This window comes from Diospyros lotus, chromosome 2 (genome assembly GCF_014633365.1).
Source record: "Diospyros lotus cultivar Yz01 chromosome 2, ASM1463336v1, whole genome shotgun sequence".
NCBI lineage: Eukaryota > Viridiplantae > Streptophyta > Magnoliopsida > Ericales > Ebenaceae > Diospyros > Diospyros lotus.
The window spans coordinates 31910616-31982704 of NC_068339.1; the positions used below are offsets into that span (position 1 = coordinate 31910616).

The 72089-nt window shown below is 38.6% G+C and overlaps 1 protein-coding gene across 2 annotated transcripts; it reads right to left on the minus strand.

Moving 5' to 3' along the window:
• Positions 1-4083: 4083 nt before the first annotated feature.
• Positions 4084-59434, minus strand: LOC127794228 (uncharacterized). 2 transcript variants are annotated; one of them, XM_052325174.1, is made up of 6 exons: positions 59032-59434; positions 35116-35260; positions 12040-12300; positions 5814-5895; positions 4709-4881; positions 4084-4597 (listed from the first exon to the last, which is right to left on the minus strand). In XM_052325174.1, the coding sequence occupies exons 1-6, from the start codon at positions 59334-59336 to the stop codon at positions 4304-4306; spliced, it is 1260 nt and encodes a 419-aa protein (XP_052181134.1). In that variant the 5' UTR covers positions 59337-59434; the 3' UTR covers positions 4084-4303. The 2 variants fall into 2 exon arrangements, with proteins under 2 accessions (XP_052181134.1, XP_052181133.1); XM_052325173.1 differs by having other exon boundaries at positions 4682-4881.
• Between the last annotated feature and the right edge of the window lie 12655 nt (positions 59435-72089).

Sequence of the window (72089 nt, forward strand, 5' to 3'; positions counted from 1 at the left end):
TAGTCCACTACCTTGGTTCACAACTAAGGATTTTACAAACACACACAAAGTATATTCTATTACCTTATAGTTTTTACATGCTCAACTACAAACCTTTACAATTGACTTTTTACAAGTAAGCTCAGCCACAACCACTACATTTTCACAAGATCAGGTGTAACCTTACAGTTTGGTTTTTTCACAAATAAGCTCAGCCACAACCATTGTCTTTTCAAAGGATTAGGCATAATCTTAACAAGTTTCACAATATTTGTGAAATGATTTCTTAAGAGAAAATTATGAAAACATAGATTATAAGAATTTTCTTGAGTAAAAGAGGGTTACAGAATCTCACAAAAAATCACTATAAAATCACTGTCTTGGAGAATCTCACAAAAGATGGCATGTATAAGCTCGTGACAAGCAAGAAGTATTTCAAAGAAGATTGCTTAAAGCTCTAGAAGTTCATTTATGTAAGCGTGAGTAGTTCTTCTAACCTTCTTTAGGTAGCTTATCTCCTATTTATAGATTTTCTGCATTGAATGTTAACTGACATTACAGAATACAATTGAGATATTTTAATTATCTTACAACTGTCACTTTTTTGTCTTATAAACATTAAACAACATATATTAATTCATATAAGAACGCCCATGTTGTCTGAATTGCATTAAATGAACTAAAAATTTGAATCTGACAAACATTTAATGTGTCAAACAGTTATATTTTTCAAAATCTAACAATAGTTACTCAACTAATATATGAGTTCACTCAACTAATATAATACTTTACTCGATTCGACTTTCCAGTTAATTGATTATGTGATAGGCTCACTCGAGTATAACCAAGTCATTACTCGATTAATACAAAAGCCACAAAGACTTTGCATTGCTCACTCGATTACAAGGCTAAGTTTACTCGACTAACATGAAACTTCACTCGAGTACCAACATTGATTACTTGATTGTTTTTAAATCCAGATTTTTAGTTTGTGTGTTGCGCGAGACTCCCTCCTTGTTTACGCGGAAAACAATGCAGCGATGCAACTGGTTTTAGGAAATTTCTAAATGAGGGAAACTAACACAATCTCCCTCAATCAGCATTAGCAAGAGACCTTTCTTGGCCACTATGGCAGACCTTCATAGGTCTTTTGCGACCGATCCTAAGGGTGACATGTAAAGGTCTCTTATCACCGTTTGGCTAGTCTCTATAAGAGACCTTAAGAGGTCTCGTGCGACTAGGTTTGTGCCTTGGCCAACTTCCGAGTCAACCCAGCTTTCCAAGTTGGCCCAAGTTTTTATTTTTTACTTTTTTTTTAAATTACCCCTAGGTATTTTTACCATATTTTACGAATAAGAAAATAATCCATTTAGGTAATGGATAACTACTTTCTATGTAATTAAGTGTTTATCTCATTTCTTATACCAAGCATTGGCCATGTTATTCTCATTTGTCATAATAAAGTTCAAAAACGCATTACTCTAATCACTTCTTCAAATCCTTAAAAGTCCCAACAGATTCCTCTCTAAACTCATAATTTTTTGTAACCTTACAGTTTGGCTTTTTCACAAATAAGCTCAACCATAACCACTGTCTTTTCAAAGGATTAAGCGTAACCTCAACAAGTTTCACAGTATTTGTCAAATGATTTCTTAAGAGAAAATATGAAAACATAGATTATAAGAATTCTCTTTGAGTATAAGAGAGTTATAGAATCTCACAAAAAAATCAGTCTTGGAAAATCTCACAAAAGATAGCATATGTAAACTCATGACAAGTAGAAAGTATTTGAAAGAAGATCGCTTAAAGCTCTAAAAGTTCATTTATGTAAGTGTGAGTAGTTCTTCTAACCTTCTTCAGGCAGCTTATCTCTTATTTATAGATTTTCTACATTGAATGTTAACTAACATTACAGAATACAATTGAAATGTTTTAATTGTCTTACAATTGTCATTTTTTGTCTCTATAAACATTAAACAACAAATATTAATTTATATAATAACGCCCATGTTATCTGAATTGCATTAAATGAACTAAAAATTTAAAACTGACAAACATTTAATCATCAAATGGCTATTTTTTTCAAAATTTGACAATAGTTACTCAACTAATATATGAGCTCACTCGACTAATATAATGCTTTACTCAATTGGACTTTTCCATTAATTGATTATGTAATAGGCTTACTCAAGTATGACCAAATCATTACTCGACTAATACAGAAGCCACAAAGATTTTGCATTGCTCACTCGATCACAAGACTAAGGTTACTCGACTAACATGAAATTTCACTCGTGTACTAACATTGTTTACTCGATTGCTTTTAAATCTAGAGACTTAGTCAGAGATCAATCTATCTTCACTTGACTAATATACATATTTACTCGATCAATAAAATACATTACTCAATTGAAAAATAAGATTTTAGTTTGCGTGTTATGTAAGACCCCCCTCGTTTATGAGTAAAACAACGCAACGATGCAACCTATTTCAGGCAATTTCTAGATGAGAGAGACTAACACCATCTCCCACGATCAACATCGATAAGACCTTTGTTGGCCATCGCAGGAGACCTTCATAGGTCTTTGGTGGCCAATCTATCGTCCACAAGGGGTGACATGCAAAGATCACTCATCGTTGTTTGGCTGGTCCTCCTGCAAGGTCTCATGCGACTAGGTTTGTGCCTTGGCCAACTTCCAAGTCAACCAAACTTTCCAAGTTGGCCCAAGTTTTTATTTTTTACTTTTATTTTTAAATTAACACCCCCCGCGGGGTATTTTTACCATATTATATGAACAAGAAAATAATCCATTTAGGTAATGGAAACTACTTTCTGTGTAATGAAGTGTTTGTCTCATTTCTTAAACCAAGCATTGGCCATGTTATTCTCATTTGTCATAATAAAGTCCAAAAACGCATTACTCGTAAGTTCTTTCTTCAAATCCTTAAAAGTCAAACAAATTCCTCTCTAAACTCAATTTTTTGTACAGGCCTCTTCAAATCATTTCAAAGTTTTTTTGATTTTTTCTCACTTCTAATCTAACTTGTGGGAATGAAACCGGATATATATATATATATATATGGGATAAACTCTTAAAATTTTTGCATATTGATTTTGTTTTTCTAAAGGTTAAAATAATAATTAGGTTAAGTGTCAACTGGGAGTTTTTTTTTTTTTTTTTGGGATCAAAGTTGGGAAAGAATTTAGGATAGACATTAGTTAGCAGTGTTCTAAAACGCGCTAAGCGCTAGTCAGTGGCCTAACGCCTAAGGCACCTAGGCGAGGACTAGAAAAATTATTATTTTTTTTAACATTTTGATGTTATTTTTAAATAAATTAAAATTGAAACAACAAGTAAAATAATGAAATTAAACTTGAGAAAATAAATTGTTATTTGCCAAGAACTAACGACAACAAAAAGCAGCAACAAGACGTTATAAATATTAAATAACATTAACAAATATTAAAATATAAATAACATTTAACTTGTTTGCTTACAAGTTATAAATATTAAAATATTTAAAACATTAATAAATATTCAAACAACAAATTCACACATTAATAAATATTAACATAAATAACAAAAAAAAAAAAAAGCAGCAACAACGCTTGCTGCTTGCTTATTACTTACTACAAGGTGAGGAGTGAGGAAGACAAGATAGAGCTGGAAAGTAGAATGAAATGAAGGTTAGCGGTGAATCCACTATTCACGATGATTGACGGTGACATGAGACAAGAAGGCTAATATAAATGAAAAGCAACGACGGCGACTCCACAAAAGACAACAACGACGTGCAACGAGAGAGGCTGAGACAAAAAGGGCAAGCGGCGACTGCGACTCGACGAAAGATAGTCGACGATAGTGCGTGAGAGAGAGAAGGCAAATTCGACGAGAGAGATTCAGGCAATTCACGCGGCTAGGTGGCCACCTTGGCCAACTAGGTGCCGTCCACTATCCATTAGCCGAGCCGACTCCTAAGGGGGCTGATTAGGCCATATTCACAACGGCCAGTGTCCGTCTAGCACCTCAGCGCCATATTTTAGAACACTATTAATTAGTTAACACTTCCTAAGTCAGAAGATTCTTTTTTAAAAAAAAAAAAAAAAACCTACAGACCTTGGAAAAAAAAAAATTTACAATCCCCCGTCATTAATACTGATGAAGGGGAGCAAAAGAAGCAACTGATACTTATTTAACTGCACAATCAGTTGCCTCATCCAACTTACAGATGCCCCTACGCTATTTTTTGGTACATACCAAATTACTATAAATGTGTATACCAATGACGGAAAACCGTTGGGACACACACACACTGATGCTATTTATGGTTTGCTTGCTGGAGCACATCGCTTGGTCAATTTGGTCAAGATGTAAGCCATGGCAAGCTTTGCACCGAAGCTAGAAGAGGGAGCCCGCGACACACAGATCAAACCACCAAGGAAAATAATTCCATTGCCTATAATAAATTTCTTTGAGAATTTCTCCTTTTCATTGCCTTCCCCTTCCGTTTCCGTTTCCATTTCCATTCGAGAATTGGAACATCTTCTTCTTATTATATTGGAAGCTGGGCCTCCTCCTGATACGTTGTTGGTTACGGTATCAAATCCAACTGGGACCTGAATCAATCGCATCCCATTCATTAATAAAATTACTTGAGATATATTGATGATAAATGTTCTGAATATAATAAAGGAAATAACCTTCTGAATAAGGGTGACTGCAGTTACCATCCGGAAACAAGATTGGGGATAGTTGGTGGCAGAATATTTGCGTAGTGCATCATCCATCTTGCAGACATAACTCCATATTCCTTTTGCAAAGGCCAACTTTGCCACCCCCACATTTAAACCTGCATCCTCCTGGTGCACCATTTTGATCTCGCAAGCATTTCTGCCCGGTACTGGGAAACAAAAAATAAAAAATAAAAAATAAACCACAAAAAAACTACCAAGCTAAATCACGCTCCAGTCACCTTATGGGAGGACCAAATTTCATGTTTAATATGATGAGAACCTAGTTAGTTCACATCAATTAAGGAACCATAGATCGTCAACTGAGTTTTCAAGGTGCAAATCAGTTGAAGGAACCCCAACATTTGTCTGTCCCCTCAATAAAAGTGCTTGAGAGGGTAGGTAAACAAGTAACCTCATCAGAACTACCACTCATGGAGGTTTAACTGCTCAAATGCTTAAACAAGATTCTTGACTCCAACACACAGTCCAACCCATACAGAGCATGCATAAAGCATCAGCTTACAAAAATCTTGTACCTTAAACATTTATATCTAAATCATTGGCTTGCTTATCTCTGAGGCATATCGTTCAGTTGGGTCAGTTCCAGACAGTTTACCCAGCAACAATTGCTAACCTAATGATGTGACCATCGAATCCTAATCTAAGATTGGTGTTGCTCAAACTTCAAAATACGAGCAACAATGCAAGACGCCAAAGAAAAAACTTTGCCAAGATAAAATTCATCACTTCAAGAAATTAGGAAGTCTCTCAATTATCTTGGAAGAAACCTCAAGCACTTTAGAATAGATAATACTTTTGTGAGAGTTAATAAAGCAGCACATAAACTGCAAGTATATACAGTAAAAGCTGAGAGAAATTACTAATTGTGTTGCCTTCATATTTTAACATTACCCTCTTTTAAGATAGTTTCAATTTACCAACTTCACTGCAGCTAATGATAGAAATGGTTTTATCACAATTCAATTTAATTAAATTCTTAAGTTGCAAAGATCCCAAGCAGTGGTCTACAGCAAATTACCATTCCCTTTCAATAGAAAAAAAAAAAAAAAAATCACAAAAGGTACTATCAGAAACTTGCCTTTCCGGATTCGCCAACCAGACCTAAAGAACTCAACCCGCACATACTTCTTCTGTCTTTGGACCAAAGGATGATCACACTCCTAGTCATATTGTTACATGGACAGATTTAGAATATAGTCAAATTAAGATCAGGAAATCAACGTGGAGGCATTGAACAAAATTTGCATAAAGAGAAACAAAAAGATGAAATGTAAAAGCATAGGACAAAGTCAAATAAAGGAAGGAAATGTGGGAGTTATAGCAATACAATGCCTGCATAAACCATGTAATTTGATGAACATAGTGTTCAGTAATGAACTTCCTCCAGCTATGTTCTATATGTGATATCAAGATGTCCAGTGATGCATCATATGTCAGCTACCAAATACTCAAAACTCACTTTTCAAAGTTGTTACTACTTATTCGACTCTAGCCCTGCAACATGGATTCTAGCTTGCCAATCATTTGTATCATGGCCTTATCTTCTATACCCTTACAACTCATATCATACCTAAATGTCTCCCCCTAATTTGTTTCTTGGTCTTTCTGCCACTTTTGGTAAATACTTGATCCAAATCCATCCCATGCACTATTTTTACAGGAATTTCTATTGGTTTTCTTCTCATATGACCAAACTATTTAATCATGTCGCATACATTTTATCTTCAATAAGAGTCACTCCGACCTTATCATGAATAATCTCAACTCTAATTCAATATTTTCCTATATGATTGTACATCTATCTTACCATCCTCATTTCCATTATGCTCATATTTTGCACATGTTGGTGCTTTACCACCTAACATTTTATGCTATATACAATATACCTAAATTGATCTTTTCTTGATATGGCTTAGTTCTCGAGTTTTACCATCATATCATCCCCCACCTATATTTCTATTAAACTTACATTTCATATATTCAAATTTCAATTTGCTTGACTAAAAACTTCTAGATTCTAAAATGTTCCCCCATATCTCGAGCTCTTTTGTCTCACCCACCAACACAGTGTCATCTGCAAGTAAGATACATCAAGCACTACTGCTTAGATATTAAAAGGGATAAAGATAGAAGTACTTTGATATTGTTTCCTTTTTAGATTTTAACATACACAATGTTATCTTGTTATTTTGATTTGTTTCCATTTTTAGATGATTGCAGATATTACAGAATTTGGATTTGAATCATAGTAGAATTTAGATTCCTAAATAGGCTCATGTAACTCTTTATTCAACTTTGATTATTGAATACATTGGTTCTTTCTCTCTTGTCTGTTCTTTCTCTTCTCTTCTCTCTTAGCTTTATTTCTTCTTCTTCTCAAGTTTCTTCTTCTTCCTATCCTCTTCTTTCTTCTTAACATTCTGCAGTATCATTGCTGTCCCACATCAAATTTGGTTTCAGAGAAAATCTCAATTCTGAGTCTCTCCACTAACTCACTGTATTCATCAACAGCCTTCACCAAACCTGTTCCTACCTACACCACAACACATCAAAAGGACACTTCAGTCCCAGCAGTTGGAGGAAAGCACAGAAACCACTGCAGTTGACATTGGCCATTTGGTGTTTAGACAATCTTCAGAACCCATCCCAGCCAACAATTTTTGGGGGCACTCGATCACTTCGTTGCATCTTGCAATGATTCAAGACCATTGTTGAAGCCATCAAAAAGACCATCTGAGCTCATCGGACACCATCAAACGACACCAAAACCATCAACAAACCCCCTCATTCTCCATTTCGAAGCCATTGTCAACATTAGAGCAGCCAACCAACCCCCTCATCGAGCCTTTGAAGTCCATGATTTGTTTGGCATTTCCATCATCATCAATTAAACTTTCAATTGTCATCAGGGCCTTTCATTGTAAGTAATGACATTGCCTTCATCAGAAAATGTTGTTGTCCTTGCCCGCTACAATTCCTGAGAGCCTCTTTCGCAACCCAATCTCACTCCAGCTCATTGCTCCAATTAACCCACATTCAAGTAGACCAAACCCAATTTCACCTGTAACCCATTTCCCAGAAAAACCCAACCCAACTTCAGTACCCAATTGCCTAGTCTTGAACCCCATTAATACAATCTATGTTGATTGCCAGCCAAAAATATAAGGAATGTTTGACTGGAATCATTCCTTAATTTAAGAGATTGATTGGAATCATTCCTTAGTTTAGAGATTGATTTTAAGGAGTAATTACCAATCTATCCTTTCGAATACTTTCCTATTTTCTGTACAGTCAACCTTTCCTATTTTTCGGTACAATCTATCTTTCCTAGTTTAGCACAAATGTAATCTTTCCTATAGTGTAAATTTCTAGCCCTGTTGTTAAGCTCAATGGTAGGATAATAAAATTTTGATGATAACAAAAATGAGTTTATTGAGATAAAAATAAATATAAAGTTTTTTTTTTAGTCAGCTCAATGTGAAGAAAAAATGAATTTCATGGCCTTATATCCTAAGTCGACTGAAGTAAGGCAGTAAGTTGGTATCTGATCGTGTGTAATCTTAACCTCTAATCTTGGGTCAACTGCGTTTCAACCGAAGTTGTACAAAAGGTTTTTGGACAACTTAGGTCAACTGAAGTCCAACGAACTTCTATGATTGTCTTAATTTTTTATTTATTTATTTATTTTTTTGCATGTTCAAAAATAAAATCAAATAGGTGTTTTTCTCTTCTTCCACTTTAAAATCATAATTTGATAAGTTAATCTTTTCCTCATGCAAAAAAGTAAAATCTCTTTTTGGAGAAAAGGTGGTTTGACCTTAGATTTGTCCCCCTTTGTAGATGTTGATGTCTTCTCTAATTTTCTTGTCTCTCACTGTTATGAACTTTTTGTCTCAAAAAGCTTATGTTTAATTCTGATCTCAAGTTGTCTCCTCATATCTTTTCCAAGCTTTATCTGATATTTTTATCTTGTACAAAATATATTTTCTAATGTTTTCGTAAACAAAGATACCTACAGATGTTGGAACGTATCATGTTGCAATTTGGAAAAGCCTGAAGATTTTTTTTTTAATTTCAAAATTGCTTTTAGCCCCTTAGTGTAACAACTAATTTTGTGGAGATGCATATATATAGGGTAAGTTTGAAGGCTCAAAAGATATACGAAACAAACTGATTGGAAGAGCATTCAAACAAGAGTGAGAAAGTTCAAAGATCTGAAAATGTGCTGATTGGTGGAATTCTCAGAATTGGTGGCTTGTCTGATTTGTCTATGTTTATAAGTTTTTGGTTTTACTCACTTGTTGTGTGAGAGGTTTGTATTTGCTAACAGTGTGCTAGTGGTTCTTGCTTAGACAATGGATTATATGTTGGTTCTAACTTGTGAAATATTTCACCTAGTGAAACCTCAAGCACAATCTTGAGAGAGAGGACTAGGCTCTTAGAGCCAAACCTTTATAAAAATACTCTGTGTTACTTGTGGTTGCTTGATGTTATTATGGTTTTTATTCCTACTATAATCACTAACTATCAAGATCACAATTTAAGAGTTTTCAACAAGAGTTAAAATCCTAAGTTTTCGAAAATCTAATTCACCCCCCCCCCCCCCCCCCCGAGATATTTTTCTAGGCAATACCTATAAATGGGGTTGTACCACACATGTAAAAGATAATATAGAGTTTTATTTCTCCTATTCCTCACATGCTATCAAAGCCTTAATTTCATTCTTCTTGTTCCCTTCATTGTCTATCTACTGTGTGCCTTCATCGCCAGAGTGTTACCTTCATTGCTTTACTCTTTTTTGGCTTTTATTGCCTAATATACCTACCAGCTATTGTACCATGTCAAAAATCTCTGAGACAACCACTCTTATGGCTACAGTAGATGCTGCTCCATTTGAACAACCACCTACTAATACTCCTATTAGTGAGCCACAAGGAATACACCATTCATACCAACTAGATGGCAAGAATTATCTCCAACGGTCTCAACTAGTAAGAACTTTTCAGAATGGCCGAGAAAAGATAGCCCACTGATTTGTTGCCTAGGACGTTGAGGATTACTCAATGCTGATGTCCTAGTTCTGGAGTTCTATGCTACTAGAGGTAAGTAGAAACTACATGTTTTTGTCTACAACCAAGGATATTTAAGAAACAATAAAAAGAACCTATTTTAAAGTGCAAGATGCCTCTATTATCTAAGAGGTTAAAACAAAAATAAGCAATGCCAAGCAAGAATCTCTGTCGGTGACTGATTAATACAATAGAATGAATGGTTACTATCTTGAGTTAGATCACTATCAACATAAAAAGATCTTGTGCAGTGAAGATGCAATCACTCTTACTTCCATACTTGAAAGGGACAAGATTGTAGAGTTCTTAACTAGTCTCAATCCTTGGAAAGGAAAAACTTTCATCCTTGAATCAAGTTTTTTCTATAATCTGCAATAAAGAACATAGAAGAATAGCTATGCTTGATGAATCTAATCTTGAGGGGTTAGCCATGATTTCCAACAAGGTGGATGTCTCACATTCCAGTTCACTGCAAGAAATGACTCTCACCCTAGACAACAACAACAAAGCCAGGAAGGTTTTCTAGTATTCATACTGCAAGAAACCAAAGCACACTAGAGAGACATGTTTCAAGCTTCATGGAAAGGAGACTATTTTAAACAGGATGGGAGGCTTTTGGAATCTACAGCCTAGAAATCAAGCTCAAGCCCATCTCACAACCAAGGAACCTGAGAGAACCCCAAAAAAAACAAATTTTGTTGCAACTTCAGAACTAGGTGAACTCAATGCAGAAGAAATCAATAAGCTGAAATCACTTATGAAAACTATTCAAACTGGTTCCCATTTTTAGATGATTATAGATATTATAAGATTTAGATTGGAATCAATAGTAAAATTTAGATTCATAACTTAGATTTAATCTTGACCATAAATAGGCTCATAATGTAACTTTTTATTCAGCTTTGATTATTGAACACATTGGTATTTATCTTTTCTATCTTGGCTATTCTTTCTCTTCTCTTCTTTTAACTGAGCTTTATTTCTTCTTCTTCTCAAGTGTCTCCTTCCTAATCTCTTCTTTCTTCTCAACATTATGAAATCCCATTGCAATCATGCATCATATATGTTCAGTTAGCTCATCAATACTAGGGTAAATAGGTAAGAACTTAAAGCATATCCTTGATGTAATCCAATTGTAGCTCAGAAAATCTCAATATAGCCTCCACATGCTAACACATTTCTGCTCCATAATACATGTTAATAACTTGTATACAAGCAATTCAAATTCCTCCTCCATAAGATTTATCTTGGAACTATGTCATAAGTCTCTTTCTAAATCCATTAACACCAAATGTAAATCTTTAGTTTATCTCTATACCTTTCCCATTAGGCACCTCAACAAGTATATAACTTCCATTGTTAACCTACCATCAATGAACAAATTGCTTTACAAACATCCTAATTTCTCTTCTTAATCTTTGCTCAACTCTGTCTCTCTCCCATAGGGAGCTCATTAGAGGTGATTCCTCTATAAGTTCCACAACTTTAAACATCTCCTCCATTCTTGTAAATAGGCACTAAAGTGTTCTTCCTCCACTCATCTACCATCCTTTTTGATTTAAAGATCACATTAAATAATTTCATTAACCATAAAATGCCTCTTCTTCCATGCATTTTCATGCTTCTACTGGTATATCATCTAGTCCAATTGTTTTACTATTTTTCATCATTTTTGGTAATTGCTTTATTTCATTTGGATAGATGCATCTAATAGAATATGAATTCCTACCTTCTTCGAAGTTACTAAGATGCCTCAACATAATACTTTTTTCCTAGAAGATAAACTTATCTCCTATTATCAAGATATTTTAGAAGATATTATTAATATATTTTGTTATTTGTTTTAGAATACTTTGTTTATTTCTTTCCTAATTAGTTTCAGAAAGATTCTATTTCTAAGATTTAGGATGCTAATTAGGACGGCATTTTTTTATCTTTGATATATTTCTTAATTGGCTAGGATCTATAGGTCTTTATAAATCCTTTGGAGATGTATTATTAACTAGATTTTGATTACTGATGTTGAATATTGAGTTTTTGAGTTATTCATGTGTTATTGCTTTCGAGTTCTGTGTTAGAAAGGGGGAAGCGAAGTAGAAGATAATAGAGAGAGGCAAATGCATTCATAGAATTATGACTAGCAACCTGAAAATGAATTGGAGCAATACGAAAATGAATTGGAGCAATACCTGAAACCAGGCAAGTAATGCGGTCAATATAAGATTTGACAGGTACCTTAGTGAAGCAGTAGAAGGTTCCATCTTTTGCTTCCCACATTCTCCAAGCTAATACATACTCTCTTGCGGTCAAGAGTGGGAACTTTTTGATTGTGTGACCAATTTCAGTCCCATTACTTTCATCTACCTGCAACTGCTCATGCCCAATCAGGGTCTTGTCCCATTTCTTTCTATAATTATTATCCATGTAGAAATCTCTCAGCACCTCAGCAGAGCAATTCTCAAAAGTTGTCAAACTTAAATATTTCAAAGGACCATCCTGCGTGCAAAGAAACATTTATTGAATGAAGCAATGAAATGGTAAGCAGCACATACAAACAAAAACCAATTGCTAACCAATACAAAAAGCCTTTATATGACATACCTCTCTAGTTGAACAGAAACCAAACACAAAGAGGCATGATTTGAACACTAAGACTTTTTTTCATTGAATATTTTATTGGTGAAAAGGTTTCAAGTAGCAACTTCTTATATTTTAAAGATAAACTCTATCCTTTGAGAATTATAAAACTACATTGGAACAAGAAAATTTGGCTTTCAGTGAAAAGTTTCTAGCATCAATTTAGAAACATTTTCCAAACACCGTCTGATGAGAAGCTCAAGCAGTGAATATCACAATGAAATAATGTTATTGTGAGGTGTTGAACAAGATTATATCGAGAATCTAAAGATTCTCAGGAGAAATTATGGACCTGTTCAGTTTCAAAAAGCATTTTCTAATTTTTCAGCTCCAATTTTCTACTTAATGGTTGAATCTCAAAAAGAAAATAGAAAACTCATTTTTTTTAATTTTTCAAACTTATACAAGGAATTGGAAAACGTCAAAAAAGATGTTTAGTAGATTTTCTAGAAACGAACACTATTGCTTTTTGAAACGTAAAATGTAAGCATATTTAGTTATGAAATTGGAGTTAAAAATTAGAAAATGTTTTCTACAACTAAACAGGCACTAAGCTTTTGGACCTCAATTCTCAAGATTGTGTGGCTTTCTCCGTGTTAAGAGGATTATGATTTGATTATAATGTACATATTAACTAATTGTATATTCTATGTGTATCTCTATTATATATTGTTTCCTTATAATAGTATAGGATGCATGTATATAATACCTTGTACCTACTTGTCAGCTCCCAAAGGATCTGACCAGTTCTCTCACCAGAATCCGGTGAGATTGTTAGAAGAAGAGGGAGAATTAGAGAAGTTTAGGGAGAATTAGAAAAACAAAGAACGGAGGGGGAAGAGAGAAGGGGGAGAGATTTTTGTATCGGTGGTTGTCATGGCGATGGACATGGTTATCCTTGAGATAGTCATTTTTGGTGGTGGAGATGGTTATCCTTGAGATAGTTATTTTCAAAGATAACCATGTCCACAACCATGACAACCACCATTACCATAGTTACTCGGTTCATGGAACGCTCGACATGCAAAATAAGGTACGGGGATGTGGTACGCCACTTTTTCAGGGACGCAATACGTGTGGGGTAAGCGTCATCGGTTCACCACTTCAAGTCATGGAACGCTTTGGTGTGCCAAAGTGGAACGCCTATCAAATATATAAATTTTTGAAAAAACATTTTAGATTTTTTGACTATATAAATTAGGAAATAGGAACTAATAAAAATTATCAAAATTCTTAAGATAAAAAAATGATGAAACTTACTTGGGATTAGGACTTAAGAGTTTAGGATTGAAAACAATGAAGACATCAAACAAGATCAATAAGATTCATGAACAAAGTCTTGATAAGATTCATAATTCAAGTTTAAGATCGATTAACATTTATGAATCATGATTAACATTCACACTTATCTCATAGTTCATAACTTCATACTTCATGCTTCCATAATCCATATGCATACATGAATGCATCAAAAACTTACAAGTTACAAAAAGACCACAACAAATGAGCAAAATCTCTAGAGGGTAGACTTAGGCCTCTCAACACTTTCTTCCCTTTTCTTTTTACATGCTTGTTTTGGAAGCTCTCAGTGGCTTGGCAACAAAAGATGCACTTGTTGAACCCTCTTTCATGTCTTCATCTCTACTTGGCACATCACCAAAGTCCTCATCCAAATTTCTCCATCCTAGATCCTCAAGTCTTAGGATAGAATCCTCAATGCACGAATCATCTGGATCCATATCCTAATTCCTAAATGGCCCCTCTTAGTAGTTTTCCAAGAAATGTGATTGAAGTCTAATGTTTGAGTGAATAAACACTAGCTTATCAGCTCTTGTGCAATTTAATATATTCCTTTTAACACTGTGAATATAAGAATATGTGCTCCAATTTCATTCAACAGAAGAACTACTTACTGGCTGTGATAATACCTTTTTTGCTACCTCTACCAAATCTGGAGTCTCTGAGCCATATGTGGACCACCAATCAATTGCATCCACTGTTACAGCATCCATTTGAGCTGCTTCCATTGCATATAATCCTTTCTTCATGTGAAAAATAGCAAATTTTTCATGTAAAAGTTTATGTTCTTCCTCACTTTCAGCAATTCTTGGAAAATATTCCATAACACCAGAAATAACTTCTCTGTCCAGATTTGGAGGCCTTCTAGGAACTCCTCCAGGAGCTGATTTTTGAAGATAATGAAGGTCATAAAACTAAGGACTCAAAGCAAACCCAAGACAATGCATTGGAATGTTCATTTTCTCCCACCTAGCCAACACAATTGTTTTCATTTCAGGATAATCACTTGCATACTTGTTTTCCTTCATGATATCTTTTATTTCTCCAAGCATAACATCCATTCTTTCATGCATTTCTCCCATCTTAGCACCATCACCATCAGAAACTTTGATTAGCAAATAAATTGGGTTGGTAATGGTGATAATATTTTCAACTTCTTTCCAAAATTCTTCACAAATTATAGTATCAGAAACTAGAGCACCCATTGTTCTTGTTCTTTCATCCCCACTTTTCACTCATTCTTTCCATGTTTTTTGAAAAATTGTTACAGCAAGTGCCTCCGCCTGGGGATGTTATCCATTGTTAGTCCCAAGCCCGGACAAAGGAGGAGGGTTGTGTTAGGTAGCCGACAGCCAACGTAAAACTTAGTCGTATCCAAAACATGAACTTCTAAACAAATTATGAAAAATCGTTGGGGCGTGGGAGTAACCCTTCATAGTGACCGCTACACTGCCCGCGTGTAGTGTCAAGTGAGCTAGGGCCATTGCATCGGCGCCTGGATGTAGTGACAAATGAGAAAGGGTCCCTGCATTTGCTTGGACAGATGTGGGTAAAAAGGCTAGTCCAAAATCAAAATCAAATTCAAAGTCAACGCCAAAAACAAAATCATAGATTAAGGATTAGGTCATGGAACATAGGAACATTAACAGGCAAAGCTATGGAGGTGGTAGATGTGATGATTAGGAGAAAGATTAATATTATGTGCCTTCAAGAGACGAGATGGGTAGGGAAAAAAGCAAAAACTTTGTCAGAAACTGGATATAAAATATGATACACAGGAAATGATCAAGCGAAAAATGGAATAGGGGTTATTATAGATAAAAGCTTAATAGATGAGGTGGTGGATGTAAAGAGAATAGGGGATAAGATTATTATAGTGAATGTTAGTCTAGGAAGAATGACTATGAATATCTTTAGTACATATGCACTAAGAGCGGGATTAGGTGAAGAGATAAAAGCAAAATTTTGGGAGGACCTAGAGGGACTCATACAAATGATTCTAAGAGGAGAGAGTGATTATAGAAAGTGACTTAAATGGGCACGTGGGTCGAAACGAAAACGGCTATAGAGAGGTACATGGAGGGTGTGGATTTGGGGAAAATAATGAGGATAAGTCTATTCTAGATTTTGCTATGGCATATGGACTCATCATAACCAATACTAGGTTCAAAAAACGAGACGAACACTTAATCACATATAAAAATGTCATATCAAGCACCCAAATAGATTACTTCCTCATGAGACAAGAGGATCGATTATGTTGTAGGGATTGTAAGGTGATACCAGGAGAGTGTTTGACTACTCAACATAGACTTCTAATACTTGACGTCCAAGTAAGAAATTGGAAGAGAAAAATCACATAAAACAAAATCCAAAAATCAAGTGGTGGGATTTAAAATAGGAGAAACAACTAATCTTCAAAGAAAAATTAAGAGGTAGAAGGGAATAGAATGGAGAAGGACAGACAAACCAAATGTGGAGAGAAATGGCTAATGTCCTGAGAAGCACGACAAAGGTAGCCCTTGGAAAAACAAATGGTAGAGCCCCTAACTTAAGGAGTCTTAGTGGTGGAATGAAGAAGTACAATTGAAAATTAAAAATAAGAAAACTTGCTATAAGGCTGTATATCAGTGCAACAATGAAGAAAATCAAAAAAATTATAAATAAGTAAAAAAGGAAACAAAAAGAGCTGTTAGTGAAGCAAGATCAAAAGCATATGAGAATCTATATAAACGACTTGATACAAAAGATGGAGAAATGGATATATATAAATTAGCTAAAGCAAGAGAAAGAAAAACAAGGGATTTAAATCAAGTGAAATGCATAAAAGATGAAAATCAAAATGTATTAGTGAATGAGGGAGCGATTAAGGAGAGAGAGAAGGAGTATTTCACAAAATTATTCACTGATGGTGGTGACACAAGAGTTAGGTTGGGACATCTTAGTAACTCTGAAGGGGACATGAGATATACATTTTATCGACGCATAAGTTCAAATGAAATAAGGCATACATTAAAAAAGATGAAAAATCATAAGATGGTGAGACCGGATAATATACCAATAGAAGCATGGAAATGCATGGGAGAAAAGGGCATCCCCTGGCTAACGAAATTATTTAACGTGATCCTTGAATCAAAAAAGATGCCAGATGAGTGGAGGAAGAGTACTTTGGTTCCTATATACAAGAATAAAGGAGATGTTCAAAACTGTGAAAATTACAGAGGACATAGTTCTGAAAGGCGCGAGGCGCAGCGAGGCGCAAAGGGTCCTGGAGCCTGAGGCGCGAGGCGCACGAGGCGAGGCGCGCCTTTGCGAAGCGAGGCGCACCTTTTAGAAAAAAAACTAAAAATCTTGTAAAATCATAAAAAACTATCAAATTATCAATAATAACACATGCATATCATTAATGTTTCATTATCTTCAAATTCTAAACTAACAACATCAAAGTTAATTCATTCATCATACAATTTCTAAACTAGAAACATCATCAAAGTTCAAACTTAAAGTCTCAAACTCAAACAAGTACCAACCATCGTGCAAAGTTCTAAACAAACATATAAACACTACAAGTCCACAATCAATAAAGAAGTTTTAATCATCATCATCATCATACCCTTCACCAAATTGAAAATCATCATCTTACGGTGCCATATTTTGCTCATCCCTGATTCCCTGTTATTTTTCTTCTTTTGCATGTACTCTCCAATCTCTTGTTTTATTGATGGAGGACATTTTGGAATAGCTTTAGTATTCTCCACAATCAATAAACACTACAAGTCCACAATCAAGAAAATGCTTTCATTTTGAAAAATGCTATTTTTCTAGGTCTGGAAGATTAGCGCATTTTTTCTAAGTCTGGAAGATTAGGGCATTATAAGGAGACATATAAGAAAATGTTTTCATTTTGAAAAACTAACTCCCGGTATTTTGATAGTTAATATTCATTGTTGTTAAAATGATTTTTAATGAATTTTTCAAGAAATAGTAGGTATGTATTTTGGGGGTGGTAAAATCGCTAAATCCTGAATTTGTACTAAAATCAAAATTCTATTTTCTTATTGTTATGGATTTTGATTTTTTAGATATTTTTATTAAATCCAAATGGGGGGTACTTTCTTATTTACATTTATGTATTAAAGTAAATGGAAGGTAAAATATAAATAAAAGAAAATGTGGACATTTACTTAAACTAAAGAAATGTAAATAAGTAGTGATGTATACATGCTGAAACTGAGAAGAGGGGATGCTGGAGAGGAGAGAAAAAAGTGATGCAGGCAGGATGCAGGCGCAATTTTCATGAGGCGCGCCTCAGCGCCTCACCTTGCAAGGCGCGCGCCTTGCAGAAACCGCCTCGCCTCAGCCCAGGCGAGGCGCCAAACTGGCGCCTTAAGGCGCCTTGCGCCTAGGCGCGCGCCTAGGCGCGCCTTTAATAACTATGACAGAGGAATTAAATTAATGAGCCATACCATGAAACTCTGGGAGAGAGTAATAAAGCAGAGGCCTAGAAAAGAAACAGAGGTATCGGAAAATCAATTTGGTTTCATGCCTGGTAGGTCAACAATGGAAGCTATATACCTACTGAGACGCCTAATGAAAAGGTATCGAGATCATCAGAAGGACCTACATATAGTGTTTATAGATCTAAAAAAGGCCTATGATAGGGTCCCTAGAGAAGTATTATGGAGGGTTTTAGAGAAGAAAAGAGTCCGAATAGCCTATATACAAACCCTTAAGGACATGTATTACAGTGCAGAGACAAGGGTCAGAACATGCGGAGGGAACACTGAACCGTTTAAAATTACAATAGGACTGCATCAAGATTCTGCACTAAGTCCATACTTATTTGCCCTAGTAATGGATGAACTCACTAAAGATATTCAGACAGAAGTACTATGGTGTATTCTATTTGCAGACGACATAGTGTTGGTAAATAAAACAAAAGAATGAGTGAACACTAGATTAAGTTGTGGAGAAACAATTTAGAATCTAAATAATTTAAATTAAGTAGAAAGAAAACATAATATATGAAATGTAAATTTAGTAAGAATGCAAAAGTGGAGGATATTATAATAAAATTAGAAGACTAAATCTTACAAATAAAAGATCATTTTCAATATTTGGGATCAATGATTCAAAAAGATGCAGAAATTCACGAGGATGTCACACATAGAATTAAGGCAGGTTGGCTAAAATGGAGAAATACATCGGGGGTGTTATGTGATGGTAAAATCCCATTAAAACTAAAAGGAAAATTCTATAGGACAGTTATAAGACCAATCTTGTTGTATGGCTCAGAATGTTGGGCAGTCAAATACCAGCATGAGCAAAAGACAAGCGTAGCGGAGATAAGGATATTAAGATGGATGTGTGGCCATACAAGAAAAGATAAAATTAGAAATGAAGTTATTCGTAATAAGGTAGGAGTAGTGCCAATCGAGGAGAAGATGAGAGAGACTAGACTAAGATGGTTTGGTCATGTGAGAAGAAGACCAAGAGACGCTCCCATGAGGAGAGTTGATGAAATGGAATAATTAATCAAAAAAATAGGTAGAGGCAAACCTAAGAAGACTTTAAGAGAGACATTAAAGTTTGATATGAAGTGTATGGACCTAAATGAAGATATGACAAAAGACAGAAATACATGGAAGTTTAGAATTCATGTAGCCGACCCAACATAGTGGGATAAAAGCTGGATATGTTGTTGTTATGCAAGTGCCTCCCTACAATCTATTAACCTCTTCAACATGATGTAATGGGAGGCAAATATAGTCTTGGCCACTTTAAGCAAGTCTTGTCTTGAATTACTTCTAAAAATTGCCGAAGATTGTGAATGGTTAACAAAGTAATTAACTATAGCTTTTCAACTTTTCCCTTCTTGTATGTGCTCTTCAACCACTCAAATGAATTAGCAAAATCCTTAAATACCAAATTCAATGTGTGCACAGCACAAGGGGACCAAAAAATATGCTTGTGTACCTTTTTAACTTCCTTTCCTACCAATTTGCAATTGACAGCAGTGTCATTAACCACTTGAAGAACATTGGATGCACCACTTTCTTCAATAGCTTTCAGCAAATACTGTAAGATAGCAGCCCCTATTTTTTCAATATCAGAAAAATCATTAGCATACATGAACATAGCTCCTCTGTTGTTCATTGCTAGAACATTAATTAGTGGCTAGTGCTTGACATTAGACCAACCATCAGAAACTATCGACCCCCTGATGATACCAAGTCTCTTTTATTGGTCCTAAATCCATCTCAACACTCATTTTACATTTATGTAGTAATGTTGTTCTTGCTTTTTCATACGAATGAGACTTATAACTTGGTTGATTACTCTTACCATCTCACACCATTGAGGGTTTCTTAAAACATTGAATGGAATTCCATTGGCACACAATGCCGAGAGATTCTTCAATTTGATTTGTGAGTTGTGGCTTTTCCTTTTTAATGATTTTGGAATTCCTAAGAGAGAAACACAAACCTGCATGTTCCGCCTTAACTCTCTTTTTGAATTTTTCATATTTAGTCCTATTATTTATCATTACAGAACATCTTTGTATCCCTACCTTCTTTCCAGGTGGAGGACCAAAAAAATGATAATGTATTCTTGTATATAAGCTATTCTTTTGTATTCTGCAGTGTTTACTTTGCCAAGTTTTTTAACCTCTCGGATTGTTACCTTGTATAGCAATGCATATGGTAACCTCCTCCAACAACGGCTTTGATTTTGAATTATAACTTCTTTTGTAAGCTCTTCCTCTAATACACATAGACCTGATTGTTCTTTAGACACTTCATCAGTATCTTCAGCTTCGCTATCTTCACTTGAACATTCATGCAACTCAACTGGTTCCTTGAATTTTCTCTTCCCAAAACCATCACAAATTGTTATGTACAAAAGAGTTATTGGAATAAGCAAAAATAAGAAAGCTAGATGCTATGTACATCTATGATGTAGGGAGATAGAGAGAGAGGAGCTTACTAAGGGAGCAACACTAAACAGAGCAGATCGAGCTAGCTTTGGAAGAATTCTAACCAAGTTCATGTATGTATGAAGATAATAGAGGAAGAAAATGTAACCTGTTATTTGTGACTTAGTGAGAATGTATGGGTATGGGTATGATTTAGAGACTTGGAGAAGAAGATAGATAAAATAATAGTTTTGTTGAATCATTACATTTTCGAACGTCTCATCACATTAAGTTTCTTTCCTTCCTTTGTGCCTGCGTACTTTGAAAGCTAAATTATATACATATATTTTGCTATATTGTATATACATCTATGATATATATACATATATTTTGCTTGTTGTGGAACTGTAGATACAGTGAAAAGAGTGTCTTTCTTTTATTTTTGGATTTCTTTTAGATCTTCATTTTATCGTTTCTTTTCCAATTTCATAAGTATTTGTTCTTTTTCTATTAATTATCTTTTTGTATTCTTTTACTTATTCTTTTTTCCTCTTTTTCTTGTTTTTGCAATTTTGAATCTAGATCTAACTTGTCCTTTTTTGTGGGAAGGGGAGTTGGTCTTTCTTATTTTATGTCTAATATTTTTTATTTTTGCAATTTTTAATTTATTTCCTTTCTTCTGTAAGAAAATTATTTTACCATTATAAACTCAATCTATAAGTCATATATTTGATATTTCTTAATGAAATAAATTTATGGTGTTTCGCGTGTAACTAAGGCTTTGTAATTTAGAAGGTCTTATATTTAATGTTATTTTCCAGAATAAATTTTATTCTTTCTTATTCCAATAACATAATTTATAAGCTGTATATTTCATGTTATTTTACTAAATAATTTTTAGAAAAATATTTTACTTTTAAGCATATATGAGATTTATTAATAAAATATAAAATATATAGAATCTGTTTATATTCATTATTTTCATATTCAATTATAGTTAGTTTCGGTGTTAGTTTTTTTTAAGAAAAACCTATTTTCATGTTAAAAAGATAAGAAAAATATGTTAAATATATTAATATTGATAAAAATGTCAAACAAATAAATATTAATATAATAATTATAAAATCACAAGATTCAAGAAAGTACACTGGCAATGGGAAGTCCCAATAAAAAGTTTCAGCTATTTAATACTCAGTTGCCATAATTATTAATTTTATATTCAATTGTTATATAGTATTTTAAAATTAAAAAATTAATTAAAATATTTATATATGTATCACACTCATTAGAATACAAGTTCTTCCAAAATAAAACTTTAAAAATTCTATATTATAAACCCAAAAAGTGAAGGCACAACTCATGAGAGGCTAGGTTGTGCCTATCTACAAACCCACTTGGTGTCTCCACCAGCTGCTACAACTTGAAGCCTCCAATAGTGGAAGAAGAAAATAGCTCAAAAGTTCAAATAGTTCTGTGTTAGATTGTGTAGGTAATGGCACCATACACCTAGATAATGGCACCACAACCCTCTACTTAACAAAGTAAACCCTCTAGCATGCTCGGCAATGTACAATGAATTTTTACAATAAGAGATTATCTGAGAGATTTACAATTGTCTCTCAAAAATTAAACACAAAGGCTTAAGCAAATGATACAAAATAATATACAAAACCTTTTGAGAGAAAATTTAAAAGCACTAGAGCACTTGATTAAGATTGTAAAATTTGAAACTTGCAATGGTTTCTCTAACCCCCCAAATGCACCATTGGGCTAGTATTTATAGATTTCACCAATCATTTGAAGTTAATAACTGTTAATGGAGCCATTAGTCGCCATAAATGATCTGCAAAACTAGTTGTTAAAAGATATATGCGATGAAAACGGTCAACAGGGTTAAGAAACGATCGACTAGTTAGAGCAAACCCTTAAGAAACAATCGACATGCATAACAAAAATGGTCAACATGGTTAAAGTCAGCCAATCAGATTTCCTGCAATAGCAATCGATTGTGCTTGGCCGAGAGCATGCATTTGACAAGTCCACTGGCTAGAGCAACAGGTCAACAGTATGAGAAGAAAAAGACGATGCAAGCAGCAGTGAGGAGAGAACGATCTCCATAAGATGCGCCATCTAAGCCTAAGGCTATTAACCTCAGACTTGAGGTTGACCAATCCGTGCACAATTAGATCATCCTCTGGCAGAGAAGACTCACCCACAGTGTGCGATGGGTGAACTGGCAATGGCGAGGTAGAAATCTCAGAGGAAGTGGAAGGAGGAGAAGAAGGTTGGTCATCCTCATCCTCGAAGACATGCACTTCCTTTATCTTAATGGATTTGGCCCATCTACCCTCATCATCTTCCATGTAACCCATACGGACTAAAGAGGCTTGGTTTAAGAATTAGGAGGGGTTGATGGACACTCACTTGACATTACCTAGATTTTCGACCTTAGAGTCTAACATTGTGCTCAAAACCATACCATAGGGAAGACACCTATTTTTGCTAGTAAACACGCCTATCATTTGGTTTAGGATGATTGAACAAAAGTCGACACATCGACGAGTGATAATATTGTACATAAGTCAAAGATCCTCTTTAGTAACTGGGGCAAAATTGCCCTTCCATGGAATAAGGATATGAACGCAAATCAAATGAGGGAGACGATTACACATAGATAATTGAGACACATAATCAATATAATAAGTGAGTCTTTCGTCTTCAAAAACAATTTGGATGGCTTCAACAAAGTTAAATGACCAAGATTGATATACTAGACCTCCCTCGGGGATTTCAAATAGATTATGAATAAAAGAGGTGTTAACTTCAAGTGACTTGCCACAAACTTTTTTTTAAACGAATTTCAGACGCATGACCGTGAAATATGTTTGAGGCATTCGAATAACATGCCCTAACGACATCTACATAGACGTCCCTATGAAAAATGGGGATGAAATCCATCCAACCAAAGTTTCGAAAATTTTCTTAGTGCGAAAAACAAATAAACTCGAGAAGTGGAACATCAAGAAACCTACCCAAAAGGACATCCCCAGACCCGAAGAGAGATGTGAATCGCTTCATGTGGTTCGGGTTGTCCACAAGATGTTGAATGACGGATGGTTCGTTTAAACTAGGGTTTCCCGCAACCAAAGGGTGATTGAAATTTGCAAAGATCCAATCATACTCCCATCCATGTGATGAATGTGATTGAAATTTATTTGGATGCAAATTTTATATGTTATCTATGTGAGAAATGTTGTTAAAATTTCATGTGTGCGCAATTTTTTTTAAATTTTTGAAAAAGCTACGTAGAAGTTGTCAACTGATAATCCCATACTGTCAACCGTTTCTACCCAGTTGTAAGAGACTGTCAACCATTTGGACATGGCTTACATTCAATTTGTGAACAAAGGGAAAACGGTCAACCGGTTATCCCTTGCTGTCGACCGTTTTTGTCGAGGGTTTAAAAGAACGGGCGACTGATGGTTTTCCATTTAGCCCAAAACCCTCTCCCATTTCTCTTTCAGTCGAATACTTCTTTGATCTCCTCACTCCATTTGACCGATTTCTCAATTTTTCATCTATTCCATCCATTCGTTTAGCATCCAAACCACTCAATGGTGCGAACCAAACACCCTTTGGTTGTAAGAAACCCTAGTTCAAACGAACCATCCAACATTCAACGTCTTGTGGACAACCCATGCCACATGGAGCGATTCACATCTCTCTTCAGGTCTCAGGACATCCTCTTGGGTAGGTTTCTTGACATTCCATTCCTCAAGTCTATTCATTTTTTGTACTTAGACAATTTTCAAAACTTTGGTTGGATGGATTTCATTATTTTGCATAAGGACATCTATGTAGATGTCGTTAGGGCATGTTATTCGAATGCCTCAAACATATTTCATGGTCATCCGTATGAAATTAGTTTCAAAACAAAAATTTGTGGCAAGTCACTTTAAGTTAACACCTCTCTTATTCATAATCTATTTGGAATCCCTGAGAGAGGTTTAATATATCAATCTTGGTCATTTAACTTTATTAAAGCCACCCAAGTTGTCTTTGAAGACGAAACACTCACTCATTATATTGATTATGTGTCTCAAATATCTATGTGTAATCGTCTCCTTCATTTGATTTGCATTCATATTCTTATTCCACGAAAGGGCAATTTTACCCAAGTTATTAAAGAGGATATTTGGCTTATGTACAATATTATCACTCGCTAATGTATCGACCTTTGTTCAATCATCCTAAACCAAATGATAGGCGTGTTTACTAGCAAAAATAGTTGCCTTCCCTATAGTATGGCCTTGAGCACAATCTTATACTCTTAAGGTCAAAAATCTTGGTAATGTCAAGCGAGTGTCCATTAACCCCTCCCAATTCTTAAACCGAGCCTCCTAGTCCGTATGGGTTCCAAGAAAGATGATGAGAGTAGATGGACCAAATCCAAGAAGATAAAGGAAGTGCATGTCTCCAAGGATGAGGATTAGCTTCCTCCTCCTCCCACTTCCTCCGAGCTTCCTCCCTCATTGTTGTTGGTTCCCCCATCGCACACTGTGGGTGAGTCTTCTCAACCACAGGATGATCTCATTGTACACGAATTACCCGACCTCAAGTCTGAGGTCAATAGCCTTAGAGCGGAGATTCAAAACATCCGATGTTGACAAGAAGAAATGTTAACTCAAATGGCACAGCTTATGGAGATTGTTCTCTCCTGCTTGCCACCGCCTGCATCGTCTTCTTCTTCTCAACTGCCGCCGCCACTCGAGTCCTAGATTATTTTCTTATGTTCACACATTCTTGTATTCTTATGTTTTGCTCTTTGAATGAATGTGCTTTCTATATGTTGCTCATATGAATTGAACGCTTGTATGTTGAATGAATGTCTTTATCTATGGATTTCATTCGGCTATTTCTCTTATGACTAACGATTCCTTGATTAGATGTTTAAGGTCAAGTCATCTTAAGGGGGAGTGTTTTTGGATAAAATTTGTTTTCCAAAAAAATCCTTTTTGAATTATGACAAAAGGGGGAGAAATTGAGAAATTGATTTATTTTGTTGAGTTTTGTCATCATCAAAAAAGGAGAGAGTGTTGTTTTGCTCTTTGTTATGGTATTGATGATGAAAAAAAATATTATTTTTAAGATGAAAAATATTGTCTAAATGGTTCTTTATTTGGTGCGTCTATATCATTTTATAAGCACATAAATGAAAATCAATTTCATCATAAAAATAAATTTCATCCAATGCCAAAATCTCGTTCTCAAAATTCTTGATGGCATTCGAAAAATCAAGTTTTTATGTCAAAAGAATCAATTAAAATTGTTGTATCAAATTTGGTCTTTAAAAACAAACCAATGTTTTTAAAATGCAAGGCCAAGCTATCAACTACCTTTGTTATCCAGTCAATCGCTTGAGCTCACACTTTCGACCGACTACCCTAGCCAGTTAATTGGTCAAATGCATGCTCTCGGCCAAGCACAGTCAACTGCTACAACATAAAATCCGATCGACCGACTTCGACCCTGTCAACTGTTTTTGTTATGCTGATCGAGTGTTCCTTTAGGGTTTGCTCTAACTGGTCGACCGTTATCATCGCAGATGTCTTTAACAGCTAATTTTGCAAATCATTTATGGCGACCAACAGCTCCATTAACGGCTATTAAATTCAAATGTTAGGTGAAACCTATAAATACCAGACAGATGGTACATTTGGAGGGTTAGAGAAACCATTACAAGTTTCAAATTTTACAATCTTAATCAAGTGCTCTAGTGATTCTAAATTTTCTCTCAAAAGGCTTTATATATCATTTTATGGCATTTGCTCAAGCCTCTGTGTTTAATTTTTGAGAGAGAATTATAAATAAAATATTTATCTCTCAGATCATCTCTCATTGTAAAAATTCATTGTACATTGCCTAGTAAAGTTGCTAGAGGGCCTATTTTGTTAAGTAGGAGGTTATATTCTAGTTGTGATACTAGAGGGCCTACTTGGGACCAAGTTGTAGGTTTTAGTGAATGTTTTGAAATCCTTAGTGAAGAGCTAAGGTAGTAAATTAGGCCGTTTGAGCTTAACTACTATAAATCAATTGCGTTACTTTCATACTTATCTTTCATATTCGTTTAAACATCATTCCCATTCACCATAGTTTTGCACTAAAACTTCATCAATTGTCTAAATTTTTAAACTTAATCAAATTTTTAAAATCACCCAACCTCCCCCATCTTGGGTGTGTGATGCCATTACCTACACAATCTAAACACAAAAGTATTTGCACTTTGAACTGTTTCCTTCTTCCACTATTGGAGACTTCAAGTTGTAGCAGCTAGTCGAGACAACAAATGGGTCTACAAAGAGGCACAACCTAGCCTCTCATGAGTTGTGCCTTTGTATTTTGGGTTTATAATATACAACTTTTAAAGTTTTATTTTGGAAGAACTTGTATTCTAACGAATTTGTATATATATATATAAATATTTTTAATTAATTTTATAATTTTAAAATACTGTATAACAATTAAAAATAAAACTAATAATTATGGCAACTAAGCATTAAATAGCTGAAACTTTTCATTGGGACTTCACATCGCCATTGTACTTTCTTGAATCTTGTGATTTTATAATTATTATATTAATATTTATTAGTTTGGCATTTTTACCATAATTAATATATTTAACATATTTTTCTTACCTTTTTAACATGAAAATAGGTTTTTCTTAAAAAAAAAAAAAAAAAAAACTAACACCAAAACTAACTATAATTGAATATGAAAATAATGAATATAAACTGATTCTATATATTTTATATTTTTTAATAAATCTCATATATTCTTAAAAGTAAAAAAATTTTCTAAAAATTATTTAGTAAGATAGCATGAAATATACAAGTTATAAATTGAGTTCTTGGAATGAGAGAGAATAAAATTTATTCTGTAAAATAACATCAAATATAAGACCTCCTAAATTACTAGCCTTAGTTACACAAGGAACAACATAAATTTCTTTCATTGAGCAATATCAAATATATGACTTATAGATTAAGTTTATAATGGAAAAATAATTTTCTTATACAAGAAATTAAATAAATTAAAAATTGCAAAAATATAAAACATTAAACATAAAATAAGAAAGACCAACTCCCCTTCCTACAAAAAAGGACAAGTTAGATCTAGATTCAAAATTGCAAAAACAAGAAAAGGAAGAAAAAAGAATAAAAAGTAAAAGAATACAAAAAGATAATTAAAATAAAAAGAACAAATAATTATGAAAATGGAAAAGAAAATGGTAAAATGAAGATCTAAATAAAAACCAAAAATAAAAGAAAGACACTCATTTCACAGCATGCACAGTTCCATAGCAAGCAAAATATGCAGCCACAAAGAAAGAAAAGAAACTTCTCCTCCACTAGTATCTAACATTAAATGTGATGAGACATTCTAAAATGCAATGATACAACAAAACTATTATTTTATCTATCCTCTTTTCCAAGTCTCTAAATCATACCCATACCCATACCCATACCCATACATTCTCACGAAGTCACAAACAAGTTACATTTTCTTCCTCTGTTATCTTCATACATACATGAACAACTAGTTAGAATTCTTCCTCAACTAGCTCAATCTGCTCTGTTTATTATTGCTCCCCTACATCTTGGTAAGCTCCACTCTCTCTTCTCTCTCCCTCTCCCTACATCACTGATGTACATAACATATAGCTTTTCTTATTTTTGCATATTCCAATAACTCTTGTGTACACAACAATTTGTGATGGCTTTTGGGAAGAGAAAATTCAAGGAACCAGTTGAGTTGCAAGAATGTTCAAGTGAAGATAGAGAAGCTGCAGATACTGATGAAGTGTCTAAAGAACAATCACGTCTATGTGTATCACAGGAAGAGCTTACAAAAGTAAGTTATAATTCAAAATCAAAGCCATTGGAGGAGGAGGTTACCATATGCAGTGCTATATAAGGTAACAATCCGAGAGGCTCAAAAACTTGGCAAAGTAAAAACTGCAAAATACAAAAGAATAACTCATATAAAAGAATATATTATCATTTTTTTTGTCCTCCACTTGGAAAGAAGGCAGGGATACAAAGATGTTCTGAAATGATAAATAATAGGACTGAATATGAAAAATTAAGAAAGAGAGTTCAAGAGGCAGAATAGGCAGGTGTGTGTCTCTCTCTTAGGAATTCTAGAATCATTAAAAAGGAAAAACCACAACCAGGAAATCAAATTGAAGAATCTTTAGGTATGATGAGGAGAGATGTTGTGGATTTACAAGTGATGAAGGCATTGTGTGCCAATGGAATTCAATTCAATGTTTTAAGAAACCCTCAATGGAGTGAGATTGTAAGAGAAATCAACCAAGTTATAATTCTCCTTCATATGAAAAGGCAAGAATAACATTGTTGGATAAATGTAAAAGGAGTGTTGAGAAGGATTTAGGACCAATAAAAGAGACATAGTATCATCAGGGGATTTTGATAGTTTTTGATGGTTGGTCAAATGTCAAGCACTAGCCACTAGTTAATGTTCTACCAGTGAATAGCAGAGAAGCTATCTTCGTGTATGCTGATGATTTTTTTGGTATTGAAAAAATAGGGGCAGCTATCTCACAGTATTTGCTGAAAGCTATTGAAGAAATTGGTGCATCCAAAGTTCTTCAAGTGGTTACTAACAATGTTTGTCAATTACAAATTGGCAGGAAAGGAAATTGAAAAGGTACACAAGCATATTTTTTTTGGTCCCCTTGTGTTGTTGTGCACACATTGAATTTGGTATTTAAGGATTTTGCTAATTCATTTGAGTGGTTGAAGAGCACATACAAGAAGGGAAAAGCTATAGTTACATACTTTGTTAACCATTCACAATCTTCAACAATTTTTAGAAGTAATTCAAGACTTGACTTGCTTAAAAGTTGGCAAGACAAGATTTGCCTCCCATTACATCATGTTGAAGAGGATAATAGATTGTAGGGAGGCACTTGCTGCAACAATTTTTCAAAAAACATGGAAAGAATGGGTGAAAAGTGGGGATGAAAGAACAAGAACAATGGGTGCTCTAGTTTCTAATCCTATAATTTGTGAAGAATTTTGGGAAGAAGTTGAAAATATTATCACCATTACCAAACCAATTTATTTGCTAATCAAAGTTTCTAGTGGTGATGGTGCTAAGATGGGAGAAATGTATGAAAGAATGGATGTTATGCTTGGAGAAATAAAAGATATCATGAAGGAAAACAAGTATGCAAGCGATTATCCTGAAATGGAAACAATCGTGTTGGCTAGGTGGGAGAAAATGAACATTCCAATGCATTGTCTTGGGTTTGCTTTGAGTCCTAAGTTTTATAACCTTCATTATCTTCAAAAACCGGCCCCTGGAAGAGTGTTCCTAGAAGGTCTCCAAATCTGGACAGAGAAGTTATTTCATGTGTTATGGAATATTTTCCAAGAATTGCTGAAAGTGAGGAAGAACATAAACTTTTACGTGAACAATTTGCTATTTTTCAAATGAAGAAAGGATTATATGCAATGGAAGCAGCTCAAATGGATGTTGTAACAGTGGATGCAATTGATTGGTAGTCCACATATGGCTCAGAGACTCCAGATTTGGTAGAGGTAGCAAAAAAGGTATTATCACAGCCAGTAAGTAATTCTTCTACTAAAAGAAATTGGAGCACATTTTCTTACATTCAGTGTTAAAAGGAATAGATTAAATTGCACAAGAGCTAATAAGCTAGTGTTTATTCACTCAAACATTAGACTTCAATCACGTTTCTTGGAGCACATTTTAATCAGTAAAATCGCATAAAATTTGGATTTTAATTATGCTTTAAATTTTGAATACCATGTTTTGATGTAAACTAACAATTGATTTGTGATAACTTTAAAATCGCATAAATTACGCAAACTAACAATTGATTTGTGATAACTTTAACCATGTTTTGATTATGGATGGATAAATGATGATAAATGAACTTAATATTTGAAATTTTCATATTATTTAGTATTTTTGAAATTAATAGATGAAGTAATTTTGAAATATGTAGATGCATTTCATTTATAATAAGGAATAATCAGATCATTAAATAATATTAATTCATTTTTTTCTAAAATTGTTATTATAAACATATATTTATAAAAATTAAAGAGTATTTTTAATTGTCTCTAAAATCTTAAAATTTTACGATCCGATTTATGGACCATTTTTCGATTCAATTTAAAATCTCGATTTTAACTACCTTGGTGTTAAACCCTTATCTACTTTGCCCTTGTCATCTGTTCTACATTTCCCACAACATCCCTTCTTTTAATCTACTTTTTGTCAATCAACTCATGCCAATGATCTTTATTATTCCAAAATCTTCTTGTCTGATCTCATCTTCAACAAGATTGAAGAACCAAACAAACAATTGGCATAAGGCATGAGTCTTGGGGATTATACTCTCTCTCTCTCTCTCTCTCTCTCTCTTCATCTACTCCATTTGTGGCTTGCTCTACTATTACTTCACCCCTAGTTTGTCCAATCTTCCCGTCTTAGAGTGTGTCATGACAACTTGGGGAACATAGTCACAGTTCATTCCCAAATCGAGTAAATAAGCATGCCAATTCTCCCTTTTCAAGTTCATTCCAATGTGTGGGGTCCTAGATGTCTTCCTTCAAAACCAGGATTTCATTATTTTGTCACCTTTATTGATAATTTTTCACAAAATACCACAGTATATCTAATAAAAAATCGTTCAAAATTATTTTCCATCTTCACCACCTTTTGTGTTGATATCCACACACAATTTGATGTGTCAATTAATGTTCCTCGTAGTGATAATGCAGTCAAGTACTTGACTGCACTGTTTAAATCTTACATGGGGCTTGAGGTGTATAGAGTGGTCTAATGGTCTTTGGGGTGGTAGGGAATTGGGTTCAACAAATAAGTCCTTAAATTCTGTTAAAAATAAGTGCAAGCTATCAGGAAGTTGTACCTCAATGGAAAGCTGAATAGTAGCAGGGCTTACAGTTGTTTGAGGCTTCCTCCCTTCCACTTTCACTTCTACTCCTTCCCCTTCCATGGCGTGTATTGAGTACAGTTGTGAGATTTGCCCCCTCTTATACTGTATCAGCTTCTGTAGTTTCTTCCCACTGATCATTTTGCACTCTCCATGTTCCAGACTCCCCACCAATGTTAACTTCTTGCCTCCTATTTCCACGATAACTTCTTATTAAAGTCAAATGTTAAGGGGCTAACTATATGCATCCAATCAACCCCTAAAACAATGTCAATTTATAACATTTTGTCTTCTCCATTTTCTTAACCTAATTTTTACATTCTCTCTTCCCATTGTTCCCAATTTTCTCTTCCGAATTTTTATCGTTTCTTCTTGAATATCCCATAGACTTTAAGACTATAAAATTATTTTTTATTATAAATCTTTCAATTGCAGCTCTAAAAAAAATTCCAATCAAAAGCAATAACAATTATCATATGCTCTTTTTCTTGTTTCCATTGCTTCTTTTTCTTGAATCAATTTCCTCAAGCAGTTCGGCTTCTTTCCATTTCTTGAGGACAAGAATTTTTTTTTTTTTTTTTTTTGGGAGGGGGTGTAATTGTCAAGACCCTAGGGATAGGATGCAGGTAATTTTGTCTTTTGCTTACACAATGTAAAGTTGTTATGCTATTGTACTTAGACTACTACTCAAGTTGTACATTGGCAGTTATTTTGTGCCAAGGAATATCTATAAAAGCTATTCTAACAGAATGAGATGGTACGAAAAGCATATTCCCTGAAACAAAATGCTCTCTTTCTCTCAAATTCCCTCCCTCAATCCTTCTCTTTCTTCCGTATTCCTCTGTTCCATCTCACTCTCTCTGCATCTTTCTCCCAAAATTCCCAAATCTGCTCTAAATTACCTGTCAAGCCTAGAGGGCCTGACACAAACTTGATCGCCTCAAGGTATACCTTATTGCTAAAGGGTATACTGAAATTTTTAGCCTTAATTATGGGGACACTTTCACTCCCGATGCTAAGATCTCCTGTGCTTGTTTATTCTCGTCTATTTCTACTATGTTCAACTAGCCCTTGTATCAATAAGACATCAAGGATGGCTTTCTCCATGGTGACTTAAAAGAGGAGGTTTATATGGAGTAACCTCCTAGTTTCATTGCTCAGGAGAAGTATGGGATGGTGTGTTGTTCAAAAATCCTTATATGGCTTAAAACAATCTCATCGAACTTGGTTTATTTTCAACTCAGTTATCCTGGAGTTTGGGTTAGCTGACCATTTTGTTTTTTATCACTCTAAATCAAGTCATCACATTCTCTTGGTAATATATGTTGATGATATAGTTATTGCAGAGCATGATGATGTTGATAACACTAAGTTGAAAACACATCTCCAGCAACAATTTCAAACTAAGAATTTGTGTCAATTGAAACATTTTCTAGGTATTGAAGTGGCACGCTCAAAACAAGGCATCTATATTTCTCAAAGGAAGTATGCTCCACATATGCTAGAAAGATAGGGATTACTGGATGCAAGTCGATAGATGCCCCTATGGATCCAAATATCAAATTATTATCAAGATAAGGAAGCTTATTACTAACACTTGCCACTATCAACAGTTGGTTGGTTGGCAACCTTAAATATCTCACAGTCATGTCACTATGAGTGTGGTAACTCAGTAGCTAGATTCACCTTGTTAGAGTCATTGGGATGTGATGATTCACAACCTTTGATACATTAAAGGTGCCCCTGGCCAAGGTGTGTCATCCAAATCATGGTCATAGTCAAATTGTGGGATATACTGATGATGATTGGGCAAGATCTAATAGTGATAGGTAGTCCACATCTAGATATTGTATATTTGTTGGTGGCAACTTAATCTCTTGGAAAAGTAAGAAACAAAGTGGTGTTGTTACCAAATTTAATGTAGAGGCTAAATATAAGGCAATGGCCATAACAATTTATGAGTTAATATGGTTGAAACAATTGATTGAGGAGTTAGGAAATATTGAAATCAAGTCTATAAAGTTGACTTATGACAAACAGGTTACAATGCATATAACTTCTAATCCCATATTAATTTATGAGTTAATATGGTCGAAACAATTGATTGAGGAGTTAGGAAATATTGAAATCAAGTCTAAAAAGTTGACTTAAGACAATCAGATTACATTACATATAACTTCTAATCCCGTGTTTCATGCAAGAACTAGACATATTAAAACATTAACTGCCATTTTACTAGGGCGAAGTTGCTTTATGGAGATATAATCACAGCATATTTGAGTTCTAATGATCAATTGGATAATTTGTTTGCTAAGTTGCTTAGTGGTTCTCGTGTGAGATACATATGTACCAAACTTGGCATGATCAACATTTATGCTCTAGCTTGAAGAGGAGTGTTAAAGAGGATTTGATTTGATTATAATGTACATATTAAATAACTGTATATTTTGTGTATATCTCGAGTATATATTGTCTCCTTATATTAGATAGTATGCATGTATATAATACCTTGTACCTACTCTTTTGCAAAATACATTGAAATACACTGTTTTATTTTACACACTCAAGAAAACTCAAACTATAATTGATTTGAAATGAGAAGTAGAGACACTTTTTATTGCACAAGACATGAATTTGAAACAGAAAATCTAGGATTTTTTTCTTTTTAGGTGATGGGAATACCAAATTTTTCCACAGAATAGCCTATCCTCACAGTTAATTGGAATTACAGTAAGGAGGCTTCTAGCAAATGGGAAGAAACCATTAATAACATTGATATGATAGCCAATAATATAGGGTGTTTTCATGAATAACTACTAGGAGGAAAAGGCATGGATGCCTAGTCCACCTAGTAGATTCTAAGATTCTCCTGACTGAGGATAAAAACTGGCTTGAGAGGCCTTTATTAGAGGTGAAATTATGGAGGCACTTAAGTGCATGAGGAGGGACAACCGGACAAGACCCCCAAGTAAATGGTGCTTTCTTTCATCAGCCATGTAACTTTGCAGGTTGACAGGTTCTGATATATAGTTAGGAGTTTCCACAAGTCTACAACAACGACGACAATTAGAAGCCTTAATCCCACTAGATTGGGTCACCAAGGATTTTCATAAGTCTTAACATTTTTATAAAAGTTTAAATGCCTCTTTTATGGTGCTTATTCCTCAAACAGGAGGGCCAAAGAGTCTTTAAGATTTTTAGACCAATTAGCCTCACAAGGAGCATTTACAAAATTTTGAATAAGGCCCTTTCTGTAGTCAGAGAGTGGCCAGTTAAGAAGTGATTTACGGATCTAAAAAAACAATTTCTTTTTTCTTTCAAATTTGTGCAAAGTCACCTGATTTAAGTACATAATCTAGAGTTTTGTATACTGGTTACCAAACAATTAGGAGTACTACAAAAGTAAATATACATGCATTTCACAAGGATTAAGCATGAAAGCAGGAACCTTTGGTCTACAGCACTTTGCGCTGTAAGCAAGTAGAGTGTTTTGTCTGTCTATGACATTATCCCATTTCTGATATTCATGAGAGTTCTCATCCAAATTGTCAATTAAACTCTTCAGATCCAAGTCGGATATAATCTCTGAAATTCTGCAACAAAAACAGAACTTCATTGCTAGCAAAACAACCAAATGCATTTCCTAATTTCACATCTGCCAATGTTTCATAACAGTACAAATACAACTTATAACACATGGTAAAATAGTAAACAATCAGTCGTCCAGTCAAAAACTAACCTAACTTGTAGGCAAAGAGATTTAGATTAAAAATATAGTGAATCTTTTTTTTTTTTCTTTTGTCAGCCTGGAGAAAAATAATAACAAATTCAAATTCTTACATGTAATATAACAAGGTAACAGCGACGTAGAAATCCTTAATCCCAACTACTTAATTTCATTTGCATGATGTTTTGTTGTTTCACCCTTCAAGTGTACCCACAACTGCATTGGTCTACGGGCTCAATCAATACTGATAAGCTACACTAATATTATTGGTGAGGGCAAATTTGACTGTGCAATTCCACGGGGGATTATATCCAACTAAGTTTGACATCTCCAGATATCCCCAGCTATGTTTTCTGTTGTGCCATCATCCATGGGATATCCAGCCAAGGTTCATGGGTAAGACACAGGATCATGGAAAGTATGTGGTATCAGAATATTGAAGAAGAATTAATTTAAGGAGCAAAATTTATCCTGTAGAATTAAATGAGCTAATCAACTGGAATTTAAGAAGCAAGCACCTACATTTCATGGTTAATGAAATTATTTAATGGATTATTAAATTAAAGAGGAGGCTAATAAGTGGGAAAAAAGAGCACACTATCACCCATTTATAAGAATAAATGAGATGTTCAAACTAGTAAACATTATAAAGGGATAAAGAAGGGGAGATTATTGAGAATGCCATACACAAAATTAAGGCAGTACGATTAAAAGTGGCGAAGTGCACCCAGCATTTTAAGCAAATGTAAAATCCATTTAAAGCTAAAACGGAAGTATTACATGATGGCCATAAGAGCAATATTTGTTGTATAGCTAAATATTTAGGCTGTTAAGCAATAAGGATATTAAGGTAAACATACAGTCGTATAGAGAAAGATAAAATTGAAAACAAGAATTGTTTGAATAAGGTTGGAATGGTGACTCAATTAAGACGATATAGAAAAATGAGAAAAAGACCAAAAACATACCGTGATATGACAAGTGAATGGAATGTAAGAAGCTTGTAGTAAAATTGGTGAAGGGACACCAAAAAACAAAGTTGAAACATAACGTGGGATATAATGACCTTACCAAAAACATGGCCATATAGAAAGATGGTTAGCAAGCTAGAATTTATGTAGCCAAACACACCTAGTGGGATGAAGACTTGAGATTGTTGTTGTTGTTGTAAGCTAATTAGTTATATTATGAAGCTTTAACAAAGGGTAATTGGGAAAAAGTTAACTAAAGAAACCAAGATCTCGAAAAAAATAATGTAGTTCCATACCTGGTAGGTTAACATGGAAGTGATTTAGATACCGTGGCATTTAATAGAAATGTCCAAATCTCTAAAAGAAAAATAAATGAATTATAAATGATGTCATGATAAGACTTGAAGATCAAATAATTCATTAAAAAAAAATATTAGTTTAGATAATTCAGACAAATTGTTCAAACAAAATATATTTTTATTGAAGATGTTACTTATAGAATCAAGATAGGATGGCTATGTCATGTACCGCATGGTAGGGGGGTGAAATAGCAATTAAATGTAATAGGAGGGAAAAGTAGTATATTAGTAAAATATACTGTAGGGAGTTGTACTAAGTTTATTGTTGTTTTGGCAGCTTCTACATTCAGAGCTCCGTAAGCGGTTACCCACACATGGGGAGGATAGGATCAAGCTATATATAGCTGATCCCTTCCCACAGACATAGATATGAAAAACCATAACAAATTCTCTGAATTCTCTCTCTCTATTCTCTCTTTCTCCCTCATTTTTGTCTCTTCCCCTTAATTTCTCTCTCGATTTCCCTCTCTTTCTCTCTCAATCAACCTATTGATCGAGAATTGCTCATCAGACCCTTGGAGAGCTGACATCCTGGTATCGGAGCAGTGCTCTTGGGCGACGATCGAATCCTTGAGAAGCCATCACCATGGCTGATGGAACGAGGATGAAGCAAATGGAGTCCCAATTGCAGTAAGTACCAACAGCGATGGTGGAGATGTAGACAATGATGGAAACTCTCAAATCATCTATCATAGCAGGGGTGGATAACCGGATTCATCAGGTGATGGATAGGCGACATGAAGAAAACCGAGAACAAAGTGCTCTGCTAAGAAAACAAGTGATGGAGCAGATGCACCAATTCATGAAGATGTTCACATCCCAACAATTGATAAGGCTCTTAGCTGAATTTTTCCTAGGGAAAAGTCGGAGCCCATCCTTCCTAGAATGGGAACGGAGCCACCTCCAGTAGGGGCGCCGGCGTTTGAATTAGAACCGGAGATGGTGGGGGAGAATACGTTAGAGAGGAGGCTAGGAGCTCAAGCTAATCATAATTAGCCAAGTTTCCCTGTGCCAAAATTGAAGATCCCACTCTTTGATGGGGAGAATCAGAGATGGTGGTTAAGAAGCTGCAAGAGGATGTTCTCCTTATACCAAGTTCAGGAATAACAGAAGGTTACTCTGGCCTCTACTTACCTGAAAGATATGGGAGACGCCTGGTTTCAGGGATGGCTTATGACTAAGGAGGGGAGTCCATGGAATGTGTTTGCTGAAGAAGACCTCTGTTCGAGGTTCAGGGATAGGAACATGAGGGATGTGATCGAGGAATTTAATAAGCTCAAGCAAAAAGGAACGGAGCAGGCCTATCAGCTCAAATTTGAAGAGCTGAGGTCCTTAATGGTAGTGCACCAACTCCATTTGTCTGAGGAATAATTTGCGTCAAGTTTTATTAGTGGCCAAATGAAGTGAGGCTGATGGTAAAAATGATGCAACCTCGAACAGTCAAGCAGACTGCTGACAGTGCAAGGCTGTAAGAAATGACCATTGAGGCTTTGATGAGGAAGTAGTGGAGCCAAGTAAAGGAGGTGATCACAGGTGAATGGAAGCCAAGGAACAAAGTAATTGGAAGGGATATGGGGCACGGTGGCAAGAGAGTCTTAGCAATGCCCTCAACAGCTACTAACCTTACAAATGGGGGAAGATTGTGTGGAAGCACCTAATGTCTTGTTGTGATTGTTATGGTTGTTGTATTGCTGAGTGTTATGGCTGTTGTTTTACATTTGACTGTGTTTTAGTTGTTATTGTTAGTTAGTAACCGATAGCCTTTGCATTAGTACTTAAGTTGTGAGGCGGTACTTTTCTGTTATATTATGAGATGTATATATAACAGCTCACTGCTCTTGTAATCTTATCTTTCATTCTTGATTCTTAATACATTCTCTCGAGGTATTCTTCTTCTACTCATGTCATGTTTGCTCTCTGTTCCTAGGGTTTCATTACATGGTATCAGAGCCAATCATTCGTCCTGATGGCCTCGAAACAAGATCGCAATTCATTCTCCTCTCCCTCTCCTCGTTCTTCCTCGTCCTTATTCTCTGCTTCTCAAGCCGATTTCGCAGCAGTAGCGAAAGCCTTCAGCTTTATTCCTATAAAGCTTGACTCCAGTAATTACATATTCTAGAAGGCTCAAATAATCACCACAGTGAGGGCATTCGACCTGGTCTCGTTCCTCAACAAAGTGTCACCTCCACCAAAGAGCTTGCCTAATTCGGATGGAGGCAAGTCCGTTGTCAATCCTGAGTACCTAAGCTGGATGCGTTCGGATCAGCTCCTGCTCAAATGATTGTTCTCTACAATTGGCGAAAAGGTTTTGGCGCAATTGATTTATTGTGAATCATCTGTCGAGGTATGGCTTTCTTTAGAGAATCTTTATGCTTACCAAACGATAGCTAAGTCCTTTCAATTGAAACAAAAATTACGGTCAATTAAGAATGATGATCTCTCTATAAATGATTATATTCTTAAGATCAAGACAATCGGTCATGCTCTGGCAGCAATAGACGAGCCACTAACTGATAAGGACTTACTACTTGCCATATTAAATGGACTAGATCAAGAATACAAGACTATTGTGAGCCTAGTGACTTATCAAATGGACGAGATTGATTTGGAAAAAGTTCAATACTTACTCTTAATGCATCAGCAAAGGTTGTTTGTTAAGAATTCATCGTCTTCATCATCTATGGCTACTTTTGACTCACTGAATTCTGGTATGCATGCACATGTTGCAAATATTGCTAATATTCCTACACGGAATAGTATTGGTTTTGGTAATAGCAGTAGAGGAGGTAACACTATGAGAGGGACTAGTTATATGAATAGAGGAGGACAAGGTCAAGGACGAGTATCTAACAGACGTGTTTACTGTCAACTCTGTGGGAAACTGGGACACTTTGTGGATAGGTGTTTCCATTGGTTTGACAGAAACTTTCAGGGAGTTCCTAACCAGAGTTTTGGTGGTTTTGGTCGGTCCAATGGTGATAATCAGCTTAATTCAAGGGCTTATATGGCTGCCTTTAGTGACTCTAATAGTGCCTACATGAGTAAAATTGGTTCTATATTAAGTTCTCCCTATGGACATCCTCCTAAACCTTCTTCTTCTAATAATCTTGTTGCTCAGTCTTCCTTTTCAGATCCCTCCTAGTTTGTTGAATCCGGGGCAACCAATCATATTACCTCTAATCTGAGCAACTTGTCTTTGCATACTCCTTATAATGGTAGGGACAGAGTTACTGTAGGCAATGGTAAGAAATTGCCTATTACTCATGTGTTAGGAAACCACAACCGTATAGAGATTCGTTTATGCCTGATTTCGATCCGTAGAGTCGCAAACGCAATCTCCTCCAAGTTGGTCCACACGATTGACCCTTTCCACGGACGCCTCAAGAAGTGCTAGCAACCCTAGGCGCCTTTGCCTTTTGAGAGACCCGAAATTTCTTCTCTTTTTTCCAGCTTCTTAAGCGACATATAAATAGAGTTAAAAACCCTAATCATGCCTTGGAAAAAACCCTAAACACTTTAGGCCCGGTCCTTAATCAGATTGGGCCGACTCTCTCTTTTAAATTGTGGAATGGGCTCGACCTAAGTGTGTGACCCCTTAGGTCCACCATTAGACTAGATGTAAGGCTAATTCTATTGGGCTATATCAAGGCCCAACTTGTTAGATTAATTAAACTCATGGGCTTTTTAATTAACACATCTCATGGGCTTCTTAATTAAACTCTTTAATTAATAGTTTTTAGAATTAATCAAATTAATTTTAAAACCCTACATATCATGGTTACATCTAGCAACATGCCATGAATGCCTAGCCAACGATGAAAAAACACGGACCTTTTCAATTGCAATTACCATGCAATAAAATCCTTTCACCAAACTATGTCCCAATTGAATTTAGGGTATGGTTTTTGTTAGGCCCCCGGTTTTGCATACTTACTCTAGGTGTCACAAACAGCTGAAGGAAGTTGGAAGCACAGCTGGAGGAAGCTTCGGCCAGCATGTGCGCAAGGGATAGGATAGACAATTGGCTGGTTTGTGTAACAAACCAGCAGACACGCCTGGCCTGCATAACCAAATACGGTTATGCAGGAGAGAGAAGAGAATAACAACATATAAAAGGGGTAGGAAGAGAGGTAGAGGGTGTGAAGAATTTGGAGAAATTGTAGGAGAGTTTTGGGCCTCTCGAATGCCCAGTTGCTGCTGTATTTGCCTTTAATTTCTGTAATTCCAACTTTGAAGAGTAATTCAATTCAGTTTATCCATTGGAAATCCTTCCTATCGGTTGGATTCCAACATTTTGGTATCAGAACATCTTCGATCAACATGGTAAACTTAACCGAGAGAGTGGGGGACCTGGAGGGGAAGGTTGACACGATGAGGGGAAAGGTTCAAACCATAAATCGGAACGTAGCCGAGATGCTGGAGCAGTTCGCTATCATGCGCACAAGGTGGGACGAATAGGAACGGGAGCGGAAGGCTAAGGCTCATGGGAACGAATGGCCACCGGATTCGACCCCAGATTCCGAGATGACACCAGGAGGAGGTATGAGTCACAGAATGGAAGGAAGCATGAACGCTGCATGGCGACCGGAGGGGAGAGGTAGACGGCTGGAAATGCCTACCTTCGAAGGAGACAATCCAGACGACTGGATTTTCAGGGCGGAAAGATACTTCACGATCAACCAACTGTCGGAGGAAGAGAAGATCGAGTCAGCCGCATTGTGCTTCGAGGCAGGGGCCCTCGCTTGGTTCCAATGGGAGTCGAGGCGCAGGGGGATCCGCAGCTGGGAAGGGCTCAAGCAAGGAATTCTTAACCGATTCCGCCCAACTCAAGAAGGGTCGCTGGAAGAAAGGTTCCTAGCTTTGCGACAAGAAGGTACGGTTAAGGAGTATAGGTTGATGTTTGAGACGTTGGCGGTACCAGTGTCGGACGTCTCTGAGGCGTTTTTGGAAGGACATTTCATCAACGGTCTTAAGCCTGAAATTAAGGCTGAGATCAGGGTACTTCAACCCAGGGGGTTAGATCGGGTCATGCTGATGGCGCAATGTATTGAGGATAAAAATGCAGCCATCCTAACCTGCAATAAAGGGTTCGAGTCAGTGGGAAGTAAATTTCCCACCTACTCTACTTCCAACACCGTTAGAATCTATCCCACTCAATCCAGAAGCCCGACTTCTTATTCGAGAGCCCCGAATCAGGCGAGCAGTAAGCTACCAGTGGCCGAGAGTGGTAGTAATGCTTCCTTTAAAAGACTCAGCGAGGCTGAGTGGAAAGCCAAGAGGGAGAAGGGATTGTGTTTCCGTTGTGATGAGAAGTACTCGATTGGTCACAAATGCAAGAACAAGGAATTGCACGTTATGATGATTTATGATGACGGTAAAGAGAGGGAAGGATCCGAACGGGGAACCACGGAAGTGAGGGAAGAAGAGGAGGGAGAGGATGTACGCCAAGGCAGCGAAATCATTGAACTCTCCATGAATTTGGTGGTTGGATTAACAACACCACAGACCATGAAGCTACAAGGTGTTATAGAAGGGCAACCAGTGGTAGTACTGATTGACGGGGGGGCGACGCACAACTTCATAGCGACGGAGTTGGTTCAACAATTGGGGTTGCCGCGAACAGAAACGACTGGTTACGGTGTTATCATGGGAACCGGGATGGCAGTGCAAGGGGCCGGTATTTGCATGGGGGTAAAGTTACATCTACAAAACTTGCAAATAGTGGAAGATTTTCTACCTCTGGAGCTGGGTAGCTCAGATGTAATTCTTGGGATGAAGTGGTTGGCTGCGGTGGGAAAGATGAGAGTGGATTGGAAAGCCCTGACTATGAAGTTCCAGGTGGGAGGATTGGCTGTGACCTTGCAGGGAGATCCTAGTTTGAGCAAAAGCTTGGTATCCCTGAAAGCGATGATGAAGGCTTTCAAGGAGAATGGAGAGGGAATATTGCTTGAGTTGGGAACAATGGTAGCTGATTACAGTGACAAAAAGGTCGAGGTCCCACCGTTCCTTAAGAAGGTGTTAGCTGAGTTTGAGGAGGTATTCTCAGAACCTGAAGGGCTGCCTCCTTTCCGAAAGAAGGATCATGCCATCAACCTGCTACCAGACACCATTCCGGTTAGTGTGCGGCCCTACCGTTACCCCTATCTGCAGAAAAACGAGATTGAGAAGATGGTAGGAGAGATGCTAGCAGCAGGGATCATACAACCCAGTTCCAGCCCTTTTTCTAGTCCGGTTCTGCTGGTCAAGAAGAAGGATGGAGGGTGGCGGTTCTGTGTGGATTATCGGGCATTGAATAAGGTAACAGTGGCCGACAAATTCCCAATTCCAGTGATTGAAGAGTTGCTGGATGAACTTCATGGGGCCAAGGTTTTCTCCAAACTTGACCTTAAGTCCGGGTATCACCAAATTCGCGTCAAGGCTGAGGACATTCCAAAGACAGCGTTCCGGACACATGAAGGCCATTACGAATTCCTCGTGATGCCTTTTGGTTTGACTAACGCGCCAGCCACATTTCAGTCACTGATGAATGATATCTTCAGAGAACAGATGAGGCGTTTCGTGCTAGTCTTCTTTGATGACATCTTGGTTTTTAGCAAAGATTATGAACAGCATGCACAACACTTGTGCTCGGTTCTGGAGGTATTGGCAGCCAACCGTTTGTTTGCGAATAAGAAGAAGTGTTCATTCGGACAACTGGAAATTGAGTACTTGGGTCATATCATATCACAAGAAGGAGTCTCGGCTAATTATAGCAAGGTAAAAGCCATGTTGGAGTGGCCCTCCCCTGCCACATTGAAGGAGTTGCGAGGTTTTCTCGGTCTCACCGGATACTACAGGCGTTTTGTTAAAGATTATGGCAAGATGGCATGGCCACTCACGGACAGACTTAGGAAGGGTAATTTCTTCTGGGATGAGGCTGCTGAACAAGCCTTCCAACAGCTCAAAGCTGCCATGGTGTCACTGCCGGTGTTAGCTTTGCCGAATTTTGACAAGCCATTTGAGGTGGAGACGGATGCTTCTAGACATGGCTTGGGGGCAGTATTAATGCAGGACCATCGACCTATTGCATACTTCAGTCAGGCGTTTAATCAGCTGGGAAGAAAGAAATCAGTGTATGAGAGGGAACTTATGGCTATCGTATTTGCGGTGCAAAAGTGGAGACACTACCTTTTGGGACAGAAATTTGTGGTCAGGACAGATCAAAAAAGTCTCAAGTTCTTGATGGAACAGAGATTGGTGAGTCCAGAATATCAGAAGTGGATGGTTAAGCTAATGGGGTTTCAGTTTGAAATCCAATATAGACCTGGGTTAGAGAATAAAGCAGCTGATGGGTTGTCCCGCATCAGCCACTCTGCTGCCCTCCTCGCTATAACCGTTCCTCAGATTCTCCAACTCGATAAGCTAGCTAAGGAGATAGCTGACAATGAAGGACTGCAAAAGGTGGTCAAGGATCTCCAGCGGGATCCAACTTCCAAACCCCATTTTCAGTTGGTGGATGGTTTTCTCTTCTGCAAGGGGAGGCTATATCTACCGAAGGGTTCTTCTCTCATCCCATTGCTCTTACATGAGGGTCATGATGGGAATGTTGGGGGGCACTCGGGATTCTTGAAGACTTACAAGAGGATCGCGGTAAGTGTATATTGGCCGGGGATGAAGAGGGACATTCACAGGTATGTAAGCCACTGTGCGATTTGCCAGCAAAACAAAGCCTTAGCACTCAAGCCAGGGAGGCTTTTGCAACCCCTACCGATACCAAATCAAATTTGGGAAGACCTTGCAATGGATTTTATCGAAGGCTTACCCAGGTCAGGAAAAATAGATTCGATTTTAGTGGTGGTTGATAGACTTAGCAAGTATGGCCATTTTGTTGGGCTGAAACACCCGTATTCGGCTGGAGAAGTGGCAGGAGTCTTCGTCAAGGAGATTGTAAGGCTTCATGGTCTACCACGGTCCATTGTATCTGATCGGGACAAGATCTTCATGAGCAAATTCTGGGAGGAACTGTTTCGTCTCCAAGGCACCAGGCTTCTACGCAGTACAGCTTACCATCCACAAACAGATGGTCAAACGGAGGTGCTGAATAGGACATTGGAGACGTACCTTCGTTGCTTTGCTTCTTCCAAGCCTAAATCTTGGTTTGTGTGGCTGCCATGGGCGGAATTGTGGTACAATACTTCATACCACACAGCCTCTAGAACCACACCTTTCCAGGCCGTCTATGGGCGTGAACCGCCAGCCATACTTAAAGTTGAAAGGGGCTCCACACCAGTTTCAGTTGTGGAACAGCAGCTTGTCGAGAGAGACCACATTCTGGAAGCACTGAAAGCACAGCTACAAAGAGCTCAAGCTATCATGAAGAAGGGGGCTGATATGAAGAGAAGAGCAGTGAAGTTTGATGTAGGAGACTTAGTTTACCTAAAACTAATTCCCTATCGTCGAAAGTCATTGGCTGGGCGTACTAATGAGAAATTGGCTCCTAGATTTTATGGTCCGTTTGAGGTGGAGAGGGAGGTTGGACCTGTGGCTTACAGGTTAAAGTTACCTTCATCTTGCAGCATTCACCCCGTATTCCATGTATCTCAGCTGCGAGAAGCCAAGGGGGTATTGCAAGCTGCGGTAGATATTCCCAATCAGTTAAGTGCAGAGCTGGAGATGTTGGTTGAACCAGAGGCAGTGTTGGGAGTCAGACCAGGCAGAGGAAGTAATGTGGGAGGTTTGGACGTTCTACTGCAATGGAAAGGGTTGCCACCATTGGAAGCCACTTGGGAGCCTTTCAACCTCATTCAACAGCAGTTTCCAGGTTTTCACCTTGAGGACAAGGTGAAAGTTGGGGGAGGGAGTAATGTTAGGCCCCCGGTTTTGCATACTTACTCTAGGTGTCACAAACAGCTGAAGGAAGTTGGAAGCACAGCTGGAGGAAGCTTCGGCCAGCATGTGCGCAAGGGATAGGATAGACAATTGGCTGGTTTGTGTAACAAACCAGCAGACACGCCTGGCCTGCATAACCAAATACGGTTATGCAGGAGAGAGAAGAGAATAACAACATATAAAAGGGGTAGGAAGAGAGGTAGAGGGTGTGAAGAATTTGGGGAAATTGTAGGAGAGTTTTGGGCCTCTCGAATGCCCAGTTGCTGCTGTATTTGCCTTTAATTTCTGTAATTCCAACTTTGAAGAGTAATTCAATTCAGTTTATCCATTGGAAATCCTTTCTATCGGTTGGATTCCAACAGTTTTATGACGAAACCCTAATCATTCAATAACTATGTATCCATTCCAGATTCATGACTTGATAGGTGAAATCAAAACACTTTTTGATTTCTACCTCACCTTGGCCAAGGATTTCCTCAGTCATGAAATCATCGAAATACATAGGACATCCTCTCATCTTGATGATAAACGATGAATCCTATTTCGACATTCACAAACCTTCATATGTGATAAAGTCACGCCTAGTGATAATTTGTCAATGACTCCATTAGAATCCAAAAAAGCACCAAAGCGTAACTAGTCAAATATAAGACTACCATGATGTCTCAAGTCTAAGGACCAATTTGCACTATTGCAACACAGGAATTCCAATTCGACATTAAACAATTACCATTAAGAATTCTGTAGCGAGTCAGTTCAGTGTACTTATTCTTATAATAAGCACCCACATATATGCACTAGTGTCCTCACACCAATGCCCATAAAACAAGACATTCTCCTGATTGAGCATGCATCATATGTGCTAGTCTATCCGAGTTATTAGTATCCAATCCTAATAACTCTATGACTAGGAACATTTAAGATCAAGGCTAGTAAGGAATATGTTTCATGATCGTCATCTCTATGCACGACCATATTCCACGATCCTATTTGATCTATGGACCTTGTCAATTATGGATTGCAATAAATAATGACGACAACCATCAATGACAAATAAAAACAAAATGCCTTGCAGTAATAATTGATTGAAAATAAAGAATCCTAATGAAAAATATGATCAATTACATAAAACATGATTGGCTTGTGGGGCATAACTCTAACATCATGTTGGTACTAGTCGTTTATGTACTCATCTTAAACCTACTACCTTTCTTTCCATTCCTAATGTTCTCCATGTACCTAGTATGAAGAAAAATTTACTTAGTGTCTCTCAATTAACTCGAGACCATAATACTGTGGCTGAATTTCACTCGGATGTTTGCTTGATTAAGGACAAGTGTTGTTCTGGAGACACCTTAAAGATGGGCTCTATCAGCTACTACCAGCATCTTGGCCTGCTGCTAACAGTGTTTCAGCCCAACCTCTAGCATCCTTACCTGTTTCTTCTGCTATGTTTGCTTTCAGTACATGTAATACTAGAAAAACATGTAATAAATATAACTCATTTAGTTATGAGCTGTCCAATGTTGTAAACGTTGCTCAAAGCACCAATGTTTGTTAGGAATGGCATAATAAATTGGGCCATCCTTCTTTCCCTATCCTCAATCGTGTGTTGAATAAAATTGGTGTATCATGTTCTTCTTCTGATTTGGTCTTTTGTGATTCTTGTAAGATTGGCAAACTTAGCCAACTTCCTTTCTCCAGTCATGATATCACAGTTACTACACCATTAGAATTGGTTTATTTTAATCTTTGGGGTCCTGCACCTATTATTTTTGTTCAAGGGTTTAGGCACTACATCATCTTTGTGGATGCATACACTAGATATACTTGGATTTATCCCTTAAAACTCAAATCTAATGCCCTATCTATTTTCACTACCTTTCATAAATTTGCTAAAATTCAATTTTAGTCTAAGCTTAGAGCCCTACAAACAGACAATGGGGGTGAATTTAAAGCCTTCCTACCTTATCTTCATGCTAACGACATTCAACCTAGGTTTACCTGCCCCCATATGTCACGGCCGTAGGTGACAATAGGGAAACTCCTTTGACACAAGTATTAAGGAGAAATGCCAGCGTTGAGAACAGAGAATTTGGAGGGGGAGAGTTAGAGAAATAGAGAGAGAGATCTGAGAGAGAGTAAAGCTAGAAGATAGATGGAAAACAGAATGTAATATTCATATTCGATACCTTCTCACGGCAGCCTCACTGCTGATATAGCGGGAAGGCCGCGTCCGCGGGGGATCCTCTCCCCCCAACGGCTGTAACCATAAGTTTTGTCTTATTCGGCCTCTCCCACGTGGAGAATCTTTAGCTAACAAACTTGGTACTAGAAATTACAATAAAACCCAGAAGTAGAAAGTAAAACAGAGAAATTACACTGCAAGGAAAATTAAAAATGCTACTCCTGAGGGACGGCCGTGACACCATACTCATCAATAAAATGGTGTGGTCGAGTGAAAACATAGACACGTGACAGAGATGGGATTAACCTTGTTGTCTCATGTCCAAATGCCCTTGAAATTCTGGGTAGAAGCCTTTCATACTTCTGTTCACTTGATAAATCTGCTACTAGTTGCATAAATTAAGTTTTCAATTCCTTTTGAATTACTCTATCACAAGACACCTAACTATCAGACCCCGCAACCCTTTAGCTGTGCTTGCTTTCCTTACCTTCATCCTTACAACAAGCACAAATTTGCCTTTCATTCTACCTAGTGTGTTTTCATTGGTTATACCCAAGCTGGCTACAAGTGTTTGCATCCACCAAGGAGAGTGTATGTATCTCGTCATGTGAAGTTCAATGCTAATAACTTTCCATTTCCTCTCTTGTTTCCTACTCCTACCATGTCTAAGTCTCTATGTCCTTCCTTGGGTTCTTCTACTGGTTTTCTTCACTCTGTGGTTTCTGCTTCTTCTTCTTCAAAGCATCCTCAGACAGTACAACCTTCTGTAGCTCCAACATTGACTGACTCTCAGTCAATTTCTTCAAACCCTTCAACCACGCCTACATCTCCACCTTCTTCAGTCCCATCTTTGTTTATTCCTTCCTCTGGTCCTGTTTCCAACCTTCCTAAGCCTAAAGCTGCCCCAGCTCCTTCTATCCATCCTAAGCTTACCCGATTAAAGGCCAAACAACTTGTGACCTCTTCCCCTCATGTCCTAGTAAGTAACCTAGAACCTAGCTCAGTTCATGAGGCATTCATAGATTCACGATGGGTTAAGGCCATGGAGGAGAAGTTCACTACCGTGCAATGGAATCATACTTAGACCTTGGTTCCCTTTTCATCACACATGAATTTAGTAGGCTGCAAGTGGGTCTACCGAGTTAAATATAATGTTGATGGCTCTATCCTAAAATATAAGGCTCGGTTGGTGGCCAAGGGGTTTCATCAAACCCCTGGTGTGGACTATGAAGAAACCTTCAATCCAGTGATAAAGGCACCCACAATTCGTGTCCTATTCTCTTTGGTCGTTACCTATGGTTGGAACATTCAACAGGTGGATGTAAATAATGTCTTTCTTAATGGGGACCTAACTGAAACAGTGTACATGGCTCAGCTTGAGGGCTTTATCGATCAGTAGTTTCCTCATCATATATGTCGGCTAAATAAGTCTCTTTATGGGCTCAAGCAAGCCCCCAGGGCCTGGTACTCTAAGTTGAGAACAACCTTACAAAATTGGGGTTTCGTGAGATCTACTTCTGATGCCTCCTTGTTTATTAAATGGACAACCAGTTATGTGTTTATTGTTCTAGTTTATGTTGATGATATCCTCCTCGCATGCTCGGATTCCACGGCTCTTTAACTCTTGTATTCGTAATTTGGACACTCAATTTACTCTTAAGACCCTAGGCTCAGTGAATTATTTCCTAGGATTTGAAGCCTATAGAGATACTAGTGGTTTGTATCTCACTCACTCCAAATATGTGGTTGATCTGTTGAAGAAGACTGCCATGCCAGATTGCAAGCCGTGCAGCACCCCTATGGCTACTGGTGTTTCATTAACTGATGATGGGGAGTCCTTTCCTAATCCTTCCCTATATCAGACTTTAGTTGGCTCACTACAATATCCTACATACACACGCCCAGACATAGCCTTTACAGTCAATAAATTGAGCCAGCTTTTGTCTAATCCTAAGACCCAACACTAGTTGGCTTGCAAAGGCTATTGCATTACCGCCAAGGTACTATTGATATGGGGCTGGTTTTTACACCTTCACTAGATGACTTGACTCTAGCAATGTTCACTGACACCGACCATGCTGGCTGCAAGGTCACTAGGCGCTCCACCAGTGGGTTCTGTATCTACTTTGGTCGAAATCTTATTGTTTGGGGATCCAAGAAGCAGTCGGTTGTTGCTTGCTCAGTTGGTTAGGCAGAATATCAGATTGTTGCCCTTGGAGTAACTGAACTCATGTGGATGAAATCTCTATTCTCTGAGCTGGGGTATCCTTGTTTGTTTACTCCAATTGTTTGGAGTCATAATCTTGCTGCCAAGAGCATGGCAAAATCCGGTTTTCCATTTCAAAACTAAACATGTGGAGATTGATGTTCACTTTGTGCTTGAAAAGGGTGATGTGGAAATTAGATATGTTCCTACCTCCAATCAAGTGGCTGACATTCTCACCAAGGGGCTACCTAAGGCTTGATTTGAGTTCCTATGTGCTAAGCTTGGTATTCGGATGTCCCTTGTGTGTACCAGTTCCTCTACAACTACTTTGACATTTGTGGAGTCTAATTTGAAGGGGCGTGTGGAAGCACTGACAGCACCAGTCAAGACCAAAATCCTAATGCCTACGAAGTCCAACTTGAAGAGGAGTGTGGAAGCACCTAATGTCTTGTTATGATTGTTATGGATGTTGTATTGTTGTATTACATTTGACTATGTGTTTTAGTTGTTATTGTTAGTTGGTAGCCGATAGCTTTTGCATTAGTACTTAAGTTGTGAGGCGATACTTTTCTGTTATGTTATGAGCTGTATATATAATAGCTCACTGATCTTGTAATCTTATCTTTCATTCTTGATTCTTAATACGTTCTCTCAAGGTATTCTTCTTCTCCTCGTGTCCTGTTTGTTCTCTGTTCCTAAGGTTTCATTACAGGTTGATGAAACAAAGGCGCCAAGCAGGCCTCTACTATAAGTGCAAAGATAAATACTTTGTGGGGCACAAGTGCAAGCAACAACTATTGTTATTGGAAGTAGAAGAAGATGAAGAATAAGAAGGGGGAGAAACCCCTACAGTTGAGGAAGAGGATAAAGGGGAGATTTCTTTGCACTCACTAAAGGGTTTGGCCAACAGTAAGATCATTAAGGTGGAAGGGAGAGCCCATAATGTTCCATTGGTGGTACTCATCAATAGTGGGAGTACCCATAGCTTCTTGGATGAAGCCATGGCAAAGTAGTTAGAGTGTGAGTCTCCAATTCTCACCCTCTTTTAGTGACAGTAGCCAATGGTAACAAGGTCTTGAGTCAGTCATCTTGTTTGGGGTTCTGTTGGGAGATGAACGGAGAAGAATTTGTGGCTAACTTGAGGCTACAAAAGTTTGGGTTGGGGGGGGGGGGGGGGGTTGATGTAGTGCTTGGGGTAGACTAGATGAAAGGGGTCAGCCCTATTAGCTTCAATTTAAGCAAAATGGAGGTGAGCTTTGAGAAAGATGGAAGGAGAAGGACTCTAACAGGCAACCATGAATCAAGGGTGTGCAAAATGATTTCGGGAAAGAGGTTGCAGAGGATGCTCAAGAGCAAATTCTCCCAAGTGGCACAGCTATTTTCCATCCATGCCATGGAACCCACTCGAGAGATTGGAGCAAGAAGAGGAGTTGGTAGTAACTGTGAGTAGCAACTCACAAGATCCATGGCAGGTACAGGAAATCAACTCTCTTAACATGGGACCTCTTTTCTAAACCAAATTCCCTACCACCCAAAAGACCCTATGATCACACCATTAACCTTAAACCAATTACAGAGCCTATTAATTTAAGATCTTACCAATTGCCCACGTAGACAGAAAACCGAAATTGAAAGGCTCATTAAGGATATGTTACAAAAGTCCATCATCCAACCAAGACATAGCCCATTGCATCACCCGTGTTGCTTGTCAAAAAGAGAGATGATTCATGGAGATTTTGTGTTGACTATCGTCAACTAAATGCCATGACCATCAAGGACAAGTTTCCCATACCAATTGTAGAATATTTGCTTGATGAGCTTAAATGCCTCTGTTTTCACTAAACTCGACCTCAGATCAGGTTATTATCAAATTAAGATGAGACCTGAAGACATTCCTAAGATAGACTTCAAAACCCACCAAGGGCATAACGAGTTCATAGTAATGCCCTTTAGCCTCACCAATGCCCCAGCTTCCTTTCAAGCATTGATGAGCCAGATTTTTTAGCCATATCTACGCAAATTTATCCTAGTATTTTTTGATGATATCCTAATTTACAGCCCCTCTTTTGCCTAACACCTAAATCACTTGAAAACCACCTTTAAGGTCCTTAGATTCAATAAATTGTATGTTAAGGAGTCGAAATGTTCCTTTGCACAAAAGCAAGTTGAATATTTAGGGCATATTATATCCAATGCAAGGGTAAGTACTGACCCTAGCAAGGTGGCAGCAATGGTTGATGTTATGGTCCACTGTAGAGTATGAGACTTGTCCTACATTGAAGTTTAGGCTCCTGGTGTGGGGTTTATAACCTCTTGACCACTCTCCCCTTAACAGCTAGCTTTTGAGGGTGAGTTATACCCGAGGGTTGTAACAGTTGCTTTGCCTAGGCCTCACAAAGTTAAGGGGTTGAGGGGATTTTTGGGATTAACCGGTTACTACTGTCAGTTTGTTAAAGGATATGGTGTCATTAGCGATCCTCTCACTGATCTACTAAAGAAGGATGGGTTTCAGTAGGATTCCAAGGCTGAAGAGGCCTTCTGTAAGCTCAAGCAGGCCATGAGTGAGGTGCCAACCCTAGACCTGCTAGACTTCAACAAGCCATTCATTCTTGAGACAAATGCGAGTGCTAATGGTATTGGGGTTGTGTTGGTTCAAGAAGGTAGACCATTAGCTTTCTTCAGCCAAGCCTTAGCCCTTAGACATCTTGGACTAAGCATCTATGAAAATGAGCTATTGACAGTGCTGATGGCAATGGATAAATGGTAACATTATCTAGAAAGGGGAAGATTTGTGATTAAAATAGACCACGAGAGTCTAAAATTCCTGTTACAGTAGAAGTTGCACACACAATTGCAATAGAAAGGAATGACTAAGCTAATGGGATTGGATTATGTAATCCAATACAGGAGAGGAAAACCTAGCAGCAGATGCTCTATCTAGGTGTTATGAAAAAGGGAGTGTTGCTGCAATCCAACCATCATCCCAGATTGGTGCCAGGAGGTGGTTACCAATTATGAAGCAGATGGAAAGACCAAGGAGCTTCTCCAACAATTGGTGGTAGATCCAACATCAAGACTAGGGTACACTTTAATCAATGACTTAATGCAGTATCAAGGGAAGTTGGTAATAGGGGAACATTCGGGCACTACATGCTTCTCCTATAAGGGGACATTCAGGCATTGTGAACACCCATCACAAGGTCAAACAATTGTTCCAATGACCAGGGTTAAAGAGGTACGTCATGGACTTTGTATTGAGATGTGATACTTGCAGGAGATGCAAGTCAAAAAATGTAGTTACACTAGGGCTATTACAGCCTTTGGATACTCCTAGGGGACCATGGGAGTGTATCTCAATGGACTTCATTGAGGGACTTCCCAAGTCAAAAAGGAGAGATTGCATCATGGTTGTGGTGGATAGATTCACCAAGTACAACCATTTCATTGGCTTGATTCATCCCTACACTGCTCAGGAAGTAGCAAAGGTATTCTTGGATCAGGTAGTAAAATTACATGGGGCACCTAAGGCTACAGTATCCAATCGAGACAAAATTTTCACTAGTTTGCTATGGAAGGAGTTGTTGGGATTGTTAGGAGTTAAGCTCAATATGTCTACTGCTTACCACCCTAAATCGGATGGCCAAATCGAAGGGGTTAATCAATGTTTGGAGATGTATTTAAGGTGTTCTTGTTTCCTACAAACTAAGAATGTGGCACAAATGACTTCTCATGGCCCAGTGGTGGTACAACTCCAACCACCACAGCTCTATAAAAAGGTCTCCCTTTGAAGCCCTTTACGGTTACAAGCCGCCACTACTACCAGCCTTGGGAGACTCTTCTACAATGGCAGCTCTAGATGCTTACCTTCAACAAAGGCAGCAGGCCTTACAGGTGCTTAAGAATGAATTAGCTAATTCCCATAACCGTATGAAGCAGTTTGCAAACAAGAGAAAGAGTGAAAGGGAATTTCAAGTAGGTGAGGTCGTGTATTTGAAGCTTAAGCTGGGTCACCTTGTCATGACCCAAGAAGAATTAAAGGGGTAATATAGTAATAGGCTTATGATAATTGTTAAGAGATATTATAGCAATTGGTTAGGAGCACATGGGTGAGTTGGAATGTTGTTAGGAGTCTCTTATGCCTATATAAGACTGTTGTAAACAGATGGAAGGGGTTATGCTTGAATTAAATAAATGAAACTCTAATTCTCTCTCTACAATTCTCTCCATTCTTCCTCTTGTTTCTCTCTACATCCTTCCCCCACTTATGTCCATTTCTTCCTCTCCAATGTTCTGTTCTTGATTCTATTCCATCATATCCTTTGATTGTCAATCCAATCCTAGGCTAAACCCTAGGTACATGATAAATTAGTATCAAAGCATCGTTCCTTGGCGATTTTTCTTATTGGTTAATTTATGATAGGAATTGATGGCTACTGTCCAACGCAAGGAGGATTGGTTATCGGACTTTGAAGACGACTACGGAAACCAGAAGCAGCAGTAGAATTAATTGAACAATTGAGTCAATCAATGACAGTAAGTGTGAACGTTAGGTGGAGCGAACTGAATTCAATGAATTCGGTTCCAGTTAGTCCAACAGAGGAGTGGCTCTTGGCTTGAAAAATTCGGAAGTGTTGTTCGATCAAAGAAGGCAACCTCAGTTGTGGAAGAAAAGCAGAAGCCTCAACTATTGAATTCCGAAGCAGCAGGTTGATTTGCTGCTATTTTTCCGAGTCGCTGCAGTTGCAATTCTAAAATTAAAGGCAGATCAAAGTGGCGCAGTTGAAGCGGATGGGCGAAACATAGCCGCAATAAAGCGAAGCTAATTCCACAGGAGATTTTGGCGATTCAATGCAGCTACTTCAACAGAGTTAATTGGATTCTCGAAAGTTTACAGCAGAGCTAACAATTCTCTGCGGGTTGGATCGAGTCGTTTGCTGCTCGAAGTGGAAGGGTGAAGCAATTTCAGCAGATTTGGTAACCAATTCATAGTTTATTTCAACCATCGATTCTCAATTCCAGAGAATTCCATTGGTTGCATCACAATTAATCAAATGAGGCGATTCCATTGGTGAATTCCAATGATCTGGCAAAATTCCGACGGTGGAAGGATACTACTTTGTTGTTAACTCCCAACAAAGATTTTTCGATTGAACGGTAAAGCCATTCCATAAGGCGACTTGCAATGACTATAACAGAGCAACTAGCTAGAAATTTTAGTCGACTTTGAAGGTGAGCAGGCCAGGCGAGTATAACAGAGATTCCAGCAAGTATAGGGAATTATTGCAGCAGGTGGATCAGGGGAATTGGTAGCCCTAGGCGACTCTGGAAGGCCAATCAAGTTGTTGTAATGTGCGAATGATTCTCTGCCTAAATCAGGTTTGACTGGGTAGCGAGTTTATAAGCATCGGCAAAGATCATTTCTCAATTCCAACGGATAATAGCAACTGCTCGATCCTCAGTAGAATCAGCCAGAGCTGATCCTTGACCAGCGATTCCACTAGCTATTTGAATTCTAATGGAGGATGACATCAAGATGAAGCCGAGAGAATCTCAATTGTAGCAGAAGGATGCTGCATTTTCAGGGGGATGTCTTGCTCGTGAGGCCATGGGGAGTAGTATACGCATGAGGACATTAGAGTCTCAATCGCAACAGAAGAATGCCGCATTTTCAGTGGGAAATTTTGCTCGTGAATCCATGAGAAGCAGTGGAAGCATGAGGCAATTGGAGCCTCAATGGCAACAGAAGAAGGCTGCAATTTCAACTGACAACAACAAGAATCAGGAGCGATTTAGCCAGAAAAATCAAGCATGGCGAAAGTTGGATAATGAGTCCAGCCAAGTTGACAAGGAAACAAGAAGTGTGATACATGATACGAGCAAGGATTTCAGCCATATGTTACATGAGCAATTACAAGAGTTTGCAATAATACTAACTAAGAAGTATCATTACAGCTTTCCAGCTGAATTCTTCAATGATTATCATGGGAGTTTTAACAAAGAGGAATTCCTAAAAATGGAGCAGCCAGAAGAGAAGTACAACATCAGAAATGATATTAAAGGTGAATGGCATTATCCAAAGGAAATCTATAATGAACAAATTGATAGGGCAGCAAAGGCAAAAGGAGAATTAAGGGAACACACTGATTCCTTTGGAAAAGAAGTTCTCAATGGTGATGTTTTTGGGATTTTGCAACAAGATTAGTCCAACTCTAAGGAAAAAAGAGAAGAGGAAGAAGAGGAGATGAAGAAGAGAGTGAGGAAGAGGAATTGGAGAATGGCACTCAATCAGTTGGCAATCTCGCAAGCACTCTTACTAGTGCTGAGACACTTGATGCTATTGATCTCTGGAAGCAGCAAAAGAAAGAGCCAGAAAAGCCTCTTCACCAAGTACTTGAGAAGAAGGAACAAGGGATGGCAACGGGCACACAAGACAAAGCAAAGGTGACATTGCATCTAGAAGAGTTGGAGGTAATGTACAGATTTTTACCTACAGAGAGGTTTGAAATTCTGTCCATAATTGAAAAGGATGGGGTTTTAGGGCTGACGGCAAATTTGGAACTATTTTTAACGGCAATAAGGAAGAGCTGGACGATTGAAATTGGTGTTGCAGCAAGTCATAATGATGTTACTGTTGAGGAAAAAGAAAAGAGGAAGCAAGAGACAAGGGAAATAAGATATAAGAACAAGAAAAGGTAAAGAATAAACCAATGGGTGAAGATGGGCATTGGATAAAGAAGCAACAGCTAGATGATAATAAATTTCTTGGGGACAAGAAACCTTTTAAGGAGGGGAGAATTGTCATGACCCAAGGAGAATTAAAGGGGTAATATAGTAATAGGCTTATGATAATTGTTAGGAGATATTATAGCAATTGGTTAGGAGCACATGAGTGAGTTGGAATGTTGTTAGAAGTTTGTTATGCCTATATAAGGCTGTTGTAAACAGATGGGAGGGGTTATGCTTGAATTAAATGAATGAAACTCTAATTCTTTCTTTACAATTCTCTCCATTCTCCCTCTTGTTTCTCTCTACTGCTCTCCCTTATTTCTCTGTACATCCTTCCCCCATTTCTGTTCATTTCTTCCTCTCCAATGTTCTGTTCTTGATTCTATTCCATCATAACTTTTGATTGTCAATCCAATCCTAGGCTAACCCCAGGTTCATGACACACCTAAAGGCTTTACTATAGAACCCCAGTTCAAAGTTAAACCCAAGGTTCTATGGACCATTTCTCATCACTGCAAAGGTGGGGAATGTAGCCTACCTGCTACAGCTACTGAAAGGCTCAAACATCCACCCGGTGTTCCATGTTTCACTCCTCAAGAAGTCAGTAAGGGCACAACCAACAAGCTCCACCCTATGCTTTTTTCCTAATGCCAATGATAGTAGAAAGAAACCTATAGCTATACTGGACAGAAGGGTATCTACAGCCACAGAGCTCCCATCCCTCAAGTTCTCATCAAGTGGTCTAATCTCCACTCGGATAATAATACATGCGAATATCTTCCAGACATCCTCAAGCAGTTCCCTAGAGTGGCAAGCCCCCTCCACATTTCTTGAGGACAAGAAAATTTTGTAGGGAAGGGTAATTGTCATGTACCGCATGGTAGGGGGTGATATAGAAATTAAATGTAATAGGAGGGAAAAGTAGTATATTAGTAAAATATGTTGTAGGGAGTTGTATTAAGTTTGTTGCTGCTTTGGCAGCTTGTACATTCCCAGCTCTGTAAGCGATTACCCGCACATGGAGAGGATGGGATCAAGCTATATATAGCTTATCCCTTCCCACATAAGCAAATATGAAAAACCATAACAAATTCTCTAAATTCTCTCTTTCTCCTTCATTTCTATCTCTTCCCCCTAATTTCTCTCTCGATTTCCCTCTCTTTCTCTCTTGATCAACCTATTGATCGAGAATTGCTCATCAGACCCTTAGGGAGCTGATAGGCTACAGTAAAGAAATGTGCCCAGTATTTTATGCAATCGTAAAAACTTTTTAGAAACGAAAATGGTTTATGCAATAAAGTTGGAATGGTGCCTATTCAAAGTAAAGAAGCATGAGATCCAATTAAAATGGTTTGAACGTACAAAAAAGAAAAGATACCAAGAGACTTACTATGAGGCAAGTGGATAGAATATAAGAAGTCTGTAGCAAAACAAGTAAAGGAAAACAAACGGAAAAAAAAAAAAAAAAAAGAAGTAGAAAACTGTAAAAACAAGACATAAGATCTAATGACCTTACAAAAAATATATATGGATAAAGATGGTTGGAAACTTAAAATCCATGCAGCCAGTAGTCCCTAGTGGGATTAAGGTTTGGATTGTTGTTGTTACTGTTCTGTTAGCTCACAATAAATCTTTGTTGCAATCCAAAGTTTCTAGTATCCAATCTTTGATCAGTACCGTTCATATCTTAGTATGTTGCATCTTTCATGCAGCAAGAGCATTTCCACATTGAGACCACTGTGTTTGGAATGAATGAATTAGAAATGTAGAATTCATTTATAAATGAAATTCTACATAGAATTCTTGCAAATGAATTCTCATGTTTGGCATAACACAATTTAAAATATGGAACTCAATTGAAGTCCACAAACTTATGATTGGAATAAATCTAGAATTGAAGTTTCATTTGGTAAAAAGAAAAGGCCAGCGTAGTTTTGTCCAAAAAGATTGTTTATTTGAGTTTTGTGGAATTCATTTGGAAATTCCACCTACTTTGACAGAATTTGGTTTAGTTATGTTCAATTCCGTGGCATTGAATTTGTAGAATTGAAATGAATTTTTTGTCTTTCATTCCAAGCACGAAAATTTGGAATTGCAAATGAATTTCATTCCAAGTAGGAGAAACCAAGTTGCAATAAACAATCATAACTAGCCCAATAACCTTTAAGCCAAGGCTCGTTAAAAATCCCAAATAAATTTTCTTCCACTCTTTCTAAATTCCTAAGCCTGGGTAGATATACTGATATAAGCATCGAAGCGAGCCAGAGAAAGGAAATTAAAAAAAAAAAAAAAAAGAGGAGAAAGAGAGAAGAAGATTACCGAATTTGAGGTTCAGTAGACTTAGAAGGGCAAGAAGAACGGGTAAAATCGGAAGTCTTGGAGTCATTACCAGTAGCAGGAGTAAAAAGAGACACGACGGAGATGGATCTGAACCAGATATTGCGGAAGAAGGATGATGAGGATGACGATGATTGGAACCCTAACCAGAACCTAGTTTTGACAGCCAATTGAAATGCCAGGATAAGGAGAAGAACCGCCACGGTATTGGCGGCCCATCCAAGTTCTCCAAATCTGCCACCGAATTCGTTATGCATCCAAAATCTGTGGGAAAACTCTCGGAACATTTCTGCGTTTTCTATTCTTATTGCTCTCTCCTCTTCTTCAGTCAAAACCTCTTGTACACACCGCGGCCTCCTCCTCCCCCGCTCCTTTGGAAAATGGATGGATGGCAATGTTTTTTATTTGTCAGCTATAATAATAATAATAACATTATTATAATAGAACAGGATAGGAGGGGAATAAAATAAAATTCCTTTATTATCTATTTATATTTATATCTATACTATTATTAATATTTAGGGTTACTTTTCGTGGATTTTTTTTAATTTTTCTAAAATATCATTTGTTCCTTCCTGACAAAAAAAAAAAACGATAGGAGGCGGGGCGAGGGCTCTGACAACGAGTCCGTTTGGGGAGCAGCTGACACCTGCAAGCACTCCGACGGTCAAGTAAGTAAGAGAGTAAGGGGAAACGGTATATCAGTAGGTTAGAGATCAAAACATACCATGGCTCTGAAGAGAGCTAATTGATATAGAATGAGGAGACGTCCTCCTACATACATGAGTCGTGCATTTACAAGTGATGGGACTGGCTACCCGATGCCGATGGAGGTTCCCAGGTGGTAGCATGGTGGCGACAGGACCCTCATTAATGTGGATGGGATCCGTTATTAATGAGAATTGGATCTAAGCCGGCCGTGCGGATATCCAGTGAGAATCGCAAAGATGCCGTGGCAGGTTGGCGTAGGGCCAAGGTTGGGTCCAGAATGGAGACCAGATTGGGCCTGAGAAGAAGACCGACATTGGGCCTCAAGAGAGGGCCAACATTGGGCCCGGACGATCCACAGCCCCCTAGATCAGATGGTCGAGTAACGAGCGTTCGAGCTAGAAGATAGGAGCCTGATCAATTTTGTTGTGTGTGGCAGTTTTGGATAGTCGAATTAGGTGGGACCGAGGTAGTCGATCGAGCCGATTTTGTTTTTGCTAGGGTGGTAACCTTGGAATCGTATTGAGGTTGGCCCGAGACAAGTAAGCAGAGTAATATACCCAACGTGCTAGCCCACGCCACGCATGATTTCAAGATCCGAGGGTGCTCATCTGGGGGGAAAGGTGTTAGTTAGGTATCGCCAAAGTGCGAAGGGCGGCTAGCCACCGTGAGTGTCTGTCAGTGGTGTTCCGTATTACCGGGGCACGTTCGGAGTACGGTCGAGCTCCTACATATGTATGTTGTCTGAGTTTGGGAATGAGAGGTTGCGTCTTTCCCGGCGAAGCTTTGGGTATCTCTCTGGTGTTTTAACTATGGCTGTGCTCCGATTCTTGCAAGATTGGGACTGACCCTGCTGGCGGAATGCTCCCTTGGGGCATACATCATGCGGCGAAATGCTCCATAGGCGCATGACATGTGGCGTGCCCCTAGCGTTCTGCTAAACGTCTGATGGCGTTTTGCTTTCTTTCGGACGCGACTTACAAAACAGTTTAAAAGGTGGGCCCCCTTGTTTCTTCGTTTCTCACTGTTTCTTTCCCAAAGGCACGCTGTTTTCCCAATCACTCTCACAGATAGAGGCAGTTCCTTGCTTTAACGGAAAGATGTCAAAGGTTAACCCTATTGGTCATCAAGGGGACGTTAGCGGTGACGCTGAAACAAGCCCCACTCTCCCCATCGTTGGTCTGACATCTTCCGTTGCCGAGCCCACTCTTCCTACTACTAATGATGAAGAGCGACCACCGGCTGGGAAGCGTTAGAGAGGCACCGGGGGGCTGAGTCATCCGCTAGGGTGCCATCTGCGGGTGTGTCCTCCGCCTTTGTGGACCATCAAGCGGCATACTACCGAGTGGAGGATCGGGTCCTGGGGGTTTTGGCAGAGTATCGGGCGGTGGAGATTAGGTTCCGCTTTGAGGTCGCTACCCTCAAGCAATCGCCATCAAGAGGAGGTGGAGCATATCCAAGAGGCGGCAGAGGGTAAGGCGAGGGAAAGGGTTGCCAAGGAGACGACTAACTTGCGTCATTGACTGGAGGAGTCAGAGGCGTCGCGGACTCATTGTCGCGAGGTCATAAGTCATCTTGTCCGCCAGCACGAGGATGCCATGGCTGCGTTTCATGATTCAAGGACGGAGGTTGCTCGTCTGTGAACGGCGCTTGGGGTTACGCAATTAATGGCGGAGGCTGGTAGGACTCTGGTGTTGGAGGCTACGAACGAGTATCTGCAAGGCTACGAGGAAGCTCTTCTACACGTGCGGACTTTGTTCCCCAGCCTAGACCTGCAGCCCTGCAAGCCGTAGATGAGGGTTGAGGGCGGCTACCTCGTGGACCCGATCGAACCGGTGTTGGCCGAGACTTCGAGGGAGACTCCCGAGGTGGGCTGAACGGGAAAAAGTGCTGCCAATGATGCTGAACCCCTAGCTGAGCTAGACTGATTTACAGTTTTCTTTTGTTGTAGTAGTATAGGGTTTGGCAGTGATTTTGTTTGGTTTTATGGTATTATGACTTTTACCATTCATGCTGGAATGTTTTACTTGTTGTTTTCGCGAGGCGCCTTCCTTGTTTCTTTTTGGCATGGAGTGTCTTTTTTTTTTTTTTTTTTTGAGCCGGGATGCTTGATTGCGGTCATGGTGGCTCTTGATTTGGATGGTATGGTTGGTGCCCAATCCCAGAACCCAGGGTGCTAGCTTTTTGGGTCTGGCAAAGGTTTAGGTGGGAACTGCATGCGTAGCGTAAGCTTTGAGGTTATAGATGAGGCGACTTCTAGTGTCGAACGTATTATTTTGATGAAACGCTTTGTCTTTTGGGTTTTTCTGTTAACACGTGAAAGGGGGGCGGAGCATTGATTAGTTAGGGTAGGATTGGTTTTTCATTTTCCTAGGTAGGATTATGACTGCATTAATGGCACGGTTTTTCGGAGACTGACCATATTTAATGTTTGGGAGACGATGAGGGGCTTCCGACCGTCAAGCGATTGCATTTATAAAAGGAGAAATGGTTTCGCTCCATGCTATTCACGCTTGCTTGCGTCTTTATTCTGGGAGGCTAAAGAGATGTGGTCGGTGTTTTACAGTGGGAATTTGTTATTTGAGTGGGGCATATTTGTTGGTGACCCTGTGGATGGTAGTTTCCTGAGTGGTATGGCAGGGGGCGAGAGGTCTGTGGTTAAGTGTGTTGAGACGAGGGCAATACTAGGATGGGTGAGACATGTTGTGTCTAAAATGGGTGATGTGGCTTTCTCTGAGTTTACCTTCAGTGGAAATATCGTGTGTTGCCGTCCGAGGGCTTAAGCCACTAACATCGATATTATCTGGCTGGGGGGTCGGGGATTTGTCTGCCCGTCCCAAGGTTGAAAGTTGGAAATGTCGGGGCCACCTAGGCAGCGGGTCACCTCAGATTTTCATCAGGAGCAGCGGTGGTGCCTGCAGAATCCAACCCCTTTGAGGGCAGGATGTTAAGAAGTACAAAAGGGGTCCAACCCTTTTTAGGTGAGTTACGGGTAAAGCGATTGCTGACGATTTAGAGGAGTGCAACCACTACTTGACCTTCCTTTACCAGTTTGCTTATCTTTTGTTAGATCTCCAAGCACTTGTATCGTGCGACAAATGTAGTGTGATAGGCAAGTGTAGTGTAAAATTATCATAGATATGGGGCTTGTAATTAGATGTAAACATTTTTATAACGAAATGTAAGTGTTTTCTGGGTACCTTGTTTCCTATTATGTTTTGATGTAAAATATTCTAGGGTCGGATCAAGGGAAGCTCAAGGCATGATTTTGGGGTCGGACCGAGGGAAGCTCGAGGTCCGACATGCCTGTTTGTTACAAGGCAAGACTTTAGGGTCAGACCGAGGGAAGCTTAAGGTTTGGCGTGCCTGTTTGTTACAAGGCACAACTTTGGGGTCGGACCAAGGAAAGCTTGAGGTCCGGCGAGCCTATTTGTTACAAGGCGTGGCTTGATAGGGCCGACACGGGCTCGAGGCGCCTAGAGTAATGATGGGGTTGTGCCCAAGGTCCACGCGGGGAGGACTAACCATGTCGGTCTGGGTCCTGAGCACGGTTTAAAGGAAGACCGAGTCTGGCTTGAGGTCCTATGCACTTGTCTGATATAAGGCGTGGCTCGATAAGGCCAAGATGGGCTCGAGGAGCCTAAAGCAATGACGGGACTATGCCCAAGGTCCGCGCGAGGCGGATTAACCATGTCGGTCTGGGCCCCAAGCACAGTTTAAAAGAGAACCAAGTCTGGCTCGAGGTCCTGTGCGCCTGTCTGATACAAGACATGTCTCGATAGGGTTGAGGCGACCTTGAGGCACTTAGAGCAATGACGGGGTCGTGCTCGAGATCCGCGCAAGGCGGACTGACCATGTTGGTCTAGGTCCCGAGCACAGTTTAAAGGAGGACTGAGTCTGGCTCGAGGTCATGTGCGCCTGTCTGATACAAGACGTGGCTCGATAGGCCGAGGCGGCCTCGAGGCGCCTAGAGCAATGACTGGGTTGTGCCCGAGGTCCACGTGGGGCAGACTAACCATGTCGTTTTGGGTCCCAAGCACGGGTAGATAGGAGGATCAAGTTTGGCTCCAGGTCTTGTGTGCCTGTCTAATACAAGGCGTGGCTCGATAGGGCCGAAGCAGGCTCGAGGCGCCTAGAGCAATGACAGGGTTGTGCTCGAGATCCACGCTGAGCGAACTAACCATGTTGGTCTGGGTCTCGAGCACGGTTTAAAGGAAGACAGAATCTGGCTCAAGATCCTATGCCCCTGTCTGATACAAGGCGTGGCTCGATAGGGCTGAGGTAGGCTCGAGGCGCCTAGAGCAATGACAGGGCTGTGCCCGAGGTTCGCGCAGGGTGGATTAACCATGTCAGCATAGGTCCCGAGCACAGTTTAAAGGAGGACCGAGTCTAGCTCGAGGTCCTGCGTGCCTATCAACACTTGTGTTTGAATATTTAGTAAAATACGAAATTTTGGATTACCTCGCTACTTTTGTTGATTTTGCTAGTGTTTCGTTTGAACGTTTGTCTTTGTTGGCGTGGCTGTCAGGTGAGCCAGGATTGCGAACAACTTGGTCTTGCATCGAGTGGTTTAAATGAGACCGGAATGACCCAGGGTCTGCTTGTGCCTGTTTGATACAAGGCAAGTTGTGGTGATATGATGGCGATTGGAAGACAAGGATATATCGAGGGATCCTAAGGACTTCCATAAAAAGAACTTGGGTTTGTACTCGAGTAAAGACATAATAAGTAATAAGTGTAAGCAACTGTCTTTGATTAAATGAAGCGTATTTTAATAGCGAATCCCTGAAAAAAATGGTTGCTTAGCTACAGTATGTTCGTGCATGTGCCGCGTTCTATGATCTCGGCAGAGGTTTCCTTGTGGGTTTGGCCAAGTAGTGAGCTCCGCCGCTGATGCTGTTAGCGATTTGGTGAGGCTTGTATGTCCCGGACGATCTGTTCTGGGCAGGGGCTTAGGCCTTAGGATGGAGTTCTTCTAAGAGTTGGGGATGGCTATCTAATGGTTTGCGTTTTCGATCTAGCTCCGTCATGTGCATGCTAGGGTGCAGGGCATGGTTATTTGTCCTTGTCACTTGATCATCGTTCCCGGGAGTGTCGCTTCCCTTACTATCCTTACTAGGCCCTAGGCTTCGAATTCTGAGACTATTGTGGTAGCATTGTCGAGCCTCTTTTTAGTCGGCGTGAATGGTTCCAACCTTAGTGTCTATTACCGAGAATTTCATGGCTAGATAGGGAGTAGACACTACTGCGCCTAGCTTGTTAAGTGAAGGGCAGCTAAGCAGCACGTTGTATGGTGTTTGGCAATTGATGACTAAGTATCGGATGCAGATTGTCTTGAAGATGGAGGTTGTCCCGAATGAAGTTAGCAAGTCGATATAGCCCTTGACTCCTACCTGTTCCGCTGAAAAACCAATTAGATTTCCATAGAATGGTCTTAGTTCTCATTCGGGGATTCTCATCTTCTTTAAGGTTGACAAGTACATCAGGTCAGTCGAGCTACCCTGATCCACAAGGACTTTCTTAACCAAGAAGTTGGCGGTGACGACCGAGATCACCATGGATCTTTGAGGTTTTTATCAATACCTTCAAAGTCCTTCTCGGTAAAGGAGATCCCGGGGTGACGGGGAATTCTCCTTAGTCTTTTTTCGACGTTATTTATTGACATTATCGCTCGAAGATGTCGATTTCTTGCCAAGCTGGACTCTTCTCCGCCTGCGAAGCCTCCAAAGATGGTGTCAATAACCTCGGTTACCTAGTTTTTGGGAGGTGGCCCGGCGTTTCGTCTGTCACCTGCTTGGTGCCGCCTTTAAGGGCTGCGACTCCTCTACCTTCCCAGGTAGCCCTGGGGGATCACCTCCAGTTAGGTAGGTAGACGTATTAGCGGAGGTAACCCTCCCTAACCAGTCACTCTATCTGGTCTTTCAGGGCGTCGCACTCTTCGGCCATGTGCCCAAACATGCGGGGGTAATCACACCGCTCGCTGGTGTCGGTGTTTTCACGAGGGGTCGTTGTTTGCTGATATCCAGGAGAAGGATGACCATGGTGTTGTAAACTTCTTGAAAATTCGATCATGCTTTGTCGTGAGGGGGTTGTACTCGTTGTAGTGCGACCGGGGTGGCTCGAGGGCCCGAGGTGGTTCTCTCCGCCCTTTGTTGTGATCCCGACCTTCTTGGTTTTGGTAGGGGTCCCTTCTGTGGCCGTGTTGATGCCGAGGAGAAGGCCCCGATTGGGGGGCCGATTGCGGTTGTATTCGCGAATTGGCCTCCGAACATCGGGCGACCGAGGCGCCCTCCATGTTGATGTACCCCGCCGAGCATGTCCTAAGGTCGATTAGGGTGGCGGGGGGCTTTCAGGCCAATGAATCGACAAAGGGACCCATTCTCAATCAAACTGTAATGGCGTGTAGGGATACTGCGAGGTTGAGATCTTTGATCTGGAGAGTTTCTTGAAAGAATTTGTTCATAAACGTCTGTAGCGGCTCGTGTTCGCCCTGTTTCAGGTTGATAAGGCTGGTCGAGGTACTGTGATGGGCCCGACTAGTGTAGAAATGAGTGAGGAAGTGGGTGGCTAGCTCGGAGAACTTATGGGAAAAATTCGGCTCTAGGGACGAGAACCATAACATGGTCAATTTTGTCAGGGTGCTAAGAAAGGTCTGACACATGATCGGGTCCGAGCTTCCGCTTATCAACATGGCGGCGCTGAAGGTGGTGAGGTGATCCTAGGGGTTAGTGGTGCCATCATTAGGGTTCTACGGCGTAGGGAGGGCGGAAGTCGTCGAGCAAAGGAACGGTCATGATGAACTCGGAGATGGGATGGCTGTGAGAGTACAAGGACACAGAAGGTGAGGGAGTTGGGGTGTGAGTAGCATGATGGTGTTGGTGGCGACTGCCTTCTGCATAGCAATCAGCTTGCTCGTTGGGTTGGTCATGCTGCTGGTTTTGTGTTAATTCGGCAACTTGATTTTGGAGTTGCTTGATTGTCAGAAGAATGACCTTTATGATAGCCGAATTTTGTGGGGGTGACCGAGGTTGTTTGGTTCTTGAGAGGGTGCTTCTGGTTTGCACTATGGTGTGGCCACAAGGAGATTGGTTCGAAGGGCTTTTTGTGAGCTTATGGGGTAGGTAAGTTTTACCGGGCCCCACGATGGGCTCCAGATGTTCCTTCTTAACCAAAAGAAGATAATTGGAGGCGGGGCGCGGGCTCCGACGACGGGTGTGTCGCTACTGGCACCTGTAAGCTCTTCGATGGTTGAGTGAGTAAGAGAGTAAAGGGGGAAGTGTATAAGTAGGTCAGAGATCAGAACATACATTGGCTCTAAAGAGAGCTACTTGATATAGAAGAAGAAGACGTCCTCCTACATGCATGAGTTGTGCGTTTGCAGGTGATGGGACTGGCTATCCGGCGCCAGTGGAGGTTCCAAGGTGGTAGCATGGTGGTGATAGGACTCTTATTAATGTGGATGGGATTCACCATTAATGAGGATGGGATCTGAGATGGCTGTGCGGATATCTAGTGAGGGTCGCAATGATGCCGTAGCAGGCTGACGTTGGGCCAAGGCTAGGTCCAGAATGGAGACCATATTGGGCTTGAGGAGAGGGCCAAGATTGTGCCTATGGAGACGACCGAGATTGGGTCCGGACGATTCATCATTTTATGTAAGTTTTATTTTAACAAATTAGTAACACATTTTAAACTTAAAACTTAGCTGGACTTAATGCACAATGTAATGTATTGAGAGCTTTGGCATTTATCTCATTGGCTTGTTTTTGTTGTTCATTCCAAGTTTTCGTAGGAGGTTCCAAAAGTGTAACCGTGCTAGATATACATGTATATTGTTCAGTATTTTGCATCAAGAAATACCTCAATCTTGTTTTCTAGTAGGTGTAGTTTGAACTGTCAAAATAGGATGGCCTTGAGGTGTTTTGTCCTTCCAATTTGAAATCGGTGTTGAATGTCATTTGGATCTTTGCTCTTTAGTGGTTAAACCTAGAAAACACTTAGAGACCTTGCGCTCTGATACCAATTGTTAATTCTATATAATGGAAAATATATCCTAAGAGGGGGGATAAATTGGGATTTGGGTAAATTTCCAACAACTTAAAAACTTTTGCTTATAGGACACTATGTTTCAAAACCTGATGGAGTATGTTTCGAAACTAATCTTTCTGTTAAATATGTTTCAAAATATTGATGAGTATGTTTTGAAATCAAACTTACTGTCAAGTATGTTTCGAAACCTACTATAGTATGTTTCGAAACCTTACTCTCTGATTGCAAATATTAAAACTCCTTTAGATTTTCAAAAACGATTATTTTGAAAGCATGAACAAGGATAACAACAAATAAGAATGAAAAATCAAGTACACAAGAGATTTATAGTGGTTCGGCACTCGCCTACTCTACTACCTTCAAGCTTACCCACTTGAACGATTTGCAAACCACAATCACTTTCACTTGTGATCAACGACACCAAGGGTTTTACCACAGTTCATGTAACGCCCCGCTCCCACTTACGGGTGTTACTCGTGAACAATTACCCGAATTGTCCACCTGCCCGACCTTTGGTGAAGGGTGGACCATGTTTCAAGACAAAACACCATAGGTGGGAACTAGGCTCGTCCTTCCCTTCCCTCAATCCCAGGATTCACTAGCAGAATTGGGCTTCAAACACACCGCATTTGATTAAAAAAAAAAACTCATAAAAATGCCCAACCGCCATTTTCTTATTTATATTTATTCTTTTTTTCCATCCAAGAATTTCACTAGGCTCTAAAATCCACCATTTCAATCCATACATTAATTGATTACCAATTTTGGAGGAAAAAATCAAAAATTTTTATTTTTCGAATTTCGGCATTTATCTCCAAAAATGCTTGAAAATTCCCTTTATTTTGAAAATTTCTTCGGAGCCCAAAATCAATTTAGAAATGTCCCAAATTCCCCATTTTTTTGGAAATTATAAAAAATTTAGTCGGTAGGGCCCACGGCGCCACTCGCGGCCTGCGCGTGGCCCAGTTGCGCGCTAGCAGCGCGCCCTGGCTGCGGGCCATACACTAGCCGCGTACCCTGTGCCCGCGCACGCCCGCCTTCGCTCGGCCACCCGCGCCCTACGCGGCCCAACAGCTGCTGCTGCCACCTACTGCTTCCAAAATCCTTTTTTTTTTCTTGGGCTTTTAAACACCAAATTTTCCAGAAATTTAAACACCCATAATTTGCATCAAAACCTCCACTTTTCTCATTCCAAAGCCTCATTTCACAAACAAACCATCTTATTTTTATTTATTACAACATACCTTAAACACATCAAAATTTTTCCCTCTCTTAGCTACCATACATAACATGGAAGTTTCATATACATGAAACCAAAATGAAATACAATTTATTTACATTACCAACCAAAATACATAGGCTACACAACTTTAGCTTTCAACACTCATAGCCATTTCTCTCCCATTTTCACCTTTTCCATAAGGCTTTCAACACTTACAAAGAGGTCCAACAAACCTCATGAGCTCAAAAGCTCAGCAAGCATGCAAAGTAAATACAAGCATAACAAGTCTATGTAATGCCAAATGCATGCAAGCATGGTTAAGTCATTCCATCCTCACAACCCAACATGGTTTGAGGCATCAACCTACCATTTCTTTCCCACCCCCATGGCCATAGGTCTCATGTACAAGTAAAGCACGCAAAAAGATACATAAAAGTTTATGCAACCTACTTACAATGCAATGCAAGGCCTCCTCCACATGGGGCCATCCCTTACCTCTTCTTGAATCTTTAAATCTTCATTTCAAGAGAGCTTTCTTCTTCATTTTCTCCAATCTAAGATGGCATCCCAAAAGAAACTTACTTTGCATACAAAGCACACTAAAATAAAGAGAAGAAGGAACAAAGCTTACCTTGATTCCTTTCTCTTCTTCTTCTTCTTCTGTTCCTCTCATCTCTTCTTTCTTTCATTCTTTCTACAAATGACCAAAGGTAGACAAGTCTTCCACACTTGCCATTTTATACTAAGCCTCCATATTTCAAGAATGAATCTAGGCCTTTGGATCTTTATGGATTTGAGAGAACAAATCCTATCCCTCCACCAAAAGCACAATTCATGTGATTTAGCCTTCTAAAATCCCAACCATTGGATTTCTTTCCCTTTTTCAAGGCCAAATCTCAATCATTGAATCCCTCTTGAAAATTCCATTTCTTTCTCATTTACTTTAAAGAGACAATTTTATGCCATTTTCAAGACTTAATACAAGCCATTGGATATATTTCACATTTTCAAGACTTGATCCTAACCCTTGGATCAATTTTGTCTTCCAATACCAAAATTAGCCATTTTCTCATATATTTATTTTGACTAATTTCAACACATCAACTTGAGTGACTAATTTCACCCATTTTTATCTAAATAATCCTCTCATTTTCACTCATAAATGAGTGACTAAATTCCATTTCTTTTTGCATTTTTCTTTAAGCAACCTAATGATTACACTTACATGGGCAAAAAATGACCCCTTTTTCATTTTCTTTTTGATTTATATAAATCATTCTCCAACTCATAAATCCACATATATATATATGCCCCACATTTCTAATATATATAATTTCTCTCAAATTTTCAAGATTATGCCAAGTGTCACTCTAAGACATAAACTTGGCTTCCAAGTCTTTATCTTGGCCATCCATGTGGCATCACCACTTTTATTCACCAATTTAGGGAAAAAATAATTATTTCCTCCAATAATTTCATATTCTCGATTTTTCCTATTTTCCATAATTAATTCCCTCCATGGAATAACTCCAAATTACCAAAATACCCTTTCATGAATTATTAATCCCATATCTCCACATAAATACAAATTTGGGATTTAATTCACTTACTCACCTAATTTCATATAGGAATTATTTTCAATTTACCAAAAAACCCTTTTATTGGACTTCATCATCCAAATTACCAAAATGCCCCTCTCATAGGGCACCAATATTCTCAAGGGACTATCACCTTCTCAAGGTTATCTTTGAAAGTTTTCTTACTTCCTTTCTCATTTTCATAACACTAGGATTACTAGGTATTACAGTTCACCCTAAAACCTTATGGGCTCAACTCAAACCTTACAACAAGATAACACTTATCTTTTACAACCCAACAATTTGAATGTCAAATAAACACCTTACCAAATAGTTATTACAAACCTATTGGTATGAAGTGAGAAGAGCTTGAAATGATAAGAGCTTTGGTTTCAGCTTGCTTCTCCTTTTCACACCACAATGCACAGCAAGGAATGATTGAAAGGATCTTCTTTGAGAGCTTATTAAAAGAGTTTCGTTTGCTTATGCTTGTGGCAAAAATCTCTTGTAGATGCGTAAACTTGTGTATGCTTGTAAGAAGTGACTTCTTGTCTTCAAAAACTGATATATATATATATATATATATCAAAGAGATAGCTTTTTGGCTAATTATAATAGTTAGAGACAAGATAATAAAGTAGGTTTCGAAACATATTTTAGGTTTCGAAATTACACATTTTTACACAAATGTTTCGAAACATACATACCATATTTCGAAACATACAGTTTTTACAACTGGATATGCACCAAGAGACAAAATGAGTGGAAGACATCTTTTAAAAACAAAATAATTTGGTTTTATTCTCCACCTAAAACATATCTGAAATTAAAACATCAGGGTATGGACATTATTTCAACAGATAAGCTTTTCACATAGCTTTTGAAATAAAGTGCAAAAGAATGACAAATTTTCAAATATTCTTCTGACAGAGTCAGATGTTTCGAAACATGATATGAAAGTTTCAAAACACACTTCAGAAACATGTTTTAAAACATGTTAAACAAATATTTTAAATACACTACTGTCAAAGATGATAGAGGTTTCGAAACATACTATATAGGTTTCGAAACATATACTTAGTTTTCAAATAGGATTCGAAATACAACATATAAATTTGGCAAAACTTGGAACTTTATCAATATACATTTCGAAATATGTTTAGAAACATGACAAACTGATGTTTCGAAACATGGAAACATAGTTTCGAAACATGATGCATAAAAAATGAATTTATTCAAACATATAAAAGCGCATTTCGAATATGTATAGAAACACAACAGAACTATGTTTCGAAACATTGAAACATGGTTTCGATACATGATACATGAATTTTTGATTTTTCAAACATTTGAGCTTTCGTGCCAAAACACTAATCATGCATGTTTTGAAATATGAAAAACTTATTTCGAAATATGAGATTTTCATAAAGAATTTTCATTTTAAGGTTGGATTTTTATCAAACACATTTTCTCATATATCAAAA

Coding starts and splice junctions, on each gene's coding strand:
- LOC127794228 (XM_052325173.1), bottom strand. CDS start 59,336: ATGTTCCGAGAGTTTTCCCACAGATTTTGGATGCATAACGAATTCGGT. Junction 35,261..59,031: donor TCTACTGAACCTCAAATTCG/GTAATCTTCTTC, acceptor TTTTTGTTGCAG/AATTTCAGAGATTATATCCG. Junction 5,896..12,039: donor CCTTCTACTGCTTCACTAAG/GTACCTGTCAAA, acceptor CAATATGACTAG/GAGTGTGATCATCCTTTGGT.